Source organism: Rosa rugosa, chromosome 5 (assembly GCF_958449725.1).
Source record: "Rosa rugosa chromosome 5, drRosRugo1.1, whole genome shotgun sequence".
In the NCBI taxonomy this organism is placed as follows: Eukaryota; Viridiplantae; Streptophyta; class Magnoliopsida; order Rosales; family Rosaceae; genus Rosa; species Rosa rugosa.
In genome coordinates this window covers 22,623,297-22,691,475 of record NC_084824.1, presented here as the reverse complement: position 1 = coordinate 22,691,475, position 68,179 = coordinate 22,623,297, and the positions used below count along the sequence as shown (strand labels likewise).

At 41.4% G+C, this 68,179-nt stretch overlaps 10 protein-coding genes across 14 annotated transcripts; 2 read left to right on the top strand and 8 right to left on the bottom strand.

The window, feature by feature from the left end:
- Positions 1–11,547: 11,547 nt before the first annotated feature.
- LOC133711037 (cysteine synthase-like) lies at positions 11,548–15,918 on the bottom strand. 3 transcript variants are annotated; one of them, XM_062137203.1, is made up of 11 exons: positions 15,741–15,918; positions 15,375–15,434; positions 15,179–15,288; positions 14,902–14,959; positions 14,232–14,495; positions 13,994–14,131; positions 13,805–13,856; positions 12,998–13,077; positions 12,506–12,565; positions 12,285–12,365; positions 11,548–11,865 (listed from the first exon to the last, which is right to left on the bottom strand). In XM_062137203.1, exons 2-11 carry the CDS (start codon positions 15,414–15,416, stop codon positions 11,773–11,775), a joined length of 978 nt encoding a protein of 325 aa, XP_061993187.1. In that variant the 5' UTR covers positions 15,417–15,434; positions 15,741–15,918; the 3' UTR covers positions 11,548–11,772. The 3 variants fall into 3 exon arrangements, with proteins under 3 accessions (XP_061993187.1, XP_061993189.1, XP_061993188.1); XM_062137205.1 differs by lacking the exon at positions 15,741–15,918 and adding an exon at positions 15,631–15,707; XM_062137204.1 differs by lacking the exon at positions 15,741–15,918 and adding an exon at positions 15,598–15,697.
- A 5,808-nt stretch (positions 15,919–21,726) lies between these two features.
- Positions 21,727–22,345, top strand: LOC133712104 (ferredoxin C 1, chloroplastic). Its single transcript, XM_062138187.1, has one exon. It carries the CDS (start codon positions 21,794–21,796, stop codon positions 22,244–22,246), a length of 453 nt encoding a protein of 150 aa, XP_061994171.1. The 5' UTR covers positions 21,727–21,793; the 3' UTR covers positions 22,247–22,345.
- A 151-nt stretch (positions 22,346–22,496) lies between these two features.
- LOC133712103 (uncharacterized) lies at positions 22,497–24,785 on the bottom strand. Its single transcript, XM_062138186.1, has one exon. The coding sequence runs from the start codon at positions 24,182–24,184 to the stop codon at positions 23,171–23,173; it is 1,014 nt and encodes a 337-aa protein (XP_061994170.1). The 5' UTR covers positions 24,185–24,785; the 3' UTR covers positions 22,497–23,170.
- A 366-nt stretch (positions 24,786–25,151) lies between these two features.
- LOC133712102 (FRIGIDA-like protein 4a) lies at positions 25,152–28,922 on the bottom strand. Its single transcript, XM_062138185.1, has 3 exons — positions 27,760–28,922; positions 26,712–26,887; positions 25,152–26,046 (listed from the first exon to the last, which is right to left on the bottom strand). Exons 1-3 carry the CDS (start codon positions 28,658–28,660, stop codon positions 25,450–25,452), a joined length of 1,674 nt encoding a protein of 557 aa, XP_061994169.1. The 5' UTR covers positions 28,661–28,922; the 3' UTR covers positions 25,152–25,449.
- Positions 28,923–30,790: 1,868 nt separating this feature from the next.
- LOC133708709 (uncharacterized) lies at positions 30,791–40,899 on the bottom strand. The gene is made up of 4 exons (XM_062134214.1): positions 39,855–40,899; positions 34,821–35,128; positions 31,423–31,799; positions 30,791–31,331 (listed from the first exon to the last, which is right to left on the bottom strand). The coding sequence occupies exons 1-3, from the start codon at positions 40,772–40,774 to the stop codon at positions 31,441–31,443; spliced, it is 1,587 nt and encodes a 528-aa protein (XP_061990198.1). The 5' UTR covers positions 40,775–40,899; the 3' UTR covers positions 30,791–31,331; positions 31,423–31,440.
- A 915-nt stretch (positions 40,900–41,814) lies between these two features.
- Positions 41,815–43,935, bottom strand: LOC133712361 (small ribosomal subunit protein uS13z/uS13y/uS13x-like). The gene is made up of 4 exons (XM_062138471.1): positions 43,776–43,935; positions 43,518–43,678; positions 43,061–43,249; positions 41,815–42,139 (listed from the first exon to the last, which is right to left on the bottom strand). The coding sequence occupies exons 1-4, from the start codon at positions 43,776–43,778 to the stop codon at positions 42,034–42,036; spliced, it is 459 nt and encodes a 152-aa protein (XP_061994455.1). The 5' UTR covers positions 43,779–43,935; the 3' UTR covers positions 41,815–42,033.
- A 2,769-nt stretch (positions 43,936–46,704) lies between these two features.
- LOC133710934 (photosystem II D1 precursor processing protein PSB27-H2, chloroplastic) lies at positions 46,705–48,024 on the top strand. 2 transcript variants are annotated; one of them, XM_062137088.1, is made up of 3 exons: positions 46,705–46,812; positions 47,104–47,252; positions 47,450–48,024. In XM_062137088.1, the coding sequence occupies exons 2-3, from the start codon at positions 47,165–47,167 to the stop codon at positions 47,986–47,988; spliced, it is 627 nt and encodes a 208-aa protein (XP_061993072.1). In that variant the 5' UTR covers positions 46,705–46,812; positions 47,104–47,164; the 3' UTR covers positions 47,989–48,024. The 2 variants fall into 2 exon arrangements, with proteins under 2 accessions (XP_061993072.1, XP_061993071.1); XM_062137087.1 differs by having other exon boundaries at positions 46,744–46,954.
- Positions 48,025–48,163: 139 nt separating this feature from the next.
- LOC133710933 (imidazoleglycerol-phosphate dehydratase 1, chloroplastic-like) lies at positions 48,164–51,025 on the bottom strand. Its single transcript, XM_062137086.1, has 8 exons — positions 50,744–51,025; positions 50,531–50,655; positions 50,155–50,259; positions 49,979–50,071; positions 49,350–49,424; positions 48,999–49,061; positions 48,624–48,733; positions 48,164–48,505 (listed from the first exon to the last, which is right to left on the bottom strand). The coding sequence occupies exons 1-8, from the start codon at positions 50,970–50,972 to the stop codon at positions 48,478–48,480; spliced, it is 828 nt and encodes a 275-aa protein (XP_061993070.1). The 5' UTR covers positions 50,973–51,025; the 3' UTR covers positions 48,164–48,477.
- Positions 51,026–53,200: 2,175 nt separating this feature from the next.
- LOC133711372 (vicilin Car i 2.0101-like) lies at positions 53,201–54,452 on the bottom strand. The gene is made up of 2 exons (XM_062137502.1): positions 54,085–54,452; positions 53,201–54,003 (listed from the first exon to the last, which is right to left on the bottom strand). Exons 1-2 carry the CDS (start codon positions 54,450–54,452, stop codon positions 53,391–53,393), a joined length of 981 nt encoding a protein of 326 aa, XP_061993486.1. The 3' UTR covers positions 53,201–53,390.
- Positions 54,453–55,670: 1,218 nt separating this feature from the next.
- LOC133709097 (uncharacterized) lies at positions 55,671–64,595 on the bottom strand. 2 transcript variants are annotated; one of them, XR_009846150.1, is made up of 9 exons: positions 61,940–64,595; positions 60,876–61,008; positions 60,679–60,767; positions 59,554–59,777; positions 59,152–59,238; positions 58,680–58,779; positions 58,334–58,535; positions 56,273–58,237; positions 55,671–56,163 (listed from the first exon to the last, which is right to left on the bottom strand). XR_009846150.1 is itself a non-coding variant. In XM_062134708.1 (8 exons), exons 1-8 carry the CDS (start codon positions 64,148–64,150, stop codon positions 56,613–56,615), a joined length of 4,671 nt encoding a protein of 1,556 aa, XP_061990692.1. In that variant the 5' UTR covers positions 64,151–64,595; the 3' UTR covers positions 55,671–56,612. The 2 variants fall into 2 exon arrangements, 1 of the variants encoding a protein (XP_061990692.1); XM_062134708.1 differs by having other exon boundaries at positions 55,671–58,237.
- Between the last annotated feature and the right edge of the window lie 3,584 nt (positions 64,596–68,179).

The window sequence follows — 68,179 nt, the reverse complement described above, 5'->3', positions numbered from 1 at the left end:
TACATTGGAGTAAATGATGGTGAAATGAGCATTAGGTCCACACTTACCTATAAATGGTGGAGAAAAATGGAAATGTACTAAAATGTCAATTTTACACATTTTCCTACTCCGGCTAGGAGAAACCAAGCCAAGCAAGGAAGAAGGAGCGGCCGCCTGAACAAATGAACTCTAAATGAGCTGAAACTTTCCAGATCCATTCTAGACATCCTAAGGATCATTTCTTATGAAGAGTACCAGAGCTAGTTTTGAGTGGAAGGCCTTCAAACAGTCAGCCCAATTTCCTGCAGAAGCAAAACTGGAAAACTGGACCCGTAAGGAGTCCAGCAGAGATTCTGGCCCAAAGGCATGGAAATAAATTCTGAAATTTTACCAAAATGATCTACACTCATGGTAGATCATTTCATATGAAGAAGTCACGAGCCAAATCTGAAGTCCTGTTGGAGAAATAATTGAAGGAATAAAGGGGCAGAAACTGATCTAAAAACAGCTCAACACCACATGTTCAAGTTTCCTACCCACATGAAGAAAGCTAGATGCTTTTCTCTTTTTCCTTGGATATATTTTTCTGCTCCAATAGATCATCATCACTTCCATACTTCTGCACCTTCATGCCTTGCTTTCATTTCATCATTACTCCATCTTTTCCATATTTTACAAACCACTTTCATTATTTTTCTTCCATTTATCATTTCACTCTTCTTTTTCTTCCCTATATAAACACCTTCTCCTCTCACTCTAACGACATTCCTTCATCCATTCCATCTTCTTTGTCTCTCCATTTCCTTTCCATTTTCCTTTCCAACATCCTCTAGGGCAAGCCACGAAGTTCAAGCAAGGCCAAGGAAGAGAAGAACCAAGCCGTGAGCATCATCATCCATCCTCCACCTTTGAAGCTTGCTTTCGAGTCTCAAAGGATTCAACGTTATTCACCCATCTTCATCTTCCATCCACGGTGTAATTCAACCTCTACTTTGTAACCTTTGCTTTGTATTTCGTTGGTTTTGCCTTAGTTGACATATATGTTTGAACAATTGTTAATTTCTGGAATTTTATGATTAATTGAGAATTTTCAGATTCATATATTGTGATTCGAGAGTTGCTTATGTGGGTTTGTTTAATTAAATTTGCATTATGGATAACTTTTGTATTTTAATCTTATGTGGTTGCAAACACTTAGGGTTTCGATATAATTGGTGCTAGGTTTAAGAACATGAAATCGACTTTTCGTTTTGTGTGAACTTGAATCAAAGTAGTAAAGGTTTTGTACAAAGATCGAATTTAATTAAAGAGAATTGCAATTAGGTGGACTTTTCCATACTAAGTTGTACACTTGAGTTGATAGCCTTTCTCTATGTGTAATGCGTTAAACATGACATGATTGACTAGCTTTCTAGGGTTTGATTGCATGTTTGATAGGATTAATCTAGGTGCTTTCGCTTAGGTTAATTAGCATTGAAAAGTAAAAAATGGGAATTCATTTGCTTTCGAATGTTTCACATGATCAACTCCTTTCTCATGACTTAGATGAACAATATTAGGGTTTGAATCAATTTTAATCATAAGTTTCGGTTTTGATCTTTGTTCTCTCATTCCATTCGTTTAATTATGTTTATGTGTTTTATTTGTTTTCTTAACTTAGTTTATTTTCGAATCCAAAAATCCAAAACTCCCCCTTTTTCGTAAATATGTTTATACTTGTGAATATCTTTGTGATTATATTACTTTGTTTTAATTTTAATTGTTTAATTGTTTGACAATGACAGGTGTACCCTCAATCCCCGGAATAGAACGATCCCTATTTGCTTATACTACTAACGATGTTTTCAGGGTTAAATTATGCGCTTGCTTTGAGCGTATCACAGAAGTGCTTACTTATGTACAATAGGCGCATTATTGTACTTAGCACAATACAAGACCGGACACCTCAATTATTATGAACTTGTTGGCTAGATATAGCCCCGCGCCAACGCAAAACCATTGGATTGGCATAAAGACAATCCTTCGATACTTGAGAGGTACGATTGATATGGGCTTGTTCTATCCCTACAGAGAGAAAAGAAATAACGGAAGTGTGGGATCGGACTCCACAAGGCAAAACGCCACCTTCCGTGCTCCTCCTCCCCTCCATCAAAATGACAACGGTGTCTTGATGGGTTTTGCTGATGCAGGGTATCTCTTTGACCCTCACAAATGTCGCTCCCAAACGGGTTATGTCTTTACCATGGGAAGCACTGCGATATCTTGGAGGTCTACAAAACATACCCTTGTTGCTACTTCCTCAAATCATGCAGATATTATTGCTCTACATGAAGCTGTGCGAGAATGCATATGGCTAAGGTCTATAGTTAGACATATTCGAGGAACTTGTGGTTTGAAGTCTACCACAGATGAACCTACATGCATTTATGAGGATAATGCAGCTTGTATTGGACAAATGAAATTAGGTTTCATCAAGGGCGACAACACCAAGCATATATCGCCTAAGTTCTTTTACAACCAGCAACAACAGGCACTTCTAAATATTGAAGTGAACCAAATCCGATCTGAGGATAATGTAGCGGACTTATTTACTAAGTCGTTACCAAAACCCACCTTCGAGAAACATGTGAAGAGCATCGGATTAAGGAAGTTATCCGAACTCCCATGATTGTAGCAATCAGGGGGAGACATGGACATCAGGGGGAGGTATGATGTCTACATGTTAGATCTCGAAGAGTGAAGGACGTGTTGTGCTCTTTTTGTCCTTCGACCAGGGTTATTTTTGTCCCACATGGTTTTTGTTACCTGGCAAGGTTTTTAACGAGACAACAATCAAAGCGTCATCACCAAGTTTGAGCGGCACAAGGGGGAGTGTTGAAGGATGTCGACATAATGTGTGCCTCTACAAACTAGGGTTTAGAGTTGTAATAGGAAAGTGTTCTAGGTATTCAATTGTATTCAGATTCTATTACCTATTGTGTACCTTGTAACTCCCTATATAAAGTAGGCCTGGCCCTGGTACGGTTACCGGGTTTTTGTGGCTGAGCCGACTACCGACCGGAACATGTCGGTTTCGCCAAATGTGTTGTCGTAGCCGTGCCGGAGCTTTTGGTTACCGCTTTCAACGGTTGGTTTTGGCCGGTATTTAAAAATTCCGATCGTCGGAATTTGGAGAACTGCTGAGATAAAATCCGGCGAAGGAGATGAGGATTGCAGTATGAGGAGGAAGAAGAAACAGAAAGAAGGAAGAGTACAGAGGTGGAAGAATAGAGAAAAGAAGAAAAATGATGAGAAAATGGAGGAAGAAGAACAAGAATATGAGAAGAACAAAAGTCAGAAATGAGAGAGAGAGAGAGAGAGTGTAGAAAGAGAAAAAACAGAGGAGGAAGAGACTGAGAAAGAATGAAGAAGAGAGAGAATCATTCAATCATACTTGTCTCGAAGTAGAAGACAAGAAAGAGTTTTTAATTTTCTGTTTTCTGTTTTCTGATTCAAGTATATTTGTTTATTTATGCGCAACCATTAACATGCAAGCTGGTGGCCTAGTGGTAAGTGGCTCGAGTTTGTAGCAAGAGTGTCAAAGGTTCGATCCTTGGCAGGCGCATGAGGGTAGTGTTTTTTGGAATTAAACCCAGAAATATCTATCTCGGCTGGTTCGGTATCACCGAACCTATGCAATTGGCTGTACCACTACCGAGCCGAAAACGTTGCTCCGGTACGGTAGTACCGTACCGCACCTCCGGCTACCACTTCCTTCGGCGCCGATGGAGGCGGTTCGGCCGGTTTCCGGCTGGTTTCGGCAGGTCCGGCATTTTCAGTCACCCCTAATATAAAGGGCTCATATTATCAATAATAAACACAATTACAATTCTCCTGCAACAAAAAAAAAAAAAAAAATTGTTTCATGCAACTTACTGAACTTCAGAAGATGGGTGGACTTAAAAATCTAGAAACGAATAATATTCTACCCGCAAAAATATTTGAAAACCAGTAAAGCTAGCATTTGTGCAAGCTAGGGGTGTGGTTTGTTTAGTGTTGTTGGGTTTTGCTAACGTAACGGTGTGTGAGTGGTGAATTGGTTATGTGGGTTGGCGGGTTCATTGCTTAGGCATTGAACTGTCAGCGCATGCTCCACGTCAGTGATGCATTGTTGGTGTCGAAAAATTCCGTTGAGGAGTTTGACTCACCAATGAATGCGGACTGGAGCGGGAGCTGACCGGGAACAATCGAGAAGCTTCCCTCGAGCGTTGACTCGAAGTTTGACCGTCGGCTCGAGGAGGAGGGGGGTACCTGCAGAAAACCCTCCGATGCCTAAGTTAGTACGTTTCTTAGTAGTGGAGTAGAAATAGTCGGAATCAGATGTTTTACCTTGACGTTGAGCAACCTATTTATAGGTGTACTTTGGCGTGGGCTACAAGTAATCTTGCACAACAAGCTGTAGTGACTTGAGCGGCACACCACCTTTAAGACCGTATTCACTCCTGCAATAACCGTCACTTATTGGCGGCCATGATTGTCATACTGAATGTCGCATTTATCGTCGCTGTTACGGCTACATTAACTGTTGTATTTACTGCTGCCATTACTTCTCCTTAATTGCCTTGATTGTAGGATCAGATTCGTTGACCACCCCCACAATGCCCCCAAATTTTCTCTTTGGACATTTGTCCAAAGAGGAAATTTCCCAAAATCTGGACTTCCTCTCTGGACACCCATGCTTCTCCCTTGGACACCCATTGTGGAAACCATCTCCAAAGAAGGCCTCAGATTTCACCAGCCCAACCTCTAAGCCTATGTCAAATCACACCTAGCTCGACCCAGGCCCAATTTTCGTTTTCTTCTTTTTTCCTTTTTTTTTTTTTTTTTTTTTTTTTTTTTTGAAACGGGTTAGACCCGACCCGATTACCCCACCCCCAGGCCTGAGTTCATCCCGACCCGGATAGGTCCCCGACCCTGTTTTGCCTCCATTTCCGCCGCGGCCCAAGCCGGCCTCCTTCCGACCCGGATCCGGCATGATTCCGGCCGGATTTTCCGACTCCTTGTTGCTGCGAGAATCTCTGGATTCTCCTTTGATCACATCATGATTTATCGCTGCATTACCCCTATAAAGAAGATCCCAATTTCAGTTGGTTCCTCACACCATCTTCGACTTCGCCGGCGACGCCTACTCTTGACCCCAGCTGCTCGATCTCGGCTCGCCTACACCCCGATCGGCCCCAGACCTGTGCGGCCCAGCCTCGTCGCCGTGCTACCGTTCCAGCCCGCAGTCGGGTCTTAGCACCACTTTGCCCGGCCTCCAGCCCCGCGCGATCCGGCCACGGCCCTAGCACCGCACGATCCGGCCACGGCCCTAGCAGTGCACGACCCATCCTTGGTGCAGCAGACCCACGTCGCCCCAGGCCCTGGTCGGTGCTCCTGAGTTTCGCCGGCGACTCCCCCGCCGGTCAGCCTCCCTCACCTGTCCGTGCCCCCTAGCTCGAACCCGACCTGGTACTTCTCTTTTCTTTGTCTTCTGTTTCTTCCTTTTTATTTCTTTTATTTCATTTTATTTGATTTTATCTTATGATATATGATACATATATTTCCCTTCTTTTGCACGTTTATGCGTAGGAACATTAACTACCTTTTTGTTCTTCGTAGTTTCTGCCTCCCGCACCCATGGTTCGCATCAAGCACACTGATTCAGCAAAAATCCAAAAGAAAACTCCAGAAAGAGTTGAGGAGTCCGTGCCTTGGAAACCGACGGATCGCGACATCGAAAAGTACATCGAGGAGTACTCCATACCGAAATCTGTTAAGCTCTTGCCTGTTCCTGCGGACGCCGATATTTACACTTGCCCGTTGGTACCTTTATTTTATCTCCTCAGCACCTGAGATTTATCAGGTTTCCCGTACACCCCGTCTTCCAACTCATGTGGGCCGTACTTGGTTTGCACCCACTTCAACTTAATCCGCATGCTTATCTTCTTCTATCTGCATTTTTAATCATGGGTTGGAAGTGGGGGGTTTCCTTAGGACTTTCAGATTTTCTTTATCTGTACAATTGTGCCAGGATTGGTAAACTCAGATATTTTAACTTTACTCCATATCCGAAGATGAAGGTGTTCGGGGGTTTATCCAATAACTATCGAGGATGGAAATCCAGGGCCTTGTTGATCACTGGTGGATGGCGCTCCCCTGAGCTAGATCTTTTGCCCCCGAGAGCGTTCGCAGACGACCTTGGTACGTATCTTTACCGTTTTCTCCCCGTACTTAATTCCCTCTACGGTGCCTGCCGATAAACTTTCACTCGTTTTTTTGTTTCAATCGCAGCTTACAAACTCTCTCAAGCCAAGGTCAATCTTCCCCCCAGCCGTATTGCGTGGTTAGAAAATCACCTTGTGCAAAGAAAGTGGTTTCCTTCTCAGTTTATAACTCGTGAGAATCTTCTCGAGGCCGCATCCAACCGCCCATCAGCTTTATTTGGCCGCTACCAAGAATATATCGACCATGCGCTCTCTGGGAAGGAACTAGCGCTTCATGTTGTACAGATTGAGGACAATTTCTACATATCCGACGAGTGCGAATCACTATTTGCTGAGTATCTCGAAGTCAAGGACACCTTTCGTTTAATAGTTCCTTGTTCGGCTGTGGTCACTGTCGAGGGGGATGAAGCAGGAGAAAGCCTTGAAGTAGAGGAAGGAGGGTCCCAGGATAACGTTTCGGATGAAGGAGTTTCGTCTTGTTCGGTATGGGAGCTACCTCAATCGGTTCCTCCTCCTCGGAAGGTGAGAAAACGTAAGGTCGGAGATCTCGTAGCTGGCGATGGCCCATCCCATTCCTCTCGAGTGGAACCGGTTCGAGACATTTCGTTGCATTCTCCGCTGCGGAGGGCTCATCTTACTCCGCCACCCGTGCTAGCTACCATCTCTCATCCGTCCCCTCGAAGCGCCCCTGCGTCCTCGACGACCCAGTCGGTCATGATGCCTCCTCCTCCACCCAAAGTCCTAGAATTAAGTTTCAAGAAACGCGACAACTCCTATGTTCTGGCAGGAGAATCCTTGTTCGCCAATGGTCCGGCCGCGTCAGCGGTAGCCAGTGCCTTTGCATCACTGAGCCCCAATTCAGAACTGCTTCCTAAGAGTCCTACGGAGCTTTACAATGACATGTGCGCTTCTCAGCTAGATGTGAGTACTTTTTCCTTTTTCCCCTTACTTTCTCCTTGACGCAAATGACTTTTGTTCTATTCATTTAGTTCTTTCCTTCCTGTACAGGCCCTCATGGCGTCCCACCATTTCCTACGCAGCCTTGACGCCTTCCAGTTGAAGCAACAACAACAATTGGACGAGGCGAGTCGCCAACTCAAATCCCAGGAAGAGGAGCTTAACGAACAGATGAAAACAATGGTGGACCTAAGTCACCTCCTCGAGGACAAAGATCGTCAGATATCGACATTGAAAGCCGACTTGGACTTAGTAACTCGGAGCAAGGAGGAGGAGTTCGAGAGAGGGGCTGCTCAGATGAAGCGCGTATCAGCCAAAAATTTTCGGCTGGGGTGGAATCAAGCCTTGACCAGAGAGGAGGACAGGTGCTATGTTGGCCCCGACGAATTCGACCGTTACTACGGATTTGCCCCTATGTGCTACTCTCCCATTCGAGGCATGTTTCCTGGGGACGTCCCCTCACCAGCATCCAGCGCTTCGGAGGGGCATGACCATGGGGGTGAGGAAGTGTCCTCTACCCCTCGATCTAAATGAATGTCCGAAAGGACAAGTGTTGCTTTCATTTGCTCCTTTGCTCCGCATTCTGAGTTCCTCATCTTTCTTTCTCGTAGTCTTGTCTTTCTCGTAGTCTTGTCGCTCTTACCCTTGTTGGATTCCTCCTTCGGGATTGTCCCAACTACTGATATTTGTAATGAGCCTTAATAAAACAGTAATACGTTTCTTTTGACATGCCTTCTTCATTATTGAGTACTTTTCTCTTCAATCGTCTTTGAACGATTGACACTATCGTTCCCTCGCTTATCCGCCTCCTCAAGCATTTACCAACATGCCTTAAACTACCAATCACATGTACTATCCTTGAGTGCTTTGCTTGATTGCTCCCTCGAGAGCTTGCCTGTTCACTCTACTTACCTTGAGTGCTTTGCTCGATTGCTCGCTCGAGAGCTTGCCTGTTCACTTTTTTGTCTCTTCGAGAATTCACCTCCTCGAGAGAAACTCATCTCCACGAGCCTTTGCTTTATTGAGAGTTTTTCGTTTTAAGAAAAGACTTGCTTCCTAAGAGGTTTTCCTCTTGAGAAAAACTTGCCTCCTCGAGAGTTCTCCTCTTCGAGCACGAAATTCGCCTCCTCAAGAGTTCTCCTCTTCGAGCACTGTTTTTAAATTCCCAACATGCCCCCTTGTTTTTCTTCTCTATGCGCGCAGTCGCTCAGGGAGAAAAACAAAACAAAACGCAATGTACTGGAGAATTGGAAACCAAACCTGGGTTACCAGCTGGCGATAGCTTATGGGAGTGCCCCCATGCTCTGAGGAGTCGACATCCTCTATCAATCTCGTAGTAGGGTGAGACACGCCGTCCCGCTTGGAGTATTACTGTAACTATCCTACTCGAGGAACCAGTCCTGAAGCATTAGGGCAACTGTCCTGCTCGAGGAACCAGGTCCTTCGTATCAAAGCAACTGTCCTGCTCGAGGAACTAGCTCCTACGACTCGACACAACTGTCCTGCTCGAGGAACCAGTTTTGAAGCAACAAGGCAGTTGTCCTGCTCGAGGAACCAGCTCCTATGAATCAACACAACTGTCCTGCTCGAGGAACCAGTTTCGAAGCAATACGGAAGCTGTCCTGCTCGAGGAACCAGCTCCTATGAACCAACACAACTGTCCTGCTCGAGGAACCAGTTTTGAAGCATCAAGGCAGCTGTCCTGCTCGAGGAACCAGCTCCTATGAATCAACACAACTGTCCTGCTCGAGGAACCAGTTTCGAAGCAATACGGAAGCTGTCCTGCTCGAGGAACCAGCTCCTATGAACCAACACAACTGTCCTGCTCGAGGAACCAGTTTTGAAGCATCAAGGCAGCTGTCCTGCTCGAGGAACCAGCTCCTATGAATCAACACAACTGTCCTGCTCGAGGAACCAGTTTCGAAGCAATACGGAAGCTGTCCTGCTCGAGGAACCAGCTCCTACGACTCGACACAACTGTCCTGCTCGAGGAACCAGTTTTGAAGCAACAAGGCAGCTGTCCTGCTCGAGGAACCAGCTCCTATGAATCAACACGACTGTCCTGCTCGAGGAACCAGTTCATGCAAATAAGATCAACCCACCCCCGCCCGCAGGGAGGGTGAGGCACGCCATCCCACCCCCGCCTGCAGCGAGGGTGTGGTCCATCATCCCACCCCCGCCCACAGCGAGGGGTGAGGCACGCCATCCCACCCCCGCCACCGGCGAGGGTGTGGTCCATCATCCCACCCCTGCCCACGGCAAGGGGTGAGGCACGCCATCCCACCCTCGCCGCCGGCGAGGGTGTGGTCCATCATCCCACCCCTGCCCACGGCAAGGGGTGAGGCACGCCATCCCACCCTCGCCGCCGGCGAGGGTGTGGTCCATCATCCCACCCCCGCCTGCAGCGAGGGTGAGTCACGCCATCTCACCCTCGCCGTCGGCGAGGGTGTGGTCCATCATCCCACCCCCGCCTGCAGCGAGGGTGAGGCACGCCATCCCACCCTCGCCTCCGGCGAGGGTGTGGCCCATGAGGTCGCCCGTGCTAATCGAGCAATAATTCTGTCACTTTGTCCATTGCCCTTAATCGCATTTCGACATGAATTGTAAACGAAAATTACAGGAGTATTGGCTAAATGCTGATCAGTGTTACCTGGGTTGATGCCCATTTGCTACTTTGTATAAAGACTCACCAATGTGCCTCTAGATTTCAGCTGCGAGCCCTCGAGGGCAGGCTCGGTTACACTCAGCGATCACTTTCCACAGCACGTGCTTCCTTAGAGCCCTCGAGGATTGGTCTGTACTGGCTCTACCAGTTATTCATCCAATAAGTGTGTCGCTTGCCCCCTCAGCGTGAGGTCTGCTTAAGCCTTTATCGGTGGTGCCGCTGGCGCCCGTGCTTATGACTGTGTTGGTTTGGCAAGCGCCGTCGTTGGCCTCGCCTCATCCGCAGCCGAGGTCGAGGTAAGTCCAAACTTTTGTCATCGACGTCGAGGTTGGCGCCGACGTCGAGTTTGATACCGAGGTCCAGGTAAGTCCAAACTTTTGTCACTTCGGGCTTGTATTCCATCACTCCCAGTCCTTAGTGACGGAAATGAGATTTCCAATGGTGCAGCTCCTGCCATCACTTTTTAGGGAAAAGTGCTTCCCACAGACGGCGCCACTTGTTGGTGTCGAAAAATTCCGTTGAGGAGTTTGACTCACCAATGAATGCGGACTGGAGCGGGAGCTGACCGGGAACAATCGAGAAGCTTCCCTCGAGCGTTGACTCGAAGTTTGACCGTCGGCTCGAGGAGGAGGGGGGTACCTGCAGAAAACCCTCCGATGCCTAAGTCAGTACGTTTCTTAGTAGTGGAGTAGAAATAGTCGGAATCAGATGTTTTACCTTGACGTTGAGCAACCTATTTATAGGTGTACTTTGGCGTGGGCTACAAGTAATCTTGCACAACAAGCTGTAGTGACTTGAGCGGCACACCACCTTTAAGACCGTATTCACTCCTGCAATAACCGTCACTTATTGGCGGCCATGATTGTCATACTGAATGTCGCATTTATCATCGCTGTTACGGCTACATTAACTGTTGTATTTACTGCTGCCATTACTTCTCCTTGATTGCCTTGATTGTAGGATCAGATTCGTTGACCACCCCCACATGCATCAAGAATTTCTTGTGCTTTGAACGGATAATTGTATTTGCTCCCTATTGTAAAGGAATGGTGCCTCTTGTTGATCCTTTCCTTTCCTAAGTCATCCGGTTAGGGGAATGACATCATAGTAGTGCCTGTGCCCCTTGCATTGGCATGCCTTTTGGTGTGCACCTTGCGACGGTTCCCAGGTTGCTGCTTGATGTCTCGGATACAGAACATTCAGTGGGCTTGGGGTCTTTGCACCCTTGACGTCCAATTTCAAGCGTTTTGTCGCTAGACACGTACGACTGCTGTGCTCGTTGCAGGGTCTCCCTGCGCGGTGCCAGCGTTGGCAAAGGAATGCTACCTGGTTGATCCTGCCAGTAGTCATATACTTGTCTCAAAGATTAAGCCATGCATGTGTAAGTATGAACTAATTCAAACTGTGAAACTGCGAATGGCTCATTAAATCAGTTATAGTTTGTTTGATGGTATCTACTACTCGGATAACCGTAGTAATTCTAGAGCTAATACATGCAACAAATCCCGACTTCTGGAAGGGATGCATTTATTAGATAAAAGGTCAACGCGGGCTCTGCCCGTTGTATTGATGATTCATGATAACTCGACGGATCGCACAGCCTTTGTACTATTTCTTAACAACTAGGCTCACTGTAGAGCCTGCACCTCACTCTAGTTTGTGGGTAAGTTGAACTGCTCATGGTGAGATCTCTTGCAAATCTAATCAACTTCATTTTTATTCATAGAAAAAAGAGTGTAGATCTTCCAACATCCACTGAAGAAGTTGGGATCATTTCAGATTCACAAGTCAAATTAATGAACAAGCCTGGAAAACCAGTTACAACTCGAGGATCAAATGCAATATTTCCAAATTTAAAGGTAAACCCTTCAACTTGAGGAGCACGGTCAGTTTAGATTCAGTGGTCAAAATTTGTAGCAGGGCACCTCAGGTCTCAAAGGTCATGCTTTCAGCTTCCCGTCTCACTGACTCAAACAGCACAGAGGAGAGATATCTCTCCCCAAAGCTTGGGAAAACCACCTACAATGTATTGATGTAGACAAAATTAGCAGTGAAACAAAAAAGGCACTGATGTGTGGGTGCGTGTGAGTTTATTCAGAGCGGGGGATAGCTAGGCTTATGACTACAAAGGGGCACTACGTGTCCCACAGAGACAACTCAAATTTGACAAGACTGATATTGCTTGGGTCGACGAAGACCACAACCTGCCCAATATTGCTTTACAATGTGGTCGTTAGGACTTAATTGTTGGCCTAGGGCTAGAAGAGAATGGACCCATCAGGCCAATGATGAAGTACTGTACTTACTGATAAAAATGCTTAAAAGTAATAAGCAATGTAATCCCCGAGGAGACGTGATCAGGGATTCGATTTTGTAAAAAACATTATGCTTAGATAATCCTAATTGAAAAATGCTAGGATAAGGTCAATCCAACTTACAACAATGAGCTTTCCAGCATTCTCTGGTCTCTTTGCAATCCTAACTGCAGCAGCGGCAGCAGCACCAGATGATATTCCCACCTGGAACACATAACCCCACTCGTGTAAGTGCAATAAAAGTTTAATGGAAAGTTAGAAACGCTGCAATACAATTACACTACTGATATATAAATATGGCAATGGCCTATAAGGACTTCAATGTTTATAGGTCAGGAACTTACAAGCAAACCTTCTTTTGTTGCAAGAAGCTTGGCAGTTTCAATTGCTTCATCACTTGATATCTGCAACACATGTCCGGTTTGATAAATGAAAAGCACTGAAGCAGTTTTGGTGTATATATAAAGGATAGCCATGCCCTGATCAACTTCCGAGGTCATGTAGAGTTGTCCTAGTGGTGCGGTCAGAAAAAGTATTTCAAACCTGCTATTGATGCATTTTGATGTGTACTACCAGTTTTTAAATTAAATAGTAGTTAGGCATGTATTAATATCACAAGCTGTCTATTTTCCTCTCTGTTTTTCACTTTTTCTTGAAGGAAGTTACAGTTATTCAAAACGAAAATTGGCATATGTTTACCTCAGATCACACAAACTATTGGTTATCGGGCACAATGTTTCTTGCTTTTTTTGAATGATTGAAAACAAAAATAACAAGGGAATGATATATGAAATGCACTTAAAAGCATGGAGCTATGAAAAACCTTTCAGCCTTACTTGAATGACTTCATCAATGATATTGACTTCCAAGACACCTGGGACAAAACCAGCACCTATTCCTTGGATCTTGTGTGGACCTTTACATTAGGACGAGCATAATGATAAACATCAGCAGCATATCAAATTTCGAATTACCATCTGTTATTTTAAGTAAAGCAACATTTGAGTTTTCACATAAGATAAAAACAGATAAATGCAAAATAAGAAATCCAGATTCAATGTCCAATATAATCACCGACTCAGCTAAAGTTATTCAAGAAGCTATATGAATGTATACACACACTTTAGGAAAGTCAAAATTATTTCCAGAGTATGGGGAAATCGTGTTTCCAAGCTTGAATCTAGAAGGACCATTGGTTAGAAATAATTTGTACTAAATAAATCAGCAGCCAGCTAAAATCAAAAGCTTGAGGCTAAAGTCTAAAGATTTACTGTATCAGTGACAAACTAAGCAGAAGATTTTTTATCAGAGCAGTAACTGCTCATCCCTTTGAGAAACTCCCATGTATGCTACAACTCTTCATGACAGCCCTGTCTCTATCAGAAATTATTACTTACACTGAAAAGCTTTTATTAACTTCTTGCATATCATTATGTTTATTCCTTAGTCTGTTAATCAATGCTTATAACCAGTAAGAGAACTTCAAATCATCTACTAGCTAAAAGAGTTCTTTCAGAATGATCCTTGTTGGTGCATCAATGCCAAAGAATATTAAATCATTGGGAAGGGGGCAGTATACAGAATCAAGATGCCAGATTATGCAAGGAATACAACATCAGAGAAGCAACGAGTATATAGCTCACCAGGCTTTCCTCCGGTTAGGACTGGACTCTCAACTGGTTCCACACCATACAGCTAACACGTAAAGAAGAAAAAACCAATAATTAAAAGAGCAACAACATAGTACAAAAGTTACAAGCTATTGTTCTGGTCTTCTTCAAAAGAAGTTCATTTTCACACAATTACTTGCTAACTTTGCAAAGTAAGCTAACCTTTACACTAGGGTTCTTCTCTTTAAGATATTTTCCTGCACCAGTTATAGTTCCACCTGTACCTATCCCAGAAACAAAAGCATCTACTTTCCCTCCAGTGCCTTCCCATATCTCCGGTCCAGTGGTTTCATAATGTACCTACAAGAACACAAATCACATGAATTTTTCCAAGAACAAGATACCCCATCCTGTTTTGGAAGTTGCAATAGATATGCCCTGGAATTGATCGAATACATACCTTTGGGTTGGCAGGATTCTCAAACTGCTGGAGCATGTAAGCATTAGGTGTCTTGGCCAATATCTCCTCAGCCTTCTGAACAGCCCCTTTCATGCCCTTTGCAGGGTCTGTGAGAACCAACTCAGCTCCGAAGGCTCGGAGGATGATTCTTCTTTCAAGACTCATTGAAGCAGGCATTGTAATGATAAGCCTGTACTGTTTAGCTGCCGCCATGAAAGCTAGCCCTATGCCAGTGTTACCACTTGTTGGCTCAATTAGGACACTCTTGAGCAAAACAGAGCAAACCAACAACCAGAATCAAAATCAAGGAAGATTTGTCAGCTCATAATCTCCATCAACTATCAATCTTAAATCATTCTTTCTAGCATCACTAGCATGCTCATAATGTAGCTGAAACAAACACATCATAACTTGCTCAAGATTCAGACTTATTAAGGGTTTGCAATTTTCAACACTTTTTCATGCAAAATTTCTTCACAAATAACACTTCCCTCATGTTATCAGCCGAAACATCACGTGATTAATGAATACTTACATCTTTTTCATCATCGGTAATTGATATAGAAGCATGATGGTAGGAGAAACCAAGCAGAGAATACAGAGAAGGCAGTTGCCTCATTATTCCAAGAAAATAACACTACCATCCAACAGATATCTATCAAACACTAACCTGCCCAGGTGTGATAAGGCCCTTTGCCTCAGCATCTGCAATCATACTATAACCAATTCTGCAGTACACAATGACATAGTCAGAAATAGTTGATCAAATCACTAAAGCACAACATTTTCAGGACATTGCTTCCCCAAAAAATGAGTAAGCATAGAAGAAAAAAAAAAAAAATATATATATATATATATATATATATATATATATATATATATATATATATATATATATATATATATATGACCCAGCAAAAAGACATGCAACAACAGCAGGCCTATACCTGTCTTTTACACTAGAGCAGGGCTCCATCATTTCCAATTTGGCAGCGATACGAGCAACACAACCCTCCACAATATGGTTCAGATACACCAATGGGGTTTTCCCAATCAACTATACACAATTACACAAAACTTATTACCATCATAACCATACCACTAAACACAGATACAAGTTACACAAAACCAGCAGGAACATACTTCAGTAACATCTTTAGCTATACCAGCCTTCTCCACTGCCATTTTTCCCTTTCCAAATCACTGCAACCAAAACACAGAAACACACACACACTCATTAACTCATAACCAATATTACAAGAAACCTCATTTCTTCAATAAAAAAATTGAAAAGATCTCATTGTTTAAAAAAAAGGGTTTAACATAAATTAATGGGCTGAAAAACTAAATGGAATAAGAGATTAACCAATGTTCTCTTCAATTTCATTTCTTTTATTACATTTGCTATTTGATTAATGATCAGGATCAGTCACTTTAATCCATGAAAAAACCCAGAAATAAATAAACTTTGAAGGAGTGGGACTTAAGAACTAAGCAAAAAGATATCACCTTTGACACTGACAGACAATCTCTTGGTTACAGCTGACACCACGAACCCCGTTAAGATGATCAGCCAGTGGAGCCACCAACCCAGCTATATATAAAGGCTCTGAAAATCTGACGTCATAATTACACTACACTTTTTCTGTTTTTGGGTATCGTTGAACCTGCCCTGTTTTGAGGTTCTGTTACATTTTTTGGGCAAACATGGTATGTAAGTTGGGACTTGATCACAAAGTTCCCATCTTTAGCCCATATCCGCTCGCTCTTTCCCAATCAAACCCGTGTTGCAAATTGCTTATTTACTCTACTATTTTGTAATGTTTTAAAAAATCGTTAGACAATTGGGGCAGATGGAGAGGGGTCGAGCGCCTAATTGCTTAGGTGGAGATATTTTTCTTTTTTTATTACATCAACAACTCAGAAATACAACAACTAGTCTTTCGTGAATCAAATCCACAACCTCCCACTTACGAAGAGCAGACTCATGCTCCCACTTATGAAGAGCAGACTGTTAGACCAAATAGTATTTGGCACTCAACGAAGATTAGGCGAGCGTTTAGACGGATATTTATTTTATTATAAAACATATAAATAAGTGTCCCATCAAAATAAAAAACTGTAACTCGTAATAATTGATCAAAAATATGGAGAAAAAGTTAAATATACAATAAGTACTTAAATAACAAACCAAAAAATAGTAATTCTCCAAAAAAAAAAAAAAAAAGGGCCGTGACCACTTACTCAATTTTTGGCCAAAAATTGCTCACTTACTCCACCAAGAGAAAATTGACCCCTTTTACCCAATCTAACAGTGTTTGACAGTATTGCCCTTATTTTAATTAACAAATTACACTCATATCTCTCTCTCCTCCCCCTCATCGATTTCTCTCTCTCTCTTTCTCTCTCTTTCTCTAACCTCGTCTCAGGCTCTCTTTCTCTCTCTCTCTCTCTAAGCCACCACGCCCACCACTCCACCGTCGATGTCGGCCTCCACCGCCGCCGCTCTGTCCCACCGTCGGACCACCAGTGTAACGTCCCGTATCTTAAATTACCAATTTACAAGTTAGTTGGACGGTAAACGACCGTTATTTTCACTTTTACTGTCGTTTAAGTACTTTTAGTGGCCCTAAAAGTTGACTTTTTGATCGGGCCAAACTTTGAGAAAATTTCCTTCATGAAAGTTGTAGAGGACGTTAACCCAAGCGCGGGCATATGTGGTACGTAAAAATTGGAGTTCGTATGCGAAAGTTTTGAGTGATTTAAGAAATTTACTGTTCATGGTAAAAAAATATATAAATTTGGAAATTTTACTGTGGTAGGTTTCCAAATCCGGAAACCTACCTTCCTCTCTCCTCTCCCCCGATCTCTCCCTCTTTCCTCTTCGGGCGGTTTGCTTTCCCCTTCGATTTGCCGCCGTCCGGCCATCAACCGGTGGAAAACCGGCCACCACGGGGTCGCCTCCTTCCCCTCAACACGCTGGTGCCCTTGGTTTTCAACAATTTGGCCGGAAAACCCCGAATCGAAGCAAGGAAGTCCACGGGGGCAGTTTGAGCTTTCCGGCGATTCCACCGTTTCCGGCCGTCCCCGACCACCAAATCACCATCGAAGGTTCGGTTTTTGCCCAGGATTGTTTTGCCCCTAGCCTTGAGTCACGATTTGCAGTGTGGAGGTCGAATCGACGATTTCAAATTCTAGGGTTCTTGAGTTTTTCTGGAAAAACTTCACCAGCCGGTTTCGACTGTTTCAAGGTAAAATTGGATGATGTTGTAGTTAGGAAGTTGGTTGGGTTTGTTGAGTAGAAGCTACTGTCCAAATTTGGTGGCCATTGGAGGTGGTGGCCACCGGCGCGTGAGCCCCACGCGCCGCCACTGTGGGTGGCGCGTGGAGGCGTGTTGGGCTGTGTTTTAATTCCAGTTTTTAGCCCATTAAATCCTATAAATATTGTAGAGCTTGTATATGAAATTTGGTGAATTTTGGAGAAGCTTGGAATTAATTATGAATTTTTGAAGTTTAGGGTTTCGATTATCGAATTACGAGAATCCGGCCGTCGGATATCTCTCGGTTCTGCCTTGGAACCTTTAAATTAACGAATTGGTATTAGTAGTATAATTTGGGTTGCATCCGAGAAGAAGTGGAGATGTAATTATGAGGAATTAATTTTAGGAATCATATTAAATTGTTGAATAATTATTCACGGAATATAATCGTGTACAGGATGTCGTACCGGGCTCTGGCTCGATAAAGGAACTCGTATACGTGACCGTCGGAATAGTACTGTGAGTGGACTTTTGTTTTTAAGTAAATGATGCATGCATTTATTTTGAAATTATTGGTTTATTTAATTATCGTTTTATTTATCGAGCATGATATTTTGTCTTGGATTATAATTTGACATTGAATTTTTCATGAGTTTCGGATATGAACTTATTATGCTCGGATTTGGATTTATGAGTTGTTTTTGAGAATATGAATTGATTTTCAGAAATTGATTATAATTATTATTTGAAATTCTGATATGGTGATTTCAATGAATTCTTTTCCGAGGTGATTTCCGGAATTTCATATTTATTTTTCATTCACCGATTTGAGATCTCTGAAAGATTTTCGAAATGAGATTTCGATGGAATTATTTCTTGTTTGTTTATCGACTTTCAGTTTTGGCATTGGGAATGCCTCGATGATGATTTTGGAATTGGTTTTGTTTCGAATCATGATGATACTCTTGGCGTGTGGGACACGTCGTTGGAAATTCATTTGCGAGAGTTGGGGAAGCCTTATGTATTTATGGATTTACTTGGTTTTCGGTTATGTTTCCCTGTGCCATACTGAGGGGTGATTTTATCATGCTAGCATTGATTTTCCGCCTTTGTGGCGCGGTGATGGGATCACCGTAGCCCTTCCGCCTTTGTGGCGCAGGTTACTGTCTCTGTGACAGTAATTCTGTAGCCCAGTATCCTATCGCTACACTTAGTGGCGTAAGGGTATATTACGGGAGTTATGGGAGTTCTTTAGCCTGGGAGGCTATCACCCAAGCCTGAGTGGCTTATTCGTATGGCTATCATCTTCCCCTACTTATACTATTTTTGACTAGCGGGGACTAGTCTGAGTTTTCTTAACCAGCGGGGCTGGACTTATATTTTCGAGTATTGAAATTTCAATCTTTTACTCTGTTGTTGTGACTAGCGGGGCTAGTCGGTTTTCTGGAGTTCAACGTTTCTCGGGTTATTTTCTTAAGTGTTTTATAAATGTTGCATGCATCCGGATTTTTTTTATATATCGAAAAATGTGGGAAAGTATGAAGTTTTATTTTGGTTTATTCATATTAAATTATTTATTTTTGTCCACTCACGCTAACGTGTTTTTCAATTACTTTCCCCTGGGCCCTTCGGTTTCAAATGCCCAGTTTGCAGGCGAAATTAGTTGAGGTCGGGCGTACATTGGAGTTGAGGCATAGTCAACAGCCTAGCTTCCACGGTTGCCTTTGAGTTAGGTTGTCCTTATTTACCTTTCTATTAGAATTGCTCTGATTACCTATGGGATTTATGTTTTTCAAGTTGAGGTTTGTGTTTTGTGAATTGGAGATTGGTGTTGAGTTGGGGAACAAGGTGGCTCCAGAAGTATAAGGATGATTTGATTTAGAAGTGTAAATGCTTTCTACAGGTTTTGGGTAGCCCATTTTAGGGGAAGTTCCGCCAAATTTTTGGTCGAATTTCTTCTAAGGTGGGCCCCGCAGGGCCACTTCGGATTTCAGGGTGAAATCCGGGGTGGGTCCTGTCAATCAGAGGATGACGTCATCCAACTCCACGATCCCAACCCCTCTGGGTTTCGCCGGTTTTGTTCGTCAGATGTCCGGGAAGCTCCGAAGCTCCACGCCTGAATCGGGTCTGGGCTTCGCCGGTTTTGTTTGTCAGATGTCTGGGAAGCTCCGAAACTCCACGCCGGAATCGGGTCTGGGCTTCGCTTGCAGGTCTCGGACGACGTCAAAACTGTGGTCCATTGGGGGGCAATAGACAGATTATTGCCCCCCAATAATTTCTTAACTGTGGTTAATTAATCACTGAAATTAGAGTTTTGATAAGTCTTATGTTGTTTTGAGTTTATAAAAGTACAATAATCTGTCAATGATAGAAACTGGTGATTTTTGGGGTGGTCTATTGGGAGGCAATAGACAGATTATTGCCCCGCAATAATGTCTTAACTGTGGTTCATTTATTACAGGTCATTTCAACAAAATGCTGCTAGATTCATTAACCAAAATAATTAGGTTTATTGGGGGGTCATAAAAAGTTTATTGCCCCCCAATAATTTTTTTATAGATGATTAGAAGTAACTCCGTTTGGTTTTAAATTAGTTTACAAAAGTACAGCTATTCAAATTCAATACTTGGTGAATTTAAGACCACAACGAATTGGCTTTTTTTTCACACTCTCCACTTCACTTGAACCGCTTCACCCTAGGCCTCCCAGGTGGCCTCTTAACAAGAATAAATGCACCTAACAACAAAAGGATCACCCATATTCCTCCAAAAAATAACAAAACAAATATATTATTGCCCCGCAATAAACAGATTATTGCCCCCCAATAATATATCAGAAATACCAAAACACATTAGAAGCAGTCTTTAAACACAAAGGAAAATATCACTGAACACAATTATAGAGACTTTACAACAATTAAGACACATTATTGCCCCCCAATAGGACGATTATTGTCCCCCAATAATCTCGACTCCGGTTGACGATTTTGCCCACAATTCCAGTCATTTTGCAACAATTCCGGTTGACCATTTGCCTTCACACTGATTTGACTCCGATTGCAACGACTCCGGAAAAAGCCCGGGACCGGAGATACAATCAAGTTGTGATTTCCGTGATGATCAGTCGCCGGCGAGAGAGACAGAAGCAAATCGAAGACGTACCCGATTCTACTGGCGGTCGTCGATTCCTTCAGAAGGTCAAACCCGGCCATGCCAAGCTGCTCAGCGACGAGGACCGTCGGCTTGGCGTCGAGTCTGGCCGCGGAGAGCACGACGACGAGTTTCGGCGCGGCAATGGCGAGAGCCGGCGTCGTGGGCGACCTGCTGGAGGGAGAGAGAGAGAGAGAGAGAGAGAGAGATTGAAGGAGAGGGCAAAAAAGTCCCAAAAATTAATAAAAAATAATTAATTGGGTATTAGGAAAATAATCCCTTAGGCCCCGTTTGGTTCGCAGGAATGTCAAAATTGGAAAAAGATTTATTTTCCTTTCCAGACGGATATGGAATGGAATATGTTTTGGTATTTCCATGTGAGTGTTTGGAATATTACTAGAAATTAAATTTTGGAATTAGTTTTTCATTTCTATTGTAGTGTTTGGTAAGTCATAAGAATGAAATATAAAATTATAATTTTCAATAATGCCCTCTTACTAATTAAAGTACATCAATTTATAAGGAATATTGGTGGGGAATATAAATTTTTAGAGGGATAATTAATGTAATTTTGCCTTTGACAGTGGGAAATGGAAATAGAATACCACCCCTGACTAGGTAATTCTATTCAGGCTTTATGAGGGAGTCAATTTCCAGTCAAATCTTATTTTTTATTTCCTTTCCAATCTTTAATTACAACCAAATGACACGTCTGAATGGAAAATGAAATTAATTCTCATTTCATACCATGATTTCCTGCCATCCAAACGGGGCCTTAGAGTGTCTTGGGTAAACGGGGTTAAAAAACAGTTAGTGGAGCAAGTGGGTAAATTTTAAGCTAAAATTGGGTAAATGAGCATTTCCCAAAAAAAAATTAATTTTAAAGTATTTGATCCAAAAAAGAAATATTATGAACATATTTCTTAAACCTGACATGTTTAGGCACTTCCTTGACTAGTCTAGGCGGCTAACCCCTCTGTAACGCCTAGATACGGTCCACACGGCCGCCAGAGAGATTTTTAGAACTTTTTTTTTGTTTTATTTTTGGGGTGTTTACAAAACCTTATCCTATCCTAACTGCCGAGCACCATAAGCAATAAACACAGTGGCACTACCACAAAAAGTGTCTCTCATTTCCCACCTCAGAAAATTAATGGCAACCCTTCACTTCACTCCATCTCCTTGTTTCACTCTCAACCCAAAACAGCCACACACGACCCAACTGCCCTCTCCTTTTCAGCTCATTCTCCGGCCAGCACGGCACCGTACACGGCGGCAGTGCAATGTGGTCCGGTCGTACAAGGTTGTGGTGGAGCACGAGGGCAAGTCCACTGAACTTGAGGTGGAGCCAGATGAGACCATACTAGAAAAGGCATTGGAGTCTGGATTGTCTGCGCCGCACGACTGCAAGCTTGGGGTGTGCATGACTTGCCCGGCTAAGCTTCTCGCCGGCGAGGTGGACCAGAGTGAAGGTATGCTGAGTGATGATGTGGTGGAGAGGGGGTATACATTGCTCTGTGTTTCGTATCCCAAATCGGATTGTCACATTCGGACCATACCGGAAGAGGAGCTGCTATCACTGCAATTAGCAACAGCTAATGACTAGAAATTTTGGGTTTTGAGGAGTGGGGGGTTGCGGGAAATTGAGGCATGTTTTGTATTGAGTTATGGATTGTTGAATAGAAGTTGTATGTGCTTTGGTTTATTACTTGTGAATTTGTTTTCTGGTGTTATTTTGAATGCTATGAGCCTATGATTGATTAGGCTAATAGGTTAACCCAAGTTAACTGCATTTCTTCCATAGTAACATGGGAGAGAAAGCATCCCCATAAGTAATGGGATGCACATAATGATACAATTCAATGACAGATAGGGGATCAAAAGATTAGGCTAAACAGAGGATAAGTGCAATAATTTCTCCAGCTTCATATCAATGGTTCATTATGATAAAATGCATATTAGCATATACAGAGCAGGAAAAAAAAAAAAGGAGAGGATTATTCATTAATTGGAAAGAAGAAAAAGCTCCAACCATCTAGCAACTAGCAACTACCCATGGGATCTGTAAGATGGTCTGAAATTTGTTTCAGGTAAGAGAGTATGATTCTTCGTTCTCAAATCAGATCCCTTGAGTGACCACAATCCACTCAATGACTTCACTCATCCTGAGTTTGGCTGAGAAAATGAAGAGGAGAAGACAATGAAAGTATAGCCCAAGGGCGGTTGTCTTCATTTCCATCAAAGAAGGCGCACTTACAAAGCAGAAACTTTTGCATCAGATGCTCATTGCGTTTGTATAACTTCTCTTGGTACCATGGGAAGTAATTTCAAATGAGAAACTTTGTGCATCATATAACTCGGATGAGCCAGGTTTATACTTAAATGAATCAAATTCATCAACATGATAGCCCCAAACATCCAGCAATGAGCAACCAACAACATGCCAACATTGTCATTTGAGATGAAACCTATGATCAATGCGCTGATTAGTACTAGATAGACTCTAACCAGAATACCAAACAACCTGTGTCTAGGCTGCAGAAAAGGAAGTTGGTTTCTTCCGCGCCCTTTGTTTGATCTTCACCTTCACATTAATGCCGTTATCAATTAGAGACTGAACCACAATTTGAAGCTTGCCCTCCAATCTTTCCCCTTTCCTTGGTGTGTAAATCACATCATGGATGTCATCGCCCAATGCCCTCTGAGCCAGAACTTCCCCAACAGCAGCACAAGCAGCTGCATTCCTAGTTGAACCAAGGTCAAACTTCATGTCCTTCGATATGGAATGTGCCACGGCAACAACCTTACTGGTGAACCTGTGAACAATGCAGGCACGAACTGAAGCCTTGGAGATGTAAACATCAAGGCAAAACGGCTCGTGGAAAGGACCAGTGAGCTGATTATACGTCGGAGTTCTCAGCTTCTTCTTCTCAACACAAGTAGCGCCCATTTCACCTAGCCGAGAGTTGTCCACAACTCTACACTGTTTCTCACTTCTTGAGGAAAACTTGGGAATTGGGTTGTCTCTTTTGCTTTCCTTCAAACTAGTAACCTTCTGTTTCTTCTCCTTTGGATCATCCTTCTTCTTAGAAGACTTGTTCCTACGATGGAAGTCGAAACTATACTCTTCAAACTCTTTGGAACCGCGGTCGATTTTATAGAACAGTTTACCCCGAACTCTCATGTTGTCAATGTCATCGAAATCCGGGTCACCCTCAAGAGGTAGAGAGCAACTATCAACAGGTTCATCAACCGCTTCATCCGATAAGCAACTTTGTTCCTCCAATGCAGTCCCCTGATCCGCAAGCGCCAAACCTGAGGAAACCCGCCATGCATCATCGTCAACAAGCTCAATATCATAACTATCCGACTGAGGTTTGGGTTGGGAGGGGAACAAAGGAGAGAGGCGAAAGCCACTAGAGTAGTATGCCGAATGATCGAAAATGGGAACCGTGGTGGTGGCTTTACAGCGAAAATTAGGAGCCTTGGAAATGAAATGTGGAAATGCTGCTGAAGCGAATTTGATTCCTCTCCTCAACAACATTCTCGAGCAAGGTGGGTTGAGCCGAAGGGTTCACAGGAGCATTTCATCAAACAGCTGGTGTGCATCAATTGCTGTACCTTGTCTTAAAGATACACCCAGTCCAGAATTGCCTCGAACCCATTGACTGTTTCTCTCTTTCCTTTAGATGATAAACTGGCTCTTCAGGTGTGTTGGGTTCATGCGATCGATTGTCGTGGAGCTAACTCTTAGCCTTGGGTGTGTCGCATAACAAGTAAAAAAGGGACCGTTGGTTATGGGCTTCCCTCGGACATGTACATGATATAACGAAATCGGTTTTTCTTCTGGTCCTTTCTTACAAAATGACACGAGAGTTTCTGATGAGAATCTTATAACAACAAGTTCATATGAGGTCCTTACTAGAGATAACGGTATCATTTTATTTTTATATTGGAAGAGGAAATTCAAATTTGAGACCTCAGTTAGTGAAATGTCATCTTGAGCACCAGCGTTCAAGACGAAGTAGGAAGTAGAATCGGTACCTTCTTTCTCTTCTCTTGTATTGGAGATCGGAGAATGGAGAAAGAACAAATTGCGTAGTTGATATTTCTCCTCATGCTCATTTTTAACTAGATACAAGCACATCTCATTGCTATGCTAATTAACCTGCATGTATTATGATTATGATTCATGTATTATGATTATGATTCATGGCTAATTACAATTAATGATCATGCACTCATGCGTCAATCCTTGATGAAGAAACCAAGTCGGTAACACACCAGAACAAATATGCTGCCATGAACATTGAACATGTTTTTGTTCTGAACTAGGCAGCAGAGGGAAAGAGCTCAATGGAATCAAACGCCATCAGGTTCTGATTGTTGTCCATGACTCGATTCTCGATACAATCAGACTTGAACGATCAGAAATGCTGCACCAATGGCATTTGGTTCCCACTTGAACAAACAATTGCTAAAGAAACAGAGAGAAAAGCGGGCCAGAACCATACAGAACAGTAAGAACAGTTTTCTACAACTAAACTGAACAACAGTGGTGGTACCTTAAGAGTCGATGTTTTCAAGTCATCCTACAACTTTTCACATTCATCTAGTACTAGGGTTTGATCAACATTAGAAATACAACTTCCCACCACGTGAAAAGCAAGAAGCATGAGAAATTTCATGATTAACACACAGACATCGCTACCATTAAACGGTTAGAGATTACAAACAAGCCATTATAAAAGTAGATGAGATTCAGGAGTCATCATATCAGTGGTTACCATCTTCACAGAGTTGTCATATCTATCTGTAGTAAGCCTGCTGATAAGCTGGTGCCATGCCATTGCCATAAGCACTGTATACAGGATAGTTCATGGGAGCTCCTGGGTATGGTCCAGCAAGTTGAGGAGGGGCTGCTTCAGGCGAGTATGCATAAGGGCTGGCTGCTTCCGGTGAGTATGCATAATGGTTGGCTGGTGGGCTTGCATACGGGTTGGTTTGGGGGCTCCCATAAGGGTTGGTCTGTGGGCTTCCATAAGAGTTGGTCTGTGGGCTTCTGCTGCCATACATTGTCGGTGGGGAATGGTATGGTGAGAACCCAGCAGGATACTGAGCATGGGAGGGAGACCGGACAAATGTAGGAGGAGAAGGGAAAGATGAAACATATGCATTTGCCAAGCGTCCCGCCTTGGCTGGAGGCATGGGACCTCCATGGTTGGCTCGTGTACGTTTGTTGGCAGGGGCTGCAACAGGCTTTTTCTTCTCTGGTTTCACCCTTTGGTCTAGCTGTTCCAAGCGCTTCTTGAGGTTTTCTGGAGGAAACTCTGCTTCAAGGTTGTAATCCTCAATACACTTGATGACAGCTCGGAGTGCTGACTGCTCTTTGCGTCCAGCTAAGTTCTGCAAAACAATAACATATGAGGCTGATCAATTCTGCTAAATTTAGTTCTCCTATTCCTACAAGAAAATCTGAAACTTAATAACATATTTTTAAAGAAACCAGACAAACCACAACAAATGAAGAACACCAGACCACAAAACATCCACAAGAATATGCATTATGCCCTATTTTAACAACTTATGGCTGAACTTGGAGGTGAGAACATGCAAGATACCATGGATAGATAGATTTTATTGCTTTAAATTACCCAAGTACTACTCCATCATGACCACTTAATTGATGAATAAAGTAGAAATCATCTTTGAACCAAAGAGCAAAGTTTCTTTATCCCAGAAAATGTCAAATTATAAACGTATTGGGACCAAAATATAAACAACAATCGAGGCATCAAATTTGTACATGAAGTGGAAAGAAAGCATTTGCGAGATCGGGAATCCCCCCCTTCACTTTCTTAACCCTCATGCACTAACGGTGGACAAATTCCTTTCAAGTCCCTTTTCTTTCCTCTCCCTTCCCTTTCCTGCCTACATTTGGGTGAGGGGAGGAGGCAAAAAGGAGGATGGAAGGAAAGAAAATAGGGTACATACACATATGGGGCCTTTTAGCAAAAATTCACAAAATATTATATGGCAAACAAAATATGATGCAATGATAAAAGCAATACCGCAGCTTTCCCAGGACTATTGGCATCTTCCAAAATAGAAGCTGCAGCCTTCTTGGCATCTCTCAGGAAAGCTTTCAGCAAAGGAACAGGAGGAAACTTGTGGACAAGGCCAACTTCGTAAATGAAATGCACTGCATCAAGCTGCTGTCCCCTGCTGATCAATTCTTCAATCATATCTGCCAACAACAGCTTCCAAACATTAATAACTAAAGAATGGCCCTTCTTGCCATATATATAATGTATCATATCTAATTCTAAGCAAAGGCAAGGAAACTGATGGAAAACTTTCCCTTGTGCAGAAAACAACTTGCAAAACTACTACAACATCAATCAACAACAAGGTGAAAAAATATGAGCATTGACCCTTCTAGACTATTAACAAAACATGTGCAGGTATAATATTAATCAGATTCAACCATCAGAGGTCCTCATTTAAACATTGTAGATCCAACATATAGTCATATCTGATGCAACTGCAAGCAAAAAAATTATATTGGGAACACCTGAAGAGTAATTAAATCAATAGTGAATGATTTATCGTTTATACATAGGCCAGAATGACCAAAAATCTAGAAAAAAAAGTAGGACTATGAAAATCAGTTTACAGTTGCAAGTCACATTCAACATTCTCAGCGAAGGGTTGAATGTTTTTCATTTCCGAATCAATAACCAAAAGGCCATGTCTTAGATCCTAGGTTCTGTTGGAACATATTTAATATTTGCTCCTGGACAGATATGGAAACATGGATTTGTTAGAAAGTACAAAACAGCCGTACAACTATCCAAAGAAAACCCAAGAATCACCACTTTCTCCCCATATAAAGCTTATAAAGGCCTAAGGATCACAGATTTTCAGAAACTAATAAGCAAAACCAAACGATGGCTACAGAAATCGAGTTCAAAATTAGTTACTAAACAGAGAAGAAAACAAATGGTCATACTCATGCAACAATATATATATATATATATATACTTGTAAGCGAAAAACATCCAAAACCAATCAACACAAGAAATGAAAAGGAAAGAAAGCAGCAATAGCAACACACACCAGGCATTTTCTTGGTTAAGCCAAGCGAAACGGCAAGCTTAGGCATCTGCTTGCGCCAGGCCGAACTAACCACAAGCTTCCTGTACAAATCCACATCCTCCTCCTTGACAATCCCAAAAGTCACCAAATGCTGCAGAAATGTATGAACATCAGGAGTCTTCACATTCTCAATCCCCCCTCTCTCCTCCAAACTCGCCTTCCAAGTCTCCGCAATCTCCTTGGCGCGTTTCTTCACGCTCGGGGTCACCAACAGCCTCGACTTCCCAATCTTGGGGTCAACCACCACCGGAATCAGCGATTCCAGCATCAGAACACAGGCCCAGCCCAAATCATTCCCCCTATCACTCTTCTCCGACCTCTTGTCCACCGGAAACACCTCCGAGATCGCCTCCAGCACAAACTTCGCCGGATCCACACACTCCGCCAAAGCCGAAGCCATTTGCGCCCTCAGAGCCTCCAGCTCCTTCTTCCTCCCAGTCACAAACCTCCAGAACCTTCCGGAATCCATCTTCAAGCACAGCGACTTCATCTCCATCAGCAAACCCTCGCTGTTGTCCACCTCGCCGTACTCGTCGTCGGAGCGGGCTCTCTTCAGGACCTTGAGCGCGGCCTTCTTGGTCTCCTCGACCTTGACGAGCGCGATCTCGACGCTCTGGTTGATGGTGATCTCCCTCTGCTCGAGCTCGTCGAGGCTCTCCTTGGTCTCGTGCTCCAGGGTCTGGATTTTGCGCTTGATGGCCTCCGATTTCTGGAGGAGGTTCTGCTCGAGCGAGAGGAAGTGGTCGGAGAGCTCCTTCCAGAGGAGAGTACAGCTGGTCATCAGAGACGTCTGCCTCTGGAACTCGTCGAAGCTCGGCGGAGTCAACTCCGTCAACTCGCCGGGATCGGGGATCGACCCCATCGTCGTCGATTGGTTCTCCGTACGGGGGGGGGGATATACAAAGATAGAGAGAAAACAAGAAACCCTAAATCCAAAACACAGAGAGAGAGAGAGAGAGAGAAAGAGTGGAAATGTGATAAAGCTAAGCTGAACTAAAGCGACTAAGGAAGAAGGTGGAGGTTACTGTGGTGACGTGGACGGAGGAGGAGGCGCCACGTGGGGAGTGGTTAGTAGGGAATGTTTGGAATGTTGTGGATCCGACAAGGCAAAGGGGGCTACAGGGAGCTGGGGTGCGCAGGATAAGATGGAATGATGACGTAAGGAGGCAAGGGCGTGTTTGGATGAGGAGGAGGAGGAGGGGGGGGGGGAAGAAGCACTTTCGCGGAAATCGAAGCGGGATCAGAGAGAAGTGGAAAAAGCAAGGGAGGGGGGTGGTGGGCTTTAAAAGCTGGAAAAGGTGTAGGGCGGGTGGGGCCCGGTGGGGCGGTGGTACCACATGTATGGAGTCAGATAAAGTAAAGGGATTGCCGGGGGGCGTAGTTGGAATTTTGTAGGAGAGAGAGTGAGAGTGAAAGGGTAGAATGACAGTGCATGCGCAACTGTGTCCATCACTCACCTCACTATCTACGGTCTACGTTGGACAACGCATACTCTTCGGTCTACCTTGTTTTTGTACAGTTGAATTTCCCATTTTGCCCTCTAGGCTTAGGTTTAAGGGTGGGTGAGGGGATCCATTATTAGTTCACTCTTTGGAGTTGCGGCGGCGGTTCGTGTTCGTCGTTCGTGTTGAATGCAAATTATTTCAAAAAATATTTAAAAAAGGGTTCGATCGCAGTACGCCGGCGTTTTATCGCATTTCACGACAGTTCTGTTCTTACTGTGCGATAAAATGAGGGTGCGTTACAGATTCAAATTAGTTTAGATTGTTCATTAGACACGAGCACAACATGTTGATTGACACGTGACACGATGCATTATTTGGGTTATTCTTCAGAGTGACGGCGGCGGCGATTTATGTTTGTGAGTCGTGGCAAGCTTAATAGGCTTTAAAAAACATAAAAAATGAGATTGATATTGTCTGATTAGGCGCGAACAAAACATGCTGATTAAACGGGTGATACAGTATGATCCATTATAACTTGTTTGGTAACGATTTTATCAAGAATTCAAGCACAAGAAATATGACACCATTTTACACAAAACAACAAAATGTCATGCAAAGAATGACATAAAATTACAATAAGCCACATAAGTAAATATGTCAATTTCGAGTTGGGTAAACTCTTAACACAATCCTCTCTAATGTTGACGCAGATGGACATGACTAGCCTACTAACTTCGTGTCAAAATTACTACACATAATCAGTGTGTTAATGGTTGTAATTATCGGAAATGAGATTGATGATGAATCTTTATTTTATCTTATTTTTATGTCAAATATTTTTTAATCAAGGTTGAATGGTTGATAGCCTGTATTATCTATCTTAAATAATAGCATTTTAGTTGGTAATTTGATATTCAATGTAATTGATTAAACACATCTAGAAGATAAAGTAATCACTCAGTCTTAAAAATGACAAGGACAGAATCATAATCGACACGATGTCAAGTCAGCTGACATGAATTATGAGCATCGATGTCAAGTTAAAGTTGATTAGCTTCAAATTGATAGCGCCAGTATCTAAGATGATGCAGGTTGAAACTTGAAACGCTAACCTAACAAAGTCTAGAGCCTTAGAGGGGGGGGGGTTCTTTTGTTCCCGTATGTCAATGTCCACTGCATTGTAGATTTGTAGTTATGAACACGAGTCTTCATGGACAAAACAACACATCGGGTCAGCTCATTCAATGACCACATGAGAAGACTCTCTCAATTCATAGAGATGAGATGTGCAACTTCAATTGGTTCAGTTCCCTACCATTTCCAACTCGTGACTTCTACGGTTTGTAAAAGTTGTACCACTGTACCAAATACTAGCATACTGTCACTTTGATACTTTAGAGAACAGTTTCTTCTATATTTGGGACCTTGGTTTCATGCAACAATATACCAACTACTGCTGAAACATAAAAGATTTGAAATCTTAGATCAAAACGTTACTACTGAATAGAACAGTCGTGCTACGCAAACAATCATTATTCCATAACAGATTGAAGAACAAATTATTTTCATTTTCCTCAACTCTTTAGAAGCATAATGTAGAGAATGACCCCTCCGAATATGCTGTCAGAATTTGGGAAAGAGGGGACAGCCCAACTGGCCATTTCACATGGCAAAAACATATAACCTGTGGATACAATCAAACTAGTTCCCATTCCATTAAAATGGTGGAAAGAAAATCTTCGACTGGTTCTGGTGAATTCAACTTCCGATAGTCTGAACATTGTAAAAGGCTACAAGCTCATCGAAAGTTAATTTCAGCAATTATGCTACGATATTATTTGTTCTGACGTTGGATGACAAGTAGTTCAGAACCATACAAGCAGCAATCAATCTTTTTCTTGATGTGAACTTCTACTCTTATGTCTAAATCATTACTGCAAGCTGGAGCTGGCTGGAATTATCCTGTATCACCTAAGATCGGCCATTACATTTTCAACAATAATAAATAGGCATTTTAGGCTTCACTGCTCCTGACACTAGAGAATGATGCCATAAAAATCTTTCATTACCTTCCACATCATGAAACCACTGGGGCAAAGAAAAACAAGGCATCTTCAGTATCATATGGTTTGTGGTGTTAAAAAAGGAACGGGGTATCAGAATAAGCTAATTACTTTACCTTGGATCTCACGGGACTCTACTTAGGAGGTTTGAATTCTCTCCAGCTTTCAATCACAGCCTTCTTTCTCGTGTCAAAATCAACTTTCTCGAGATCAGAAGCAGTTCCTAGATAACCATAAAGGACTCTCTTCTTTTCCCGAGTCTTTTCATCTAACTTCACAAGATAAGGATTGTTCTCATCATCCTTATTGCCCAACGTGAGCGGTTGTACATGATACCAAGCCCTGCGTCCATGATTGTCCTTCTCAAAGAATTCTGTCATTCGCAAGGCCTCCTTGAGGCCCGCTTCATCAGCTGAAAACTTGATTAAAGTTGTTCCCAAATGTCCATCTCTACCGTACAGGGACTTCGACTTGCCACTCCCAAACCCAAGATCTGTATGCCACACCAGTAGAAAACAAGTAAGTTGACAGGTGGAACTCCTTTATGGAAAATAATAGTTAAAAAAGACAACAAAGAAAATAACTATTAATAATAGTAATAATAATTGATAGATGATTAGAAAAAAAATTAATTTGACGACCAGCAATGAAAAAAGTGCACAATGAAATCCTAAAGAGTTACTCAGAGTAACCATATCTTTAATGGTTTCAAAGTAATGGCTCCTAGCAAACAAGGGTTACAGTTGAATGTCTTCAATAGTTCATAAAAAGGCAGCTTCAGAGTCTCTAAAGAAAATCCAATGCAACATAAAACTGACACCTCTACCATTAGGAAACATAAAGACCATGGTTCCATTGATGGCTCCAGCTCAATGTCAAAATGAACTCACATGTGTAAGGAAATATACTATACCATGTAACTAATGAAAGAAAAATATATGAGAAAAGCCAGATTAATGACAGGATGAGACTTCACATTTCTTTTTAATTCGCAGGGAATTAGATATAACAGAAGTGATAAGCTTTCAGTTTATAGGAACCAAACTTACACACAAGCGCAAAACAAGCATCAGCAAGTTGAACAGTAATAATTTTGAGTTTATTTAGGTATTATGCCACACAATGCCCTTTCTTGAATCCAATTGGATAGGAGGCTTCGGCACCCAATTTTATCACTTTGTCAGCATGCAGCCTAGTTGACTTGGAGTTACTTTTCAATTATGTTAGCAGGTTGTACCATGCATATATTTCATAGACCAAGCAGAACAAGTGCTCATGCTCACAACAATTAAACATCGAAAGCCAGATGCTACGCATGCAAGTATAGGTAGACCAGTAAAGTTCTGACCATACACAGGCATTCTTGTCCAGCAAGATCAACCAATATGAGAAAATACCCAACCCGTTCCAACAGAGAATAAACATATGCTTCGACTCATGACTAACCAAAATTCTGTACGACCAGTAGAAAAATAAGATTGATTGAAAGACACATTGCAATTTAGCTGCCAACAAAGACAGATCAAACTCCAACCAGCAACCTCTTGTAATTCTTTACTAACATGTCCAGGAGCCAGATCCCCCTATTCTTAACTAAAGAGCAAGAGTAGTTGTACAGTTATGAGGAAAGTCATCCCTGTGTGCATGGATTTCATTCATCACACATGACAGTCTTGCAAGGATTCCATTAATATGAAGGTTTGTAGAGAGATGCAGGGGCAGACCCAGTGTTACAGTTTGAATGGGTCCGGATCTCCATTTGATTCCTGCAGATGCGATTTTTCGTATCTAAAGAGCATGTAACTAACCTATGAAGCGTTTAAATGGACCCCACCTCCCCCCACCACACACACAAAATAAAAAATATCTCAACCCACTTGTAGTAAACTACATGGACTTGACCCACATGCTATAATAAACAAAAATATAATACAGAAAACAAGCAAACTTTTTTTTTTTTTCCGTTGAGAAATAGTAAACTTAACAAATAATGAAGTCTGGTTGGTTTAATTACCTTCTTCATTATATTGTGATTAATATAAATTTAATTTTTTTCCTTTATTTTAGTTACATAAGTTTGATTTTTTCTTTGTGTACGTGGGAGTGTTTGATAAAAAAAAATGATTTGTACATGAGAAATAAGTTTTTATAATACATATTTCCCCCATTTTCCAAATAATAATACTACCTTACTAAAAACGTACAAATATCACTGTCATATGCCTACCAAATTCCTAGTTCCGCCGCTGGAGAAATGTAACTCTAATATGTGAATATGACAACTGGCCTTAATTGGATTTACATCAACACAGTTACAGATTGTATATCCAAAGTCTAATGAGTAGTTTTATTTATTTAATATTTTCTTTTTTGAAAAGAAACAGAACACGAGAGAAGTTACTAATTAACCGTCCAAGAGTCAGAACCAAGCAAATGGTTAGCAATATCAAACTGACAAAAGAAAGGTGGGACATCAGATTTCCTCAGAATCAGCTAAGACTCGAACAACAAAGACAAAAGGATCGGAATTCAGCAATGTACACGCACGGTGACCATTATCCTAAACAAGAGGGCAATGGGTTGAATCATGTTGGCTGGGTGGGGTGGGGGGGTTGAAAGAAAAGAGAAAGAACAGGAGTTACAGGCTGGTGCTTGCATTCTGCCTTGCAATGATAGCAACATACATTATTTAAGGGGGCCACAGCATAGGCTTGGAACGAACACAAGCTTGGGACCTGCTCAGCTTAACCATACTTAAATTTCCAAAGAGCAAAGTGAGAAGACAAGCATTATAAGTTCACAGATTACTACACTTGACAGGGTCTAGCCCCTGTACATCAAGTCAGAAATGCATCCTATTTTGTCATTCAGCTATTACCCCCTAGTTCTGGAAATGATAAAAATTAACAAATTAAACATTTAATATGATAAGGGAGGAGTAGGAGAAAATCATCTAGTATGATAAGGGAGGCACTAATACTATATTACAGGCATTCGCAAACCCCTTCGCTATCCACACTCAAGTCAGATCAATAACCCTGTAAAGGGTGACACTACAGCCACAAGTAGTAAGATACTAGCATGCATGCTACAACTGATTTACCTCACCTCACTATCTCACCCTTCAATTATCCATTTCAGAACACAGCTAATATAATTTGTCAGCTTTGGTGACTTCATCAGAGTTAAGACTGGCAAAGCTTTAAATGGATGAGGTGACATACATATTCAAGCTTAGCTCTCCAGGAGTTGGACCTAGCAGATATATTCTATTGAATAGACAGGCAGTGTGGTGCACCTAAGAAATGGTTGGCTTTATCTAGTAAATATATTTATCTACCAAAAAAAAAAAAAAATTGTGCGTACATTGTCTGCAATTGCAGATTTGTACTGGGTTAGAGGCTAAACTAGGACGCACGCAGAGCATTTTCTTGACCTAAGCCCAACTTTTCCACAGAACATTCTGATAGAAACTGCATAAAAAAATGGCACAGTATGAAGGAGGAAACTATACCTCGTATATAACTATCCATAGCTTTATTGCCCAAACCCTCCATGCGGCCATCTTTACTCTTTCCTGTAAGCGTATTATGAATTATCACCATGGGCGGCCACATAATCAAGTCATCTTGATTTGCTGCTGCTTCATCAGCGGAAAGGAACTGATATGCCTTTGAGTTATCAGGAGGCTTTGAGTAGTTCCACCCCATTAAAACACACAAAGCCTTGTGTAAGCCCAAGTGATCCACACGAATGTCCGCATTGTCCGTGTTGTAACTGTGCATGATGAGACTATGCATATCCGGAAAATCTTTTGCAGACCTGAAAGTACGCATATCAAGGGAATTGAACAACGTTTTCAGGTTTACCTCTCAGATAGCAATATGACCTCTAAGTTTGAACTCAAAGGGGAATGAAGAAGATGCTACCAGGAATATTTCCTATGAGCTGATATCGTCATATGCAACGACTCATAATCATAGTTTAACATATATTGGTATTTTTGACTTATCATAGTACCCTGACAAATGGTAAACAATTTATAATGGAAAGATAAACTTTTCATTGGCTTGGGACAGAGAAAAACAAATATACCAAAAGAAAATACCATGGTTTCCAGTGGCTGCATATAATTTCATTTTCAAGGATTGGCTGGATACCGTTCACCATGACCATATATAAAAACAATATCATGTAATGGAGAGTAATCACTGCATATAAGGAACTCACAAACATATCTATTGTAACACAACAGCACAAAAGGTTTATCCAATGGTAGCTAAAATTCCATAATTAACGCAGAATATGGTGAACAAAAACAATTAAGGAGTAGAAGTCACCACCAAATAAGGAATTAAGTTCCAAACCCCTCCTCGTCAAACAACAAAACAAAAATCCACAAATTAATATCTATATTCCTTGGTTAAGCCAAGCTGTCCTCTGAAACTTTCCGGCTATAGATTTAGAGGTTACCGCTAATCTTGATCACAGAACCTATATCAGCGGACCACATATACCTGCAAAGCTTATTGAACTCAAAAGGAGCAGAAGCATACAATTTCCTTTACAAGCCGCTGAGAAATTGATCCAGTAATATTCTGAGTCTTTGCAGTAATATTGTTCTCACATATAATAATTTGTCTTTAACTCCTACAGGTAGAACATTCTACAGTTCTATCAAATGAATCATATGGAGTGATTCATGCAATGTGATGGTGAGTGGTCTAGGATGTAGATAGTACAAAGAAATAAAGAAGGCATAGGTAACTTTAATTGGCAAAGGCAGGATTTCTTATTAAGTTCATACAAGAAATGACGACGGCATATAAGTGAAACCATAAGAATGCAAACCTAAAAGAAAGAAGTCATCACCCATAAATGTCCTTAACAAGATTGTATAAATGAATGAAGAAGGCACAGGTAGTACCTTAATTGGCAAAGGCAGGGGTTCTTATAGTTCATACAAGAAATGGCCACGGCATATAAATGAAACCATAAGAATGCAAACATAAAGTAGAGAAGTCATTACCCAAAGACGCCTTAACGAGACTCTGCCATATATGTGTATATACACAAGCTATAAATGAAAATACAGTGACCAAAGCAAATAAGTATAAATATCCTATAAAGACCATCTAGTAAATTAGCTCTACTAGTCAGCCTTATTTGCTTCTACATGAAAAGTGAGTATGCATCAGCTCAAATAGCCACTTCTTTGTGGGTGAGAGTTCACAAACTTAAGGCTGATCATAAGAAATGGAAGGGTTCACAACCAGAATTCAGACATCACTCAGAATTCAACAACTGCATCCACCAATCAGGAACAGAAGCATCTGACTATGTGAAACAAAAGACACAAAGAAATTTACATGTGCAGTCCTCACTAATAAATAGTAAAAAAAAACATTAGCTACTAAACCCTGTCTTGCACATTTCTACTCCATCTCTGGCAGTGACGGAGTTTACTTTTGACAGTTTACTACATAATAATCGAAAGAGTAGATCTTATAGTATACAATGGGAAACCAATGCCACCCAAATTAAACAACCTCTGGAGCCTTGTGGCATTGACTACAACACATGGCGCACGCTCATGTTTAGCAGCAAAAATAAGGCCTTATAACAGCCTACCCATCACACTACAAGACAATTAGACACACTACGCACAGACAGTCTATTTAGAAGTCAGAGAGGTTAAAAGAAACTACAAATAAAATATGTATACAGATTCATCAAACCCTTGATGAACAGTGGATAACATTCAAAATGTGTGCTTACCTAAACCAACAAAATCCTACCAAATACCAAGCACAGGTGCATGAGCTTGTCCTGTACATATTCCAGAGAAAACAAATTGATGTGCATTGACTTCAAACTACAAAAAGATTGACCACATACTGTAGCCTCTATACTTCACCGACTCATAACCAAAGAGCCAATTGCCTTGTTTCCAACAAGTTAGAAGATGCATGGGACTTCTATAGCCTCTACACTTCAATGACTCATAACCAAAGAGCCAATTGCCTTGTTTCCAACAAGTTAGATGACGGATGGGACTTGTATAGCCTCTTCACTTCAACGACTCATAACCAAAGAGTTAATTGCATTGCTTCCAACAAGTTAGATGATGGATGGGACTTGTATGTGAAAATAAAACTGAACTACAACACAGGTATCTTTTTCAACACTCACTTTGGAGTTCAGAGACCAAACCTATAGTCTTACCGAAACAAAGCATAAATCTAATATAAATCCCACTGCCCACACATTTAATTTGACTAGATAGTCAAGGGCTCAGATGCGTTCGGATGACCTGAGGCTTGCCCAAGTCAAACACATTTCAGGTACCACGTTCATTAACACCAAAGGTAAGCTCATCTAGATCAACTTTAGGCCAATAAATAGGTTTTTCAGCTACAGTCCAACGAATAGTCCTAAATCTAACAAATAGGGCAACCATATATTTCAAAAGCTAGACAATAATAACAACCAACTTAGCAATAGAAGAACACACAGAAAATATTGGCATATATACTAAAATAATTTCTACACCACACAAATTCAACCATTTCAAATCAGGTTTTGGAGTTTGGGCATTTTCAGTAGCAGTAAAATGTTCTCCAAATCATGTAAGGAAACTAGTACTGTCATCCACTCCTTACACAGAGGTGAAGGACCGATGATACTCCAAATACTGTGGAGTGTGTAGATCTGGAAATCTACAAAAAGCGAAGTTTATATCAAGTAATTTGTCAACTCAGAAAGTGACGATTATGCATTTCAAGAAATATGAAAGTAGTTGTATTTTAAAAATGTAAGGGTTAGTTCTGTAATCAAATTTCACATTTAAGAGACATTTCTCCCTTGCAGACCTACACTTCCTCTTCTGCAGTAGATCCCATCAATGCTTTCCAGCAACGCACATTTGATGCTGCTAGTAATACTAAGAAGACAAATAATATACTTTATAAAGACTATTCTTTGGTGTAAACAGAAAATAAATCAGGCCCTCTTATCCAATAAATAAAAGAATCGATGATAGTCCAAAAATCCTTGGAGTCTAGATAAAGAAAACCTGGGAAATGTCGAATACACTAAGACCCTTCCTCCTCCAAAACCTACATTTAGAATTCTCACAAAAACAACATTGACAGAAACATCGTGTTCCTACAGAAAAAAAAAAAAGATAATTCTTTTACTTAGATTCCCAGGAATAATTCTAAGTAATTTCTTAGTCCCTCACACACAGTCACACCTAAATTATTTCCTACTAAAAAGTCAAACAGACTTTTTGACTTTTCATTAAGTGCAATATTCATTGCATTAGGTAACCGTCTGATGCAACATCACCAGTACACCAATCAGAAAAGAAGCTTAGGTAGGAAGGAAGACATCATTATGTGTATTCAGATGAGTCAAGTTAAAAATCCAGACAACTGATTAACTAAGAAATTAATATAGAAACTCATTAAGCTTCTTGATCTGTTTTAAATCCACTGAAATCCTTGACATGACCTTGCAGTCATCAAAGGCTAACAAGCTAAATATAAAATGAAAGCACACTTCCATTATATACACTTGATACATAACACTGCATCCTCTCAGTCAATGACCTAATCGATCAAACAACTATGATCATCAGATTCAACATAAATCAGCTAGGTAAGGTTCTAGTAGATGATATAAGAGACTCTACAACTGACATTCCGTGATCTATGACTTTGAGCTATGACAAATACAAGGAGAACAAATCAACTTACGTTCACACAGCTACATAATAAAAGCACATGTCCTTGCACACACATCTAGAAATAGCACATAGCACAAAGCACTTGTGCTTGTATGGATATGCAAGCAGATTGAATAGATAGCACTATATACTAGAAGATTGCAGATAATCTAAGTACCAACCAGAGCGACTTCACATTTTCAAGGTCTATCAGAATTGCCTGAAATTCTAATGGCTAATACAAACAATGCAGTATCAACAACAACCACAACTATTGTTACCAATAATGCTACAACTATCACAAATACTATATCTCTAAAACAATTCTCCCTATAGGTAACTATTCAAATCATATTTGATCTCGATTGGAGTTGTACAATATTTACAAACTATAATTTTACTTGAGTAGGCAGCCTAATTGCTTAAAACATCAAAGCTCCCTTGCTTTGCTCCCTTCCTTTCACTCCATACTTCTTCAAGCACCATATCCAATAGATCATACTACTAACAATAAATAGGGTACGCAACAAAACCAGCTGTTCCCAATTTATGTAGAGAAAAACAGGGCCAGCTTTCTTAGTTTTTCCTATAAAAACTTTCTTAGTCTATAAACATTTCAAAACAATGAGCTAGAAATGCAGCTGCATACTTCATCCTATAGAAAAAGGGTAATCATCCATGTCCCCTTAATAATACTAAGCTTACTTTAACAGCTAGAAGAATCAGTGGCCTAACTACTCACCCTAAATCAACCAACCAACCAATGGATATTATTAGCATCGAAAATAAACATCCTGTAAATTTAAAGAGAGATCAGACCTGCCAGTGGTGCCACAAGCAAGACAATTAAGCCGTCCCTGCTTCCCATCCTCTATGTAAATCTTCTTCTGCGCTCCATTCTCATTAATCACCTTCGCAAAGTACAGAAATGCCTTCTTCAACGCAGCCTGGTCGACCTGAAGATGCTTATGACCCACATTATCACCGCCGCCTTGCCTAAACCCCACATTCTCATAACCCCCGCCAGTCCTCATATACTTGGAAGCTCTCGGATCATCGCCACTTCTGGATTGGGCCCCCAAGTCACGCCGAAACGGGCTACTCGGACCCGCCGCAAACCCGTTTCCGAATTGCACCAACTGCTGCCGCCGCTTGGCCAACTCTTCTCCCTTATCCCTCAGCTCCTCTTCTTCCCCAAACTTCCTCTTCATCGACCCTTCCTGGGGCCCACGGCCGTCCAGCCCAAGCGAATTCCAGTAGTCCGGGGCGGCCGGCCGGCCCTGCCCGAGCGGCAAGAACCGCCCCGACGGGTCCATATGCGGAGGAGGAGGAGGAGGAGGAGGGAAGTCCTGGTAATCTGGCGGGAGGGCGAAGTAGGAGCGGACGCTACCGTCGGCGAGAACGATCGTGCGGCGCTCGAGGTTGTGGAAGCCGTAGACGGGCGGGGGCGGCGGGCCGAACGCGGCGGGGTCCGGGAAGGGGAAAGGAGGGGCGGCGCCGGGAGAGGGGAGGGGCGGGTGCTTGGGGTTGGCGGGGCTGGCGGTGGGGCCCTTATTGGGGGATGGGCCGGTGGTGGTGGTGGGCTTGGGGGGTTTGGTCGGGTCGGGTGGGTGGGGGTGGTTGTTTTTGAGACTGGTGGAGGGGGAGGATTCCCAGCGGGATTTGCGGTTAGAGGCGGAGGAAGAAGAGGAAGGCTTGTTGTTGTGTGGTGGGGCCTTGGAGTGGTTACCTCCGGCCATCTTGGGGGGTTTTAGGGATTGAAGAATGAAGAAGATGGTGGGTGGGGAGGAGGTCGTCGTCTCCCGAAAGCGTTCTATAATTTTGGGTACTTGGGCTTCGCTGGCCCGTCTTGAAATATAAAATTTAGTTCTCCTTCCGATAAGAAGGGATTGTTTTTGCTCTGTGTCGTATGTGTCGCACACTTTACCTTGCGGCGGTAGTTTATCTAATTGCTCAAGTTCACCCATCGGATCACCGGAACTGGATTATTGCTTACATCAGTGACCCAGACTTCACGGGTGGAAACAAATATTAAAAAACAGTAAATATTGTCTGTTCTAGTAAAATCAACACTCCATGTTTCTTTTTTTAGTATGTTAAGAACTGGATTATTGCTTACATGTTTCTTTTTTCAATATGTTAAAAACTGGGTTATTGCCTTTTTTTAGTATGTTAAGAACTGAGTTATTGCTTACATCAGTGACCCAAACTTCACGGGTGGAGATAAATATTAAAAAACAATAAACATTGTCTGTTCTAGTAAACAGAGTAAAATCCACACTCCATGTTTCTTTTTTTAGTATGTTGAATTTTGAAGAGAGTGTTGATTGCAATGGAATTTCATTCTCCATTCTCAGACAACAATGCGGACTTCAACCCCATATTTGTCCAACTCATACAAAACTATATTTCCAAGACTATGATAGGACATTTCCTGTTTGTGCAATAACTAAGATATGCGGGAGTGTCGGCTTGCCTGTCCAAATTATTCCAGTTTCTAAAACTTGTTAAATATTGCTTTAAAACTTCTAACGAGCCCAAGATATGAAATCCCTACATAGTACAGCCTATGCAGCTCTCTATCACGACATCTTCCCAAACCAATTACAAGCTGCATTTTAGGCTTCAGCAAGCAAACATGCATTTAGATTCTGATCAGTAAATTTTTATTTTGGGTTCACATAAACAGAAAACATATACCTCAGACTCAATGCTAAAGCATCAAATGAAAAGGCTGCTTTATATGCCAAGAATGCCTAATAAAACAGAAACACCAACAAAAATAAAAATTATCCGCTTCCATTGCATATGCATACCACACTATCCTCAAACACAAAGTACCAAGCAGCCAAATGGAATCGATAGAAGATAACTAGACATTCCGCATTAATCCACCAAAACTTAAGTTGACTGAGAATGCTAAACTAGAAGGTATTTTTAAAAGTAACACAAAAAGAGCAACAACATGACATCCTCCCAGACAGCCAGAACATATTCTTCAACGTTTCTTGGACACACCAACAGTCTTCCCCCTGCGGCCAGTGGTCTTGGTGTGCTGTCCACGCACGCGAAGGCCCCAGTAGTGTCGAAGACCACGATGATTCCTGCACAACAAGGAAATAGCATCAGTCATGATATTCATAGTCACTAGACCTTCAATACATCACTCACACAATGCATGAAGATCTCACAAAAAAGAGTACACCAAGATGTGAAACCTGCAAGACTCGACTCAAAAGTTCATAATTCAAAGCAAGTACTCAAAGATGCTGAGTTCATGGTGGGATATGAGAACTCTACGTCAGAGGACTACATAACCTACTGACCATATATAACAATGAAATGACATAAGAACCTTATTTCAGATGACCACATAAACTACTGAACATTTATAACAATGAAATGATATAACCCTAAGAAAAAGGAAACAAATCAATTTTCAAGATTGAATGCATAATAAGGTTGAAAGACTTCTCTGATCTTTCTGATCAACTAACAAGGGAACAAACAAAGGTCTCCACGGCTAAAAAGGCTGGAAAGCCAAAACATATACCTAGCATAAGAACTGACTCGAATAGGAAGCTAACTTCTGCAAGTCAAAAGCTGTTGGAGACTTTCAGAACTATTGAACAAAGTAGCATCTCTCTCAGAAATTGTACCGCGCATGTGAACACAAAATAAAACAAGAGACTTGATATGGTTACATCCAAAACACTAAAGAGAAGAGAATACAAAAAATCCATTTTACACTCTAGGGCAGTCTTTCTGAAGCCATCAAATCCTAAACTAATTACAGGATACACTAAACTCACATCAACCCTGACACAGTTCAGACCACAGATGATCAACAGGATAAGACGTCAATTGCCAGAAAATTGTTCAAAGACCAGAAACTTGCCAGAATCATTCAGCAAAACAATTAACAATGACAACAATAAAACCAGACTCGTACCAATAAGATAAAACGCACAGATAAACATAGAAGCAAAAAACAATCAACTTAAGAGTTGAATACAAATTCAGACCTGATCTTCTTGAGCCTCTCGAGATCATCCCTGAGCTTCATATCCAAGGCATTGGCAACCACCTGGGAATATTTACCATCCTTGTAATCCTTCTTTCTGTTGAGAAACCAGTCAGGGATCTTGAACTGGCGGGGATTACTCACAATGTACATCAGGTTCTCAATCTCCTGAGCAGACAGCTCACCAGCCCTGCAGTAACCAAAATCATCATCCCATTCAAAGCCACAATTCCAACAATCAACTACCTCACAATCATATACATAGGGTTAACAAATATTAACGAACCTAAGGTTACCGCCAATCATATTTTCTAATCAAACTGTACCAGTAGACCTACTGAGATAACGAAGAACTAGGCAGTGATAAAATCGCATCAGAACTAAACAGATCTATAGCTAATTAGCCATGGCTATTGTAAACGAAATGACCTAGAAAAAAGGAAAAGAAAAAGACGAACCTCTTGTTCATGTCGACGTCGGCCTTCTTGCAGACGATGTTGGCTAAACGGCGACCGATACCCTTGATGGAGGTGAGAGCGAACATGATCTTCTGCTTTCCATCGACGTTGGTGTTCAGAACACGCAGAATGTGCTGGAACTCCTCGTTCGCCACGAGAGACTACAAAAACCAGAAAACCAAAAATCAAAAGATGAGATTTCACGATTAAAAGAGAACGAGAGGAATCGAGGTAGATCGGAGTTAGAGCTAGGCTGACCATGGTTGCGGCGGCGGCGGCGGCCTTTAGGGTTTGGTCTCAGACTCTGCGTGTGTGTGTGCGCGTGCGCCGTTTGGTGAGAGAGGGGCTAGTGAGGAAGACGATGGCTTTAAAAGGATTTGAGATGTAGCGGAAGGCGATAAAGCCCAAAACCCTAGATGGGAGTTATACGCTACGGTATAGCCTTACGTGTATTTTTTTTACTTGATGAACTGTAGCCGCACGATATATTGAACTTGTGCCTTTGAGCCATCCAGTCCATTTAGAATTTCCTTTTTTTAATTCTGCCCCTTCATTTCTTTTCTTTACCGGAAAAAAAGTAAAAAAACCCACACAATTCACATTTTCAGTTAAAATCAGGGTGGGTACGGTGCGGTTTGAGGTCCAAACCGTTTTTTTCGGTTGGGCTATATTTTAAACCACAACTGCATTTCAAAAGGGTTGGATCGATTATTTCAGTTACACTATTTTTTAGTGCGGTGCGGGTCGGTTTCGGTGTAGACCGATTTATTTATTTCAACCAGAAAGGAAGGCCCAAAGTCAGGCTTATTTTTACTAACAATTTCAATAAAGCATAAACAAATTTTCAATTCATTTAGAGTCCACACATGTCTACAAATGTCACCCAAATATCAAACAACTAGTAGAAAGACCGTATTTGAACACTTAACAAACCCAAATATATATATCGATTATCAAGCAAACATAGCAACTTGCAAACTACAAACCTGAACAGAAATGGATTTCTTATATATTACAAACCAACAGTTCCATCAATAGAGAAATAAATAAATATATATATATAATTAAAATAAATTCGGTGCGATTCGGTACAAACTTATCATGCTGCTCCTATGTATTAGTTTGAGCCTAAAGAGAGGCTAATAGTAGTGATTATAAGTTTGAGTTTTGTTGGTCATTTATTAGTTTGAATTCATGCTGCTCCTACGCTCCTTTTGTTATGAGAGGTAGGGATGAACTTTTTTGACACTGGTCGACTATAAAGTACGTTAGTCCAAGTAATGGTTGAGCGTCAGCTGCCTACAACATTTTTCTCTAATAATCTATATTCTCTACATCTAGCACTTTGCACATTCTTCTTCTCTAATGATCACATTGAGGAAGATTAAACATTTGTCCCAAATAGAACGCGCCTCATGCGCCAAAGAAAAAAGAAAACCAGATCTCGAGGGTTGGTTCTCCCGGTCGAGCGTATCCGGCAAATCTGCTGCTACGTCTCGGTCCGGGAGGGGTTCTTAGTTTCTTAGTTTTTCTGGAGTGCACACCTTTTTTGCTTCCAGTCCGCTGGCTGTTTGCCTTCAAGGGTTGGTGTTGGTGTAGTTATGAGGATAGAAGGGGTCGGGTTGCAGATCCATCGTCACCGCGCGAAGGAGGGTCCAGATCGGTGTTGGAGAAGTGTTAGGCTGGAGGTTGTTACCCCGATTCGGTGTTTGCTTGTTCGGATCAGGCTTGTCTAGGTGCTTTACCTTTTGGATCGGAGTTTCTTGGTGATCTAATGTCAGATCGATCTCCGACTGAGTTCTGGTGGGGTGTCCTAGGGGTTTTGTGTTTGGTTGGAGTGGTGAGGCAGCAGTTCTGGTGGTGGTGACCTCGACGGCAGTGTTTTGTGAAGACAGGTGGGATGTCTCGATCTGCAACCAGTGGAAGAACGGCGGAGGTGCTAAGGGACGGTAATCACGGTGGCTCTGGTCTGGTTTCTAGGCTTGAGGTCGGCTTGATTTGATGTGGGCTACAAATATGGGGTTTGAGCTTCTTCAGATTTGGGTCTGACTTTGTTTTTGCCCAGGAGTGATGTTGCATCTCAACACTCTAGGTTGTTTTGTTATTTAGTTTCTGTGTTTTCTTTTTTATTTTTGTCCGATCCTTTATGGTACATTGTTCATGTTGTTGGCTGATTACAAGACACCGCTGATCGAGTGATGGCGGTTTTCACCCTCTTCTATCACGTGTAATCACTACTCAGGAGGTAGAGTTGACTCGAGCATATGTAAATCCTTCATGGGTTCACAATCCCTACCCAGTTGGTATGCTGACGTGTTCTTACCAATGATATTGGTACTTTGTCGGATTATGAGTCTCCTTGGTCTGTGTGACCATCGTTCCGACCTCATAGTGTAACAGAGATTTAGTAGCTCCTTTCAGAAGTCCTTGTTCAAACCCGTTGGTCTGACGTTATTAGTGGGTCAATAGTGACTCTTATTTGTATCGTTCATATCACTTGTAACACTTCTGTATGAATGAATTCATTTGATAAAAAAATAAAAAATAAAAAATAAATTGATCACATTGAGGAAATGTCTACACAATTAGCATTGAAGCTAGTGGAATTGGTCGACTGAAAAGTATGTTATCCCAATTAATAGTCGAGCGTCGACCGCTTACGACATTTATTTTTTAGTAAAAAGAAAAAAGTCATTAACTATACCATCATTTGAAGACTATATACCTTATTGTCTAAAATTTAAAGACTGTGTACCTATTTGTCCAAACCACTCATACCTCAAATACTAAGGCCACATTTGGTTCGCGAAAAGTAAGTAATTCCTAACTTGTTCACTTCTTGCATTTGGGAAAAAAAAAAAAATTTAAAAAAAAAAAAAAAAAAAAAACTTTCCTGAATGAAAGGAAATTAAGGGGGTAAAGTGGTTCCTTTCAACCCCCAAAGTAATCACTTTCTCATTTTATTTTCTTGCATTTATTATTCACAACATATTATTTTATTGCATAAAATTATTATAACTTTCCCTACATTACCAAACATCGGAATTGAAAGTTTCTGGAGGAGGAATTTCATTTCGAGTCCCATGGAAAAGACCAAACGAAGGAGGAGGAATTTACATAAAAATTCTCAAAGTTAAATGACTATTATATCCTCTGTATTCATGAAATTTTCCTATTTTCCCTTTGGATAAAATCCTCGGGCCACGGCTCCATGATGATAGAAGACACAGTTGGGAAGCAAGAAGCTGAGGCACAGATCCTTACCCAGCTATCGGAATCTCGGTTCAAAGAACAAGTAATGTCTTCCTATGCTTCTACACCTCTCTAGTTCTGAATAGCAAGCAAGCATATATAATTGACTGTTGTGCTGCTCGAAGAGTCGAAGTTACGCCACTAGTTTTCCAACGTTTTATTTGTTTCAATATATCGTTTAAATGGTGAGCAATTCAAAAATAATCTCCAAGTAAAATAGTGGGTGTTGTATTGTTTAGTGTACTTCCTTCTGGGTTTAGTCGGTTTTAATTTAGAAGTTGTACAGAGTATCGGATTCTAAACTTATCAGTATGCTTCTGTTTGTGTGATGAAGGTGAAATATTGGGCAAATGGGTGAGAAGCTACTCAAGTGGGTTTAGATTAATTGAACAAGAATGGCTGCGTCTGTTCATCTTGCTCCAGAGCTCTTCCCTCTTGTCATTTCCAGGACAGGGAAGAATAATTTGAGACCTAATAAAGAGTGTAAGCACCAAAGTACTAATGGGTATAGATTTTCATTTCTATAGTAATACATAAACAGAATGTGCAGTGTCATTTATGCTAGATCAAAAATTTTCATGAAAAAGTTGTGTAGAAGCTATAATAGTCTTCGTAAAGATCAAATTATTACCCCAAATCCAGCTACATTATTAACTTGATATGCTTCTCTCCTGTAACAGATAAACTGCACTCCAGGTGTGCATTACCTTCTGAAGGAGCTTCATCAACTCGCCGACTTGTAGTATATGCGGGTGCTTCTATCCTTGCGGTTCTCGCCACTAACTATGGGCTAGTGCCATTGCCTGTTTTGGCAGATGACAAGTCAAATGGTGAAGAGGAGAAGGATGGAGTTTTAGGTGCTATCCAGTCGCTGCTCGAAACCAATACGAAAACGAAGTCTGGAAGAGTGTTGCCAAAGGCATATTTGAAGACTGCAAAAGAAGTTGTGAAGACACTGCGGGAATCAGTACAGGAAGATCCCAAGGATAATGCAAAGTTTAGACGTACTGCAGATGCAGCAAAGGAATCAATTCGAGAGTATTTGAGCAATTGGAGGGGACAGCCAACGGTGTCTCAAGAGGAATCTTATGTCGAGTTAGAGAAAGCAATAAGATCATTGGCCGGCTTTTACTCAAAGGCAGGACCATCTGCCCCATTGCCTGAAGAAGTGAAGTCAGAAATATTGAGGGATTTAGATACAGCTGAAAAGTTTTTATGAGATATCAATCAAAATGTGAAATTAAACTTTAGTTTTTGATGCATGCATTCATTCTTTTAAGTTTAAGAACAAATTTGAACTCATTTTGTATATGACCACATTTGCTCCTAATTGTAGCCAATCTGACATCCTTACGAGCAGCTGTATAACATATTTATACCAGAAAGAGTGCAAATATAGCTACTAAAGGAAACTTTTTCATACAAGAGGGGACAAAAACCATCTGTGACATCAAATCGTCGCCAATAACTTATTGCTCAATTATAATGTTACATATACAACACTGCATTAGTATTTAGCCCTATTAGCCACTAGCAACTCTCAAATCTATATTTTTAACTTGACATCTCTGGAATCACCAAGACTCCGGCAGATCTCGTCCAAACTTGACTTGTCATAACATGGCAGAGCTTTGACCGAAGCTAATTTGGAAACTTATCAGAAATAATCCATCTAAATCTCCTTAATTATATGTGGGAACAGGAAGCATCAAGAACGTGACAGGACACCTTTCGAGCTGCACAAAATAGGAAGCTTATATGAGTTCCAAATGCCGAGTAAATATCATCACTGATTTACCAAAGAGCAAGAAAAGATTCCTGGAGAAATTTATCCACTCAAGGTTCTTATCAAACCTTGGAATGCTCCCAAGGCGACGTGGGTCATATTCTAGTGCTTGTCGAAGAGCCCTTGCAAATGCTTTGAAGGTTGCCTCAATAATATGGTGAGAGTTCCTTCCAGCAAGCTGGAGCCAACCAAAATTTAGAAAATTCTGTTACACACTTAAAACTGGAGGAGCGATTTAAAGCCTGCTAGTTGATGAGTTGAAAGAAAAAAAGTACTGAAGGGTTCATAATATGCCCATTTTCATATTACAGAAAAAGAATGTTTTGAAGTTGACATAATTGATCCATGTAGAAACAGAGATGGCAATTCATTCATCAAATAACTTCTAGTCTGAACATTCATATTTTTGAATGCTTTAAGATTTCAAAAGCTCTGTAAAGTACCTGCCGGATGTGAAGTGTCATACCAGAAGTATTCACCAAAGACTGGAAAAAATGTTCCACCAGCTACAAGAAGGATAGTTCTAGCAATTAATTAGTAAGAAGGATAGTTCTAGCAATTAATTAGTAGATCTTAATCAACACAAATTTCCAAAAGCAAATAGAAAGAATATAAACAGCTATATACGATTAGTCAGTTTTAAGCAGCTGCAACAATAACTCCCTTTATGTTGTTTTCTCTTTTAAAAAGAGAAATATCTCCTGGAAGTTCCAGGAATGCTCTATGGAGTATAGAACTATGGATAGACAGCATATGATATGAGGAACTTGAAGTCCAGGTTCACAGTACACTACCTGAGTGTCATAGGTACCAACTCTCTCGGTCGGTATCTGTAGATCATAACCCAAATGTGGTCGGCCAGATAAATCCTGCAAAAAAAAAAATATTAAGCAATTATAGAAAAGGAAATACCTCTTGTACTGAGAAGTCCAATCGGTAAAGTACATATAATAACTGAGGTCACAACCACTGATTAAGTTTACCAATAGAGTGATATAGCCTGGCCCTCAAGCCTACGGGTTTCCCTCGTTATTGTCAGAACAAGGATAGATTTCACTACCAACAAGAAATGCAACAAACAGTTTGTTCATGAGTGTTTCAGGAGACCACCTCTGGCGATTTTCTCATGATCAAGCAACGTCTCCTCTAGTGCTTATAATTTGTCATGGGGTATTGGCCAAATTTTCAAAACCATAATGGCTTATGAAGCTATGAATTTGTAAAGTAAAGATTACTTTAAGTGAACCTTTCTGACTAAAAAATGATAGCAGCTCAATGTTCTCACATGTATATAATGAGTGAAAATAAATCTTAAGAATTTAACATGAATAGAAGTTTTCAAACTGTCATGTAGTCTTTTTCTTTGGTCAACTACCGTCACACAGTCATACATGTATTTCAATATTCATACAACAGAACGTACCAGTGAGACATGAATCCATGCTTCATCAAGAGGAGCAGAGAAGTCACCAAACCTGTTGATTCCTTTTCTATCACCAAGTGCTTGAAGCAAAGCCTAAAAGCCAAGCAAAATTAGCTACATTCTCCGAAACACACAAGTCGATTAAAAAAAAAAAACAATGCTGGTCTCTACAGTACCGTTCCAATAGCAAGAGCGACATCTTCATTTGTGTGATGATCATCAATGTGGATGTCACCAGTTGCCCTCACATGCACGTCCAACAACCCGTGCGAAGCAAGTTGCTACACAAACAAATACACGCAACAGCTGAGAATGCATTACACAATAAACGAAACCACAAAGCCCTTCTCATGAGTGAAGAAGTCGTTGACATCTCATCACAGCTAGCACTAAAGTGCTTCAATTTTCAGCCCAATACTACAGATCCCATTTTGCTCATATCAAAATCAAAACAAAACACACATTAAAGTTACAACTTACAAGTACAGTAACAGTACCAATATCAATTCAACTGTAAAAAACTAACAAAAGCTAAGAAAAATGATTACTCACATCCAACATATGATCAAGGAAGGGAATCCCAGTACTGGAATCAGCAATTCCGGTGCCGTCAAGGTTTATTTTGACGGAGACATTGGTCTCCTTGGTCTCCCTCTTAACCTCCCCAATTCTCTTCCCTGAGAAAAATTGATCACCAATTAAGATCCATAACAACACCGAATTTGGAAACCCAGGCCAAGAACTGAGATTAGGGTTAGGGTTTACCAGAGCCAGTAGGGGAATCGGTGGTGAGAGTGGAGCCATTGTAAGAGGCAGAGGGAGTGATGATTCCGTGAGAGTGAGAATCCATGTGTTGGAGCTTCAGGTGGTGGTGCTTTCGTGGGAGATGTGCCCACCGGGAATTGGCGAAGGCGAGGAGTCTGGGTTTTAGCGGCGGAGATGAGAAAGGTGAGGATGGTGAGCTTAGAACACCGGGTGGTGCTGATACCTCCATTTTTGGAGTCTCTAGTTTTGTTTCGAATACACCCCCCCCCCCTACTTAGGTCACTAACACCTTCTTTTTAACACTTCTTTGGTTTAGGGTATTAGCTCAACCTCTAAATTTGATTTTTGAACCTATCCTACTAAAGTAAATTTTGAAAGCTAAGTATACACTTCTTTAATTTTATCAAAATACTCTTGAATACACATTTATATCGGTTTGTTTAACAATTTTTTATTTTTTATTTTTTTTTACCAATTAAATAGAGTCATGTTTGAAGTAACCAACTCCATTGTTACATTATACTTAAAAAAACCTCTCTGAAACCCTAAAGCTTTACGGCGGCGAAGGCATCTCCAGCGTCTCCCTGACGTCATGGGGATGCTGCCGGACGGGCGACACATGGTCTAGCCCTATGGGGTCTTTGCTTGAGGTTTTGATGGTGGTAGCTGTACCTATTCGGATCGAGGCAGCTTGGGGCTGGAGGTTCATGACGAGGAGGAGGCTGGTTTTCACTCCTGACGGCGACGGCTAGTTTTTTCGCTCCAGACGACGGCGTTTGTGCGGCCCGTGACGGGTTTCGAATGGTTTCGAACTGTGGTGTAGATCGTACCTCGCTTCTGGGTTGGGCGCGAGATCGGAAGCGATGGCGTTAGGCAGTGATGGCTTTGGGAGGCTCTCTCGTCGGGCGGCGATGGCGTCGTGAAGCTCAACGGCTCTGCGCTGTAGAGAGATGATGGGTTGGGCTTCACTGTTGGGCCTTGGCTGCATATCCTGTAGGGCTGCGGTTTATAGGCCCGGGCCTTCACTTTGTCTTCGGGCTAAGTGTTGGTCCTAGGGCTACTATTGGGTCTGTTTTGGCCTCCAAATTAGATATAATTTTTTCTTTCTAAGTTATACCCTATTTTTTTAGGGACCTATGCACTTTTGTTTTGTTTTTGTGCCTATTTATTATGTATGTTCATAGTTCATAGGCTCGCTGAATAAGTGAGCACTGGTTGTCTAATGGGTGGTGCTAGCATACCACGTCCTAAACTTGCCCTAGAGTTGGCAAGGGAAGGTATGTATCCGTGCCATTCTGGCTTGAGATGAATGAATGATTTGGTTCAAAAAAACCAACTCCATTGTTTGAGCGTATTGAATGGCTTCACAATTTCACTCATTTATTGTTGAATGGCTTCACAATTTTTCTCGTTTATTGTTTCACATACATGTACAGTTAGACGTCTATACATTAATAGCCTTTTTTTATTTATTATTATTATTATTATTATTTTTTTTTTTGATAAAGACCATTATAGGGATTTCCATATAGGGTAAAGCCAGAATAACCGTTACATATCATTCTGCTACCATCTTGAACATATAGTAAGGCCAGAATAACCGTTACATATCCTTCTGCCCATCTACAAATAATGAAGAAGTTGTGATGAAGAAAGCATCACGGTGATACATAGAATAGAATCATTCATTTGACATGTCATGCTCACTTATTGTAAGCGAGTCTATTCAACTATGAAAAACATAGTAATAGGCAAATAAAACAAAACTTATACATTAACAGACTTGAATTCAAGTAAATCCTATTAATTTAATTATTTAGCAAATATTAAATAATTAATAAATTAATAATTTATTAGTTTACCAATCAATTAATAACTTATTAATTTATCAAAGTATTTTATTTTATTTTATTTTATTAAATATTGTTGTATTTTATTCAATGTACTACATTTTTTATTGATATTACATGTATCATCAAAGACTTCGTAGGTCTAGAGACTAATCTGTGCATGAGAGGTCATGTTAAAACGTTTTCTCCTCACTGACCATCAATAATAGATTAGGAACTTCAATCAGCGTCGGCGAGATATGAAACCGAGTGTGGAGATTCTACACCTGGAGGCTCTTACCAACTCGACCACTTGTAGTGGCCGGTGTTTTTTTTTTTTTTGTCTCTCTCTCTTTATTTGTCTTTTCCTCTAAGTTGAGAAAATCTATTAACAATTATTCAAATATCACTTAGTTTAGGGTTCTAAACCCTAAACTCGACCACTTTGGTGATTTTTTTTTCTCTCTTTCTCTGTCTTTATTTGTCTTTTCATCTGAATTGACAAAATCTATTAACAATTTAAAAAAAAAATTCAAATTCAAATATCAAAGTTGGAGGTCCAACTACACCACCATTTTTATTTATTGATTTATATGGCAAAAAGCTAGAGTTCTTTCTAGACCCAAGATTGAAGCTCACTCTACGTAAGCAATAACTTCAAAAGTACTCTAGCACTGCCCATAGTACTAGCTATCTGATCTACATACTGCGTAGATTTTTTTTGGTTACAACTGATCTACATACTACGTAGATTTTATTACATCATTAATTATAAGACGTACATTAACCTCTCTCTGATACTGATTACTGCTAGGAAGTTAGAAGCCTGCGAAGTCCAAAGTTGAAGATAAGGGTAGGCTCTGACCCTGTTCTTGCTTTAATTGTAGCATGTCAAATTGACCCTCATCTTGTTCTCCTTGTTGAAGTTGTTGCTCGCACCTTCTTTGGCAATGTTGTTGTTGTTGCCGGTCCCCCCCTTGTTGCCTCTGGCAACGCTTTTGGCAAATCTGCCGACGTTCGTGTTGGCTCAATTGCTGTGCGCACTGTTGACGGCATTGTTGTCCTTGTTGCCTTGATTGGCAGCTTTGCTCGCATTGCTCAAGTTTCTGCTCGGGATCTCTTGATTGCCGGTTGAAGTCTTGCTCTCCTTGTTGTAGTTGTTGCTCGCACCTTCTTTGGCAATGTTGTTGTTGTTGCCAATCCCCTCCCTGTTGTTGCCTCTGACAACGCTGCTGGCAGATCTGCTGACGCTCCTGGTGGCTCAATTGCTGTGCGCACTGCTGACGACATTGTTGTTGTTGTTGCTGGCCACCGCGTTGCCTAGATTGACAGCTCTGCTGGCATTGCTCAAATTGCTGTTCAGGATCTCTCCTTGGATTGATAATCAAGTCTTGTTCGATTACACTTCCTTGCTGCAATTGCTGGTGGCACCTTTTGTATGAATAAAAAGGTAACTTAGTCATCTTTTGACCCATAAGACAACAGTTCAATTACTTTCTAAACTATAATTACCTTGATTGGCACAGTTGTTGCCAATCGCCACTTTGTTGCCTCTCACAATGCTGCTGGCATATTTGTTGACGCTCTTGGTGGCTCAATCGCTGCCCGCATTGTTGACGACATTGTTGCTGTTGTCCGGGGTAGGGTTGCTGTTGGTCGCACCTCCTCAGACAAGCAGTATATCTCAGTCGTTGCTCCGCCATCATCTGCTCTCGGCATTCTTGCTGGCACTGCTGCTGTTGCAACCCCCTCGGCAACTCCTGCTGGCAGCTCTGCTGGCATTGCTGGAACTGCTCTTGAGGGTCATCCTCATAGCTAAGAGAGAGAGAGATGGAGGCAAGGAAGAGAGAGAAAATGAACAAAGCTTTGAGTATCCCCATGGTTATTGCTTTAGAGCGAGTCTGAGAAAGCATGGCATAGAGATTGCCGAGGTATTTATACAAGGTGAAGACTCTGCATGCAAAGTACACTTGTCTATGGAGATTACATGCAAGGTGACTAGTGTCGAATATTTTCCTTGGTGCATCGAACTTCAGGCATATATGTGGATGTATAACAAAGATACCAAAAGCATCCTTTTCTGAAAACTTCAGGCTGAGTTGTCTACAGTATCTTTTTCGAGAATTTAGTTTTTTTTTTTATGAAATACTGTAAAGTAAACATAAGTTACGAGACATTGAAAACGAAACTCTATGCTGTGGCGCAGTACTATTTTGATTAATGGCATATGTCTCTCATTCGTAGGTGATTAATGGCATATGTCTCTCATTCGTAGGAAAGAAGGGCGTGAGTTCGACTCAAAACTAACTAGTTGTTGATGTAATAAAAAAACAAAAAAAAAATTCGACGCTGTGAACTCTTGCAATAAAAATATAAAATATGTAAAAAGAGTAATTCGATGTTATGAAACTTGTTCAAAGATGAGGCAAATGTGCTGATAAATTCCCTGCTACCAAGGGCTATGATCTGACAATGTCTTCAATGGTTGATATATGTTTAGTTATAGGGGCACAATGAAAAATCGGTTCAAATATTTACTTAAATCTTGACAAAATACCCCAATTATCGTTTAAAACAAACATATATTCTGTCTTTGCATTTGCAGAAATTTACTGCGATTATTACAAAGAATTCAATCATCCCAACAAGAAAATAAATGAAAAATAGATCATCAAGGGCCTATTAGACACTATCCATAAGCCTAGACTCTTGATGCCCCAGACACAATGTTCTTCCACCTCCTGGAAATCATGACTGCAATACCCACAACCCTGAACCTCCGATTAACCAGACCATACGGTTCTTCCACCCCAACTCTCTGAAATCCCTGCCGACGCTTCAGTCGGAGAAGCACGCCGTAGAGGTAAGGGACTATGCCTGTGTACTTGTCCATCCCCTCTCTCTTTATTTCCATGATGGATCGAAATGCTAAATCTGAATAAGCTTTTTATATGACATGATCCCATAGGGACCCCGGAGTTAGATGCAAACACGTCTACTGGAAGTGGATGCCATGACCAAGAATTAAGAGACAACTAGATGGTTGTTGGCTTAGTGAGGAAGCATCATCGTTATTCCAAATCTCACTAATTTTGTGCTAATAAGAATGCAGAGCGCGAGCTCATTTAATAATGCCTAAACAGGGCAGTAGTTTGAGATACATGAGTGACTAGTTCAACAATAACTAATAACGCCCTTGATTAATACGAGAGAAGCTAGATAAACAAAACTTAATGAGCTCAAAAGTAATGAGAAACAGACATATACACAGAAAGGCTCCTCTAATCTTGCAAGCAATTTGATTCCGAGTCCAATAAATCTACAAAGCTAGTGAGTGATTCGGAAATCTTATGAGAAATTCACACAAATGCATGGAAGAACGATTTTCAATGGCAGAACACCTTTCCCATTGCCGATTCAGATTGACTATCATGCACATACCATTAAAACAGATGATCGAGCCCCATACTGGTCTGAGCTGCAGAACTAGACAAGAGAATTCACTGCTTCCCAACCAGTTGAACAATCAAAATTGTGGCCGAGATGCAACTTTAATGCTGCCCAGACAGTAGGAGCAAAGGTTCTAATAACCTGAAACCACCAAATGACGAGCTAACATTGGATAAATTCCAAACTTCACCTTAAGCTCTTTCTACGCATATAACACAACGAGGTAGCATCAGTATACTAATTGACATACCTAGGACTATCAAGGTGGCATTTCTTAGCAGCAGCTTCACCACTTAATTGTACATGACAGAATCCTAGATGCAACAAAGGCACATCTTGCAACTTCCAAGGATAAAAATAAATCTCAAGGTCCAGTTAAGTTGGATATAGAACTTTAAAACCATACTGAGAATATGGCTAAAGGCTAGGATTTCTTTGTAGTTGTAATAATACCACTTATTCACCCAATCTGAATCAGAGCATACACCATCAGCTCCAGGCCTCCAGTGGCCTGCAAAATTGTGAACAATGAGGCGTTCCCACATTGGAAGAGAACATGGGTGGATTGGCATAAAAAATCAGCAACAATATCAAACAGAACCAGATTCATCCCTCCCAGAATCAGTAGCGGAGCCATCACTAGATGCTTTAGGGATGCTCTTTTCACAATGCACTGCATCAGAAGCAACTTCTGGAGCCACATATGATTGTTTCTCAGTCTCACAGAAACTCGAATTTGGATTTCCATCTTCCTCACTGTTCCCACCAAAAGTTTCTCCTGAAAAAGGAACAGGCTCAAGGGAGGCCCTATCAACATTCTCTTCATGGGAATTATCAGAAGCACTTTCTTTCAAGCACCTTGAAGAATTATCCAGGAATGGTTTTACTCCCATCATTTGATCATCACTTGTATCCGGAGAAGACTGACATTTTGCATCCAACGTGTACTCAGCTAACTTGGCGCCTTGATCAGAGTTGGATGGAGTCCCCTTGGTTGAAGCCTGAATGTTGAGTTCATGGAAAGCATTCAGTGAACCACTACTCAACATGGAAGTATCCTTTAACGAAGCGTCAGGACTCTGAGAGGTAGACTGGAGATTATCTTCAATGGGAGAATCTGCCACTGGTTGATTTTCCGTCTCTAGAACTTCATGTCTTGTAACAGGGGAAGACTTGCGTTTCACTTCAGAAGTGTGTTCAGTTAACTCGGCACCTGAATCACAGTCAAAAGATGGATTCCCCTTGGTTGAATCCAAAACCTTAAGTTCATGAGAAGCAGCATCTGATGAGCTACTAGTCAACATGGAAGTATTATTTAATGGAGCACCAGGACCTTGAGAGGTGGACTGCATATTACCTTCAACAGGAGAATGCAGTATTGTTTCATTTCCAATCTCTAGAGCTTCATCAATTGTTTTAGAGGGAGACTGGCATTTTGCTTCAGAAGTGTATTCATCTAACTTGGCAACTGAATTGGAGTCGGAAGATGCAGTCCCCTTAGCGGGAACCTGAGAAGCTTTCATTAGATTACTCCTTATCATGGAAGTATTATTTAATGAGGCAGCAGGACACTGCGAGGTAGACAAGACATTATCTTCAACAGGTGCAGTGTCTACAGCTTCACTGCTTCTTTCAGGGGGAGATGGGAATTTTGCTTCAGAACCATATTCAGCTAACTTAGCACCTGAATCAGAGTCAGCAGACAGAGTCCCATTGATCGAAATCTGATTGTTTTGTTCATGAGAAGCATCTAACGAACCACCATTCAACATGGAAATATTATTTGAAGAAACAACAGGACACTTGGAATTACACTGCCTATTATCCTCAACAGGAGACTCCAGCAGTGGTTTAGTTCCTATCTCGAGAACTTCATGGCTTGTATTAGGAAGGCATTTCCCGTCAGAAGTAGATCCAGCTAATTGGTCACCGGCAGGAGACTCGGAAGACATACTCCTTCCAGTAGAATCTAAATTTTTGAGTTCATCAGAGGCATCCAAAGAGCCACTCATTACAGGAGTATCATTTAAGGAGACACCTAGACATCGAGAACCAGAGTCCACATCAGCAGCTTCATCTACAGTTTCATTGATATGAAGCATACCAGCTCCATCACTCCCATGATGATCAAGACTAGCTGGGGAACCAATATCAGATTTGCCTCCTCCTCCAGGCTTTATACAATCCTTGCCTAGGCCGTCCATTTTCTTTACACCTATTGCAACATGACATTGAAGGTACAAAATGCAAAGTCAGAGAACAGGCAATTTAAGTTCAAGCAATAAACAACTTTAAATAGAACACGTGCTACCTGTCATGTTTGTCTCATTTTCTTTGTCCACCAGCAGCTTCTGTAGCATGTCTATACCAGGGAAGACTAACATATTGATTGACCTCACTTCTTGCTTGAATGATTCCTCAAGAGGAACAAAACCAAAAACACCTGTCCATGTATGCATGAGTTCCGCAATTGCAGGGATAACCAACTTCTCAACCTTCAGGGAGCAGAGAGCCTTCAAAATAGAAAGAAGGAGAACAATCAATGGCATACAATAATAGCAGGTAAGACCGCACTCAAGGGACAACAATTTAAAAAATTTAAACATCTCTTTCATGCAAATAAAATAATCAGCAATATATAATCCTCATAGCTTTACCGATTCAATGGCACAGAAAAGCCTACGACACATCCCTTGTCGCCTGTATATGTGACGAGTTCCGATGAATGGCATCTCTGCTAACATTGTACCATGAAACCTAACCAGAAAGTAGAAGACATAATTGTGAGAACTTGTTTGTTGATTTTGAGACACTTTAGAAGGAACGATTGCCTCATGGAAAACATAGTTAAGTAAAGAATGCATGGTCTCATTTATTGTCAATTTGACATGCTAACACATATACATCCACAGTAGTTTTAGGGCCTTAATTCCAAGAACAAGAAACTTATCATATAGCATTTTACCAAAGTTAAAAAAGAATATATGCTGCTTTAAAAGTGATATGAAGTGGATTTTTTTTTTTCAATAAGCTTCAACAACTAGTGAAATGATACCCATCGAATATAATTCACTCCAAACATTACATTCAAAGATGAAACCATAGCCATCTAATATGAGCATTATATACCTGATAGAAGCGGCAGATATTATTTCATCACCTTTCTCCAAAATAGCAGCGTAGAAGCCACTGTAGTTCAGCCGATTGAAGTTTGATCTAAGCAAAAAGGGATGAAATAACTCATTAGTTAAAACACCATAGCCTAATAGCATTTTTCACCAAATGTAACCAAAAAAAAATAATCATGTGATATCACACCTCTAGCTTGGAAAGCCAGCTAATTATTATTGCTAACATATTGTGCCAAATGCATACATTTATCTCGTCTTTTCATAACCAAAGAATAGGACCAAAAGGATACTTATCTAGAATTATAGCAATCTTTTAAACCTGCCAACGTGGCATACCAAAGTGCAGATGAGAATATTCAGAATATTAACGACTAGAGAAGCACGCTTTCTAAGCACTTACCCACAATTATATAGAACATTATGGATTAAATTGATCCCACTCCGTCTGTCAACAATAGGCAAAAAGCATTCATCCATAACAGTCAATGCAACAGCGAGCTTAGAATTGCATTCAACCCTCAGAGGAAATCCTCTATCTACATCTGTTCTCTTTACAAGTGACCACGTATATCCTGCTTCTAGTTCATGTTTGACCCCGAGACATCTCTGCAAATTCTCAAAGAGCTAAACAAGGAGCAAAATAAATTTAAGTCAGTACCCTATGAAGAACTGAAGTTATAGATTAAGCTCACAGGGGAAGAGAAAAACCATTTCTACATCTATAATACATATGGGATCTTCCATACCAGAAACAAAAAAGTATATAACTATAACTTATCAATTCTACATTATCCGAACACCAAATAAGTTGATAAGTAGGTCATGAGAACATGAAATAGCAAAGTGCATAAACTTTGTTTACTTAATATTTGTAATTTTTTCCCTCTAGTCCCTTTACACTGGATTTGGCAGTTGGTCACCATACTTCAGTTAGGTTTCTAGGTTAAACGAACAAAAAAACACATCTGTGATCCTCCCTAAAAATTTCAAAGAGATTGATGGAAATATCAATAAATTTCCTTCTGCGCCAAACTTTCCACTTAAATTCAGGTTTGAGCCAATATCAAAATGGTTTAGACACTTTTGGAAAGATGACAACAGTTTAGGAATAAGACAACCTCTACAACCCCCAAATGGCCATGGGAAGGATTATGGGTGAAAATTCTTATTAAACTTCAAAATTAAATGCCAACATTTACTGTTGTCTAAATTGCGCAGCAAGAAATTTACTAGTTTGGAACCTTGAGATTTTTAGTTAACCACCAATCTGAGCTTAAAGTAACAGGTGAAAGGGCAGATTTGTTTTTTGTCCTTTGATAAGCATTGTCGAAGAAGGATGAAAGACTACATAGACCAAATAGAGATGATAGATAATAGTATCAGATCCTAAAAAACTTGTTATTTTTACAGTTATACCTAACAGATAGTAATAATTCCTAAAAAAAAGCCTCGTTATTTATAGTTAAACCTAATACACACAGAAATCAAGGTAACAAAATGCTGAAAACACCAAAATAAGTGATACCTCTCTACATCTCTGCCCGCAAAAGGAAGAGCCTGAACTATTGGAATCAGCAGGACTAGCATCCATCTCCTGACTGCATGATATGTGACCTAACAAAAGCAGAAAATTATCTTTCAAGCTGTGCATCTGATGTGAAATGGTAAGAAAGCATATATGCAGATTCCAAAAACCTCAGAAGCAAGGAAGCAGATGAGTACATTTCTTCCCACAGAGACTACAAGCCAGTAGTGCAGAAACAGTTGTATCATCCTCTTCAGCAACAACCTCACTAGCTATTCCACAAACTTTGCAAATACAATTTGGGCAGTGCCAATCACCTGGAGGAAGCTTCTGTAATGACAAAAACTATATAAGCAACTAACCAAAGGAGTAAAAATCAGAACAAGTCAGCTATACACAGCTCCCGAAAATAAGCAAGACAACTCAACAAAGAATAATACTTGATAAGTACAAATTTTTTTTTGGTTCACATATGTGCGTGAACTGAACTTTCAGCAAGATTTCTTTCCAAAATGTATATGAGATTACAGATTTAACAGATTATATACTCCACATGAAGCTCAATCAGATCTGCAAAGTAATCTAAGCATAGCTGCATATCTCCCTCTTGAAAGTATTTGAGGGTTACAATCTTCATAACAATAAAAGCACTTGGAGCTATCTCAGATCATTCAACGTCTCTCTCCCATCACACTCTTTCCAAAATGTATATGGGATTACAAAGCTAACAGATTATATACTGCACATGAAGCTCAATCAGATCTGCAAAGTAATCTATGCATAGCTGCATATCTCCCTCTCAAAAGTATTTGAGGGTTACAAGCTTCATAACAACAAAAGCATTTGGAACTATCTCAGATCATTCAACATCTCTCTCCCATCACCCTCTTTCACTCCCTCTATCACTCTCATGACGGAACAAACTTAGAAAGACATGATTGGTTAGCATCACACACCACAGTCACCAACTCACCATTGATACATCAAATTCATAGCAAGTTCCCTAAAGTGCCAAGACTTACGCTCTCAACACTCAACAGGATTTCCCAGACCCACAGACACAAACCCCATTCCAGAATCCAAAATTACAAAAATATATTACCATCAATAAACCCTCTCTTTCATAAGGAAATCTTGCATCTCTGGACTTAATAATAGCCTAGGTGGAGGAGAAACAACAAAATATCTCCAAAGAGGAACAAATGACAAAATCATTCGGGGAACCATATGCTGTGCCATGAGAAAATAAAAGTAAACATACCTGTATGTTCAAGCAGCTCTGATGAAATGTTGAAGGACAGCCATCACAACAGATCAAATCCCCACCATCTCCACAGAGGCCACAAGTATCATCATCGGGATCGTCACCGTCAACTTGTACAGAGTGGAAACCAATGCGTTCAATATCCTCTTGTCTATTCCATGCATCTATCTGACATTGCAGAAGGGAAACCCCAGAGTCCAAGCATATATTTTGAAATGGCTGGCGCAATTTGCTCCCTGCATGAATCTCAAATTTCGAGACTGTGAGGATCTTACTACAGCAACCACAGTGAATGCCATCTCGTGTAATCCAGCCCTCCAGCATTACTTTAGTTCTTCGTCGATTCATATACTGCACCTTTTGGCTCAATTGCACAGTTCCAGTATCAATCAGCCAGGAGAGCAATGTTCGTTTTCCAGTATATGGAACAAAGCCATCACTTTCCGAGTTAGGCCCCTTTTTAGAACTACGAACCAACAAAGTACATCTACCAAGCTTTCTACTTTTCCTTCCATGTGGCATATGAGAACTAGATCCAGAAGATGGTTTTTCAACAGTGCCATGTAAATGATGAGAGGAACTCTGACCATTTGAATCCAAACCGTTTTCATACATTCTACCCTTGAATGACTTACCACCTTGCTTCAAGTAGGAGCTTAGTTTCTCCTCATAACTAACACTGTCCATGCTCTCTGGATCATGCTTGGCACTTTTAGGTTTTTTCACACGGACTCCTTTTGCATTCTCACTGTCACTGTCAGCTCTTTGCTTCCTTTTCATTTCTTTCTCCATCTTCTTTCGAGTTTTCCTGGTTAACTGACTGAGTACGTCATCAGTTATAGGTGCAAGTGAAGAACCATCCCCATTACGTTTAGCCTCATTTTCCTCATTTATTTGCTTTTGAAGTGCGTCATAAGCCTTAATGATAGACCAGTAAGCTGTACCTGATGGGTTAATGTACACAGCATCCAGGTAGTCTCTGTTCCTTCTAGGCCTATAGTCTATGGTCCAGCCTGCATTCAGGAGCATCTCCCTTATCCGTTCACGCAGTTTCTGCTTCTCTGTGCCACTACCACGTTTAAGTTTGACTTCTTTATTTCTGGCTGGAGGAGGGGTCTTTTCAGATGAAGGACCATCTTCAACTTTGCAACCTGCCCTCTTCATAGGTTTAGAGGCTTCGGCACTCTTTGCTGCTAGCTTCAATGAGGTATCACTGTCCTCCGAATCCCAGTCAGAGCTCTTGCTGTTCTTAGTGGGCAATGATTTTCGCAAATTCACATGGTTTTTCTCTGTCTTAACAGCTGACACTGGTTTCTCAGGAAGCTTTGGTTCTGTGAAAAATGGAGGGATGATAGCATTCTTCTTGGAAATATCCTCACTTCTTGGAGCTTTTCTATGTTCTTCAGATTTTGGAAAACTATAGTTCCCTAGTGGCCCAGGCACATTGTTTTTCTTCTTCACCATCACCTTCAAAACACCATTTTTACCCTGGACCCTAATGGGTTCATCTGAAGCACCCATGTACTTGTCTCTCAATAAGGGCAGCTGAGATCCATCGCCACTCATCTCGTACCTACCCCTATCAGCACGATCTCCCCGGTTCAAGCTACTTGTGCGGTCATGATACAGGTTCTTTCTCTTGTCAACAAGATGTCTACTTGAACCAGTCTCAAATTCCCTCTTAATGCCACTTCGGGATCCATGCATGGATCCCGCATATCTTCTCTCCCCAAAATCAACTCCGATAACTCCATCGCCGAACCGACTCCTCCGCATCGGTTGTCCCTCAATCCCATCATACTCATTGAACTCAAACACCTCCAAATTAGTTCTCCTTCCTCCCCCATCATCCAAATAATTTGTACCAATCATACCATCCTCATTCCGCCTACCATGCTCCAGTCTCTCCCTCTTCGGAACCATTCCGCTCCCTTCCACAATGCCCTTGTCTAAACCATTACAAACCCGAATAGTCTCCGGCCCAACTTTCCTCCTCGGCATCAACAGCTCATCACTCGACCCTGAATCACTCATCACCAACCTCGACCTCTTCTTCTCCTTCTTCGATTCGAAAACCTTCCGAGAACTCGAAGAACCAACGCCACCACTAACCCCATCGGGCTTCTTCCTCACAATTAAACACCCCGAAGAATTCCTATTCTTCACCAACACCCCTGAAGGGCCAACAGATCTCACACCTTCGTCCATCTACATCCACCACTCTCAAGAACCCCTAAATTCCCCAAACCTCTCCCTTCAATTCATCCCAAATTCACCAAATCCGACCCGTAAAAAACCCTAACCCTCCCAAACACAAAATTCCCCAAGTCAAAACCTACCAGATCTGACGCAACACAATCCTAAATAATGCTCACACATCAAAAACGACACCGTACTGTGAAACTGCCACAGCAAGATTTCACGAAAAATCTTACCTCGCCGGAAAGCGCCGCGATTCCGTCACCGGCACCCCGAACGCCGCCGACGCAATTCTCCAAATCGCCGAGAGAGAGAGAGAGAGAGGTAGGTCTGGATTTGTATATATTGTGTTTATGCAATTGGGCACTTTGTTGCAGAAACAGAGAACACGCTCTCTCTCTCTCTCTCTCTGTATTTATATTTTCCCTTTCTTCTTCTTTTTCCCCTTTTTTTTTTTTTTCTTTTCTTCTGGATTTTTCATTTTCGCGTTAGATTTTATTTTCCAGAATTTTTCCCTCCAAATCTGATTGCGCGAGCCTTGCACGGACGGCGCTGATGGGCGCCACGTGGGATCGAGGCGAGTCCGGTTAATGACGTGGCGGAATCAGGACGAGGTTGTAGGCTGTGTTTTTTAACAGTTTGGTACTGTACTCGTTTTGGCGTTTTGGATTCTCCTCTTCCACTGTTAAGGATTAACGTTTTGGTCTGAGTCTGACCAATGACGTATTCGCCCACGCGCGAGTAGCGGAGGAGCGCGTGGGCTTGGGGTGACTGACAGAAGGGATTCTGGAGCTTTTGCCTGGGGGCTTTGTTACGATGATGATGAGCTGCACTAAAGCTTCTTCTGGGCCCGAGTTGTTTTGGTAAGAACTGAGATAGGAAACCAGGCTGTACTCAGATTCAGAACAAGGGTTCTTAACTTCTTATATAAGAAGAGAAATATATTTCGTATATAATTTATAATTAGGGTTGTGCAATTCAATGAATTCATCCTCCACAACTTAGACCTTGATGAACAAACATTTTGACCCAAAAACTTAAATATTTGAACAAAAGAAACCCTCCACAGGCGGCAACTATAATTAATTTGGCATGTGTTTCTTTCTTATGGGTGGATCGAAGAGGAAGAAAACTGAGAGAATATCAAATGAGAGAAAATCGACAACATAGGGATGGCAGAGGAAAAGGGCTATGGCGAAAACAAGTTATTTAAGGCGAAAATAATAAGAGCCTCTTTTATAGCTAATAACTCCACATGCTTATGAAAACTCATCCGGTCCACTTTTCTAGCCATTTTTTATCCAAACCAATATGACAAGTCCCTAATGACAGCACTAATTCTTCCAGGCTTATTTAGATTTTTTTTTTTAATAATGGTAATTCCATTGATAATAGCGCATGCCAAGAAGACCATTACATACTCACCCGTTGACACATAACAATGGTCAGAGCAACGTTTCGTGGAGGAGCCACAGTAGTACATAGGATAGACCAACTATATTCGAACTAATCGCTCACTTCAAAAGCGAGCCTATAAGCTATGGAAAAACATAGCGAATAGACAAGACAAACTACACTCGTTAGGTTCCTAATACAAGAAACTTATTGTAATTAGATAAAAGCTAAAAACATAGGTTTGGGCTAAGAGCCTAAACCCTAGCCCAAATTAGAAGCTATTGGACTAGGGTAGAAACCCCAGCCCAGAAACTCAAAGCCCACCAAAGCAAAGTCTACCCAAGGCCCATTCAGCCAGATCTGGTCCAGTCCACCCACTTCCACGTCCCCGTCGTACAAACCAGCCCAGCCCTTCTCCGTCCGCCGCACGCCGCCACGACCTGCGCCTGCCTCAATCTGCACCGCCACTAGCGCCCACCGCCTACGACCCAAACTGCACAGACCACGCTGCCTCAACCTACGCCACCACAGAGAAAAACCAACCCCGATCCAGGAACTCATCTCCCACCACCACCGAGTCAGACCGGTGACGCCGTCATCAGGGTTCGATCGTCGAACCGGTTAGCACGACCACCGCCTCTCACCATCCCAGCCAGAACCCCCAAGCAGCCTCGAGCAAAACTCCATCTGATGGAACAAGAGCAATAGCCATGAATACCCGTCCGGCAGCAGACCCCACGACGACGGCGAATGCCAGAGGCCAGCCCATTCGTCCGAGCGCCGCCGGACGAGAATGATTGCTCAGATCGAAACGCCATCGGGCTTTAGGGTTCTCTCCAGAGAGAATATAAAGCCGAAGGTACAAGAAAAGTATATCAGGCTTATTTAGATCAAAGAAAGGTCTATCTATGTTTAATTTAAAGAAAGCGGCTCCATAAGGCTTCCATCTATACTCTTTGGCAATTTCTACTTAGGAGTATTAGCAGCCAAAAATTTATAAAAGGGCAAATTTCACTTTACATTATTGACTTTTACACCCTAAAGAACTTGTGCCCTTGCACTTCTAATTTCATCACGGGTGCCGCTGTACATATCAAATTTCAATCAATCTTGTACAACTGTTAGAATTTTTGGAAACTATTTTGTGATATATCATGAAATTCTCATCACTTACGATATGCATGCTATGTTTGTGAATCATCATCATACAAGAAAAACACAAGAGTTACATTTTTAATTTATAAATACTTGATAGAAAAGCTAATAATTGAACAAAATTTATTAAGGGCTAAATACTGTTTAGTACCCTGTGGTTTGAGTCCAACATCGATTAAGTCCCTCGACTTTCAATTTCATCAAAAACACCCCTACATTATCAAAATCTCATCTAATAGGTCCTTCCGTCAACAATCCGTCAATTAAAGCCGTTAACTCGCTGACGAGGCATGCCATGTCAGATCATGTGGGCCTCACCTGTCAGGCGAAATTCCAAAATTGCCCCTGCCTCTCTCCCAGCTCTAGAAGAACTCGACTTTTGGCTCGAAAATCTGCATCTTCTCTCTGTCTTTCCGATCCCCACAACCCTAATTCCACCTCCCCCTCACCTTCCTTTCTTCCAAAACCAACCCTTTGAATCAAATCCACCACCACCCCATGTACATAGCTTGATTACCCTCCTTATTTTCCCAAACCCCAGAGCCCAGAATCGAAAGGGGGGTTCAAATTCTAGACCATGTATTGGGAACGCAGAGGTGGGTCGTCGAAAACAGAGCTCGTCGGTGAGCTGCTGGATTGCAGGCGCATCAACGATGCTGGACAAGCACCTAGAGAAGTCCTCCCCATCCACATCCAGAGCTTTGGCCAATATTAAAGACAAAGAGAGGCTCTCTGTGCCCTCCACTTCCGCCAGAAAGTCTCAGCTCGATCACCGTGCCGCCGCCGCTTCCACCGCCTCGCTCGCTAAGAACAAATGCTCCGATGGTGGGTCTCATTTTTTATGGTTTTATGTTTTGAATTGTTGGGTTTGTGAAATTTGGCTTGGTTATTGTGGGTAGAGTGGATTTGGAGGATTTCAGTGTAATGGGTTTTGTTTCTTAATAGTTGTACAAAGAGAGGCTTTCTGTGCCCTCCACTTCTGCTGGAAAGTCTCAGCTCGATCACTGTGTCGCCGCCGCCTCACTCGCCAAGAACAAATGCTCCAATGGTGGGTCTCATTTTCGATGGTTTTATGTTTTGACTTGTTGGGTTTGTGAAATTTGGCTTGGTTGTTGTGGCTAGAGTGGATTTGGAGGATTTTAGTGTAATAGGTTTTGTTTCTTAGTAGCTGTAATGTGCTTTAGGACTCGAGGTTACACGATTCGATTTTCGCTCTTGTGTGGTGTATGATGGTTAAGCAAGTATGGTGTGTGTTTGATAAAATGTGCTTAAACTATGTAGAGAGATGTTAGTTTTAGTTGATTTAGTAAAGCTGAGATATGGGAAAAGTTGAAAGCACATACAAAGAGAAGATGTCGAGTTCTTCTGGAGCTGGGAGAAGGCAGGGGCAATTTTAGAATTTTGCCTGACAGGTGGGGCCCACATGATCTGACATGGCATGCCTCGTCAGCGAGTTAACGACTTTAATTGACGGATTGTTGATGGAAG

What these genes read in the sequence shown, in the direction of transcription:
- LOC133710934 (XM_062137088.1), top strand. Translation starts at nt 47,165, where the DNA reads ATGGCTGCGTCTGTTCATCTTGCTCCAGAGCTCTTCCCTCTTGTCATT. An exon ending in TTTGAGACCTAATAAAGAGT is followed by an intron (nt 47,253 to 47,449) that starts GTAAGCACCAAA and finishes CTCCTGTAACAG; the next exon opens with ATAAACTGCACTCCAGGTGT.
- LOC133712103 (XM_062138186.1), bottom strand. Translation starts at nt 24,184, where the DNA reads ATGTTGTTGAGGAGAGGAATCAAATTCGCTTCAGCAGCATTTCCACAT.
- LOC133711372 (XM_062137502.1), bottom strand. Translation starts at nt 54,452, where the DNA reads ATGGGGATACTCAAAGCTTTGTTCATTTTCTCTCTCTTCCTTGCCTCC. An exon ending in CAACAACTGTGCCAATCAAG is followed by an intron (nt 54,004 to 54,084) that starts GTAATTATAGTT and finishes TTCATACAAAAG; the next exon opens with GTGCCACCAGCAATTGCAGC.
- LOC133712361 (XM_062138471.1), bottom strand. An exon ending in GACGTCGACATGAACAAGAG is followed by an intron (nt 43,250 to 43,517) that starts GTTCGTCTTTTT and finishes TGGTTACTGCAG; the next exon opens with GGCTGGTGAGCTGTCTGCTC. An exon ending in GAGAGGCTCAAGAAGATCAG is followed by an intron (nt 42,140 to 43,060) that starts GTCTGAATTTGT and finishes CTTGTTGTGCAG; the next exon opens with GAATCATCGTGGTCTTCGAC.
- LOC133711037 (XM_062137203.1), bottom strand. Translation starts at nt 15,416, where the DNA reads ATGGCAGTGGAGAAGGCTGGTATAGCTAAAGATGTTACTGAA. An exon ending in AGAAGAACCCTAGTGTAAAG is followed by an intron (nt 13,857 to 13,993) that starts GTTAGCTTACTT and finishes TTTACGTGTTAG; the next exon opens with CTGTATGGTGTGGAACCAGT. An exon ending in CCTAACCGGAGGAAAGCCTG is followed by an intron (nt 13,078 to 13,804) that starts GTGAGCTATATA and finishes CCTAATGTAAAG; the next exon opens with GTCCACACAAGATCCAAGGA.
- LOC133708709 (XM_062134214.1), bottom strand. Translation starts at nt 40,774, where the DNA reads ATGGCCGGAGGTAACCACTCCAAGGCCCCACCACACAACAACAAGCCT. An exon ending in GCTTGTGGCACCACTGGCAG is followed by an intron (nt 35,129 to 39,854) that starts GTCTGATCTCTC and finishes GCGTACTTTCAG; the next exon opens with GTCTGCAAAAGATTTTCCGG. An exon ending in TATGGATAGTTATATACGAG is followed by an intron (nt 31,800 to 34,820) that starts GTATAGTTTCCT and finishes TGTGGCATACAG; the next exon opens with ATCTTGGGTTTGGGAGTGGC.
- LOC133709097 (XM_062134708.1), bottom strand. Translation starts at nt 64,150, where the DNA reads ATGGACGAAGGTGTGAGATCTGTTGGCCCTTCAGGGGTGTTGGTGAAG. An exon ending in AATGTTCTATATAATTGTGG is followed by an intron (nt 59,239 to 59,553) that starts GTAAGTGCTTAG and finishes CTTTTTGCTTAG; the next exon opens with ATCAAACTTCAATCGGCTGA. An exon ending in TTTTCTGTGCCATTGAATCG is followed by an intron (nt 58,536 to 58,679) that starts GTAAAGCTATGA and finishes TCTATTTTGAAG; the next exon opens with GCTCTCTGCTCCCTGAAGGT.
- LOC133710933 (XM_062137086.1), bottom strand. Translation starts at nt 50,972, where the DNA reads ATGGAGGTATCAGCACCACCCGGTGTTCTAAGCTCACCATCCTCACCT. An exon ending in TCCTTGATCATATGTTGGAT is followed by an intron (nt 50,260 to 50,530) that starts GTGAGTAATCAT and finishes TTGTTTGTGTAG; the next exon opens with CAACTTGCTTCGCACGGGTT. An exon ending in TCGCTCTTGCTATTGGAACG is followed by an intron (nt 50,072 to 50,154) that starts GTACTGTAGAGA and finishes CTTGGCTTTTAG; the next exon opens with GCTTTGCTTCAAGCACTTGG.
- LOC133712102 (XM_062138185.1), bottom strand. Translation starts at nt 28,660, where the DNA reads ATGGGGTCGATCCCCGATCCCGGCGAGTTGACGGAGTTGACTCCGCCG. An exon ending in CTTAACCAAGAAAATGCCTG is followed by an intron (nt 26,888 to 27,759) that starts GTGTGTGTTGCT and finishes TGTTGTTGGCAG; the next exon opens with ATATGATTGAAGAATTGATC. An exon ending in ATAGTCCTGGGAAAGCTGCG is followed by an intron (nt 26,047 to 26,711) that starts GTATTGCTTTTA and finishes ATTGTTTTGCAG; the next exon opens with AACTTAGCTGGACGCAAAGA.
- LOC133712104 (XM_062138187.1), top strand. Translation starts at nt 21,794, where the DNA reads ATGGCAACCCTTCACTTCACTCCATCTCCTTGTTTCACTCTCAACCCA.